Source organism: Equus quagga, chromosome 1 (assembly GCF_021613505.1).
Source record: "Equus quagga isolate Etosha38 chromosome 1, UCLA_HA_Equagga_1.0, whole genome shotgun sequence".
Classification (NCBI taxonomy): domain Eukaryota; kingdom Metazoa; phylum Chordata; class Mammalia; order Perissodactyla; family Equidae; genus Equus; species Equus quagga.
The window spans coordinates 84357054-84429142 of NC_060267.1; the positions used below are offsets into that span (position 1 = coordinate 84357054).

Consider the following 72089-nt stretch of genomic DNA (forward strand, 5'->3'; position numbering starts at 1 on the left):
TGTTTCCCTTGACCGAGTAGATATGTTCTTCGGAAAAAACTGCTGTTAAGATCGATGTCAGTGTACTACCTATAATTTCTTCTAGAAATTTTGTGGTTTCAGGTCTTACATTCAAGTCTCTAATCCATTTTGAGTTAATTTTTGTGTATGGTGTAAGATAATGATCTACTTTCATTCCTGATAGTTAATGATGTTTAACATCTTTTCATGTGCCTCTTGGTCATCTGTATATCTTCTTTGGAGCAAGGGCTGTTCAGATCTTTTGCTCATTTTTTAATTGGGTGGTTAATTTTTTTGCTGTTGAGATATATGAGTTCCTTACATACTTTGGCCATTAATCTCTTATCAGATATATGGTTTGAAAATATCTTCTCCCAATTGATAGGTTGTCTTCTCATTTTGTTGATGGTTTCCTTTGCTGTGCACAAGCTTTTTAGTTTGATGTAGTCCCATTTGTTTATTTTTTTCCTTGCCTAATAAGACATGATCCATGAAAATATGCTGCTAAGATTGACATCGAAGAGCATACTGCCTAATTTTTCTTCTAAAAGTTTCATGATTTCAGGTCTTATATTCAAATCTTTAATCCATTTTGGGCAACTTTCTGTGTGTAGTGTAAGATAGTAGTCTACTTTCATTCTTTTGCCTGTGGCTCTCCAATTTTCCCAACACCATTCATTGAAGAGACTTTCCTTTCTCCATTGTATGTTCTTTGTTCCCTTGTTGAAAATTAGCTGTCCATAGATGTGTGGGTTTATTTCTGAGCTTTCAATTCGGTTCCATTGATTTGTGTGACTGTTTTTGTTTCAGCACCATGCTGTTTTGATTACTATACCTTTGTAGTATATTTTGAAATCAGACAGTGTGATACCTCCAGCTTTGTTCTTTTTTTCTCAGGATTCCTCTGGCTATTTGGAGTCTTTTGTTCTTCCTTACAAATTTTAGGATTTTTTTCTATTTCTGTGAAAAATGTTGCTGTAACTTTGATAGAGATTACATTAAATCTGTAGATTTCTTTGGAAGTATGGACATTTACAATATGTTAATTATTCCAATCTAAGACCATACAATGTATTTCCATTTATTTGTGTCTTCATCCATTTCTTTCAACAATGTTTTATGGTTTTCAGTGTACAGGTCATTCACCTCTTTGTTAATGTTTATTCCTAGGTATTTCACTCTTTTTATAGCCATTGTAAATAGGACTGTATTCTTAATTTCTCTTTCTTTTACATTGTTGTTAGTGCACAGAAATGCAACTCATTTCTGTATGTTGATAATGTATCCTGCAACTTTACCATATCCATTTATTATTTCTAAAATTTTTTTTGGTGGGTTCTTTAGGGTTTTCTATATGTAAAATCATGTCATCTGCAAATAGTGACAGTTTCATTTCTTCCTTCCAAATTTGGATCCCTTTTATTTCTTTTTCTTACCCGATTGCTCTGCCTAGGATTTCCAATACTATGTTAAATAACAGTGGTGAAAGTGGATATCCTTGTCTTTTTCCTGGTCTCACAGGGATCGCTTTCAGTTTTTCTCCATTAAGAAAGATGTTAGCTGTGAGTTTGTCACATACAGCCTTTGTTATGTTGTTATGTTGAGATATTTTCCTTCCATACCCATTTTATTCAGAGTTTTTATCATAAATGAATGCTATATCTTGTCAAATGCTTTCTTTTCATCTATTGAGATGATCATGTGATTTTTATTCTTCATTTTGTTAATGTGGTGTACAATGTTGATTGATTTGTAGATGTCCAACCATCCCTTCATCCCTGGATTGAATCCCACTTGATCATGGTATATGACTTTTTAATATATTCTACTTGATCTGTATTTTGTTGGGAATTTTTGCATCAATGTGAATCAGTTATCACTGATGGCATTTAATTTTCTTTTTTTTTTTTTTTGCGTTGTCCTTGTCTGCTTTTGGTATCAGGGTAATGTTGGTTTCATACATAAGTAACACTACATAATGATAAAGGGAGCAAACCAACAAGGGTATATAACACTTGTAAATATCTATGTACCTAACAAAGGAGCAACTAAATATATAAAGCAATTATTAACAGATGTAAAAAGAGAACTCTACAGTAACACAATAATAGTAGGCGAATTTAACACTCCACTTAGGGCATTGGACACATCATCCAAACAGGAGACCAATAGGGAAACATTTGGCTTAAATGGCACATTAAACCAAATAGACTTTGTAGATATATGCAGCATATCCCATCCAAAACCCACAGAATACACATTCTTTTCAAAGGCACATGGAACATTCTCCAGGATAGATCACATATTAGGCCACAAAATAAGTCTCAATAAATTTAAGATGGTTGAAATTATACCAAGCATCTTTTCCTACCACAACAGTATGAAACTAGAAATCAGCTACAGGAAGAAAACCAGAAAAGCCACAAATATGTGGAGATTAAACAAAATGCTACTGAACAATGAAGAAATCAAAGGAGAAATTTAAAAAAAATTCCTGAAGACAAAGCCCCCCAGTACATAGTTGTAGAATCTACTTGTGAGTGCCTCTGGTTGTACTATGTGGGACAACACCTCATCATGGCCTGATGAGCAGTGCCATGTCTGTGCCCAGGATGTGAACCAGCAAAACCCTGGGCCACCAAAGCAGAGCATGCAAACTTAACCACTTAGCCATGGGGCTGGCCCCTCAAACATTTTTATGGAAGAAATATTTCCAATTTATTATGCTTAATAATTGTATAAATGGCCAGTTTCTGAAGAGTCTGAGAGGATCCAACAGCTATCCAGCCTGTGGGGGTGTCTGTTAATATGTGTTAAACATAAAACGAGTAAACTTGGATTGACTGACCTACTGAAATTTGTATCACATAGTTATATTTTTCTGTGGGGACAGCTGGGTATTTTTCATGGAGGAGTAGGTATTTATAAGTTTTGATGAATTTTTTAATCAATTAACTGAGGCCTTTGTTCACTCTAAATACTATATCATTGATGCTGATATATATCTATACTATATATACTATATATATATACTATATCAGCATCAATGATTATAGATATATTTATCTTTTGTTAGAATATACAAAGATAATGACAGTAAGAGCTGACATTAATTGTATTTTTATCATGTGCTTTAGCATGCGTCTCATTTAAACCTAATGATAACTTCATAATGACAATAATATTACTATCTACATTTTCAAGCTGATTAAACAAGGCTGAGAGAAGTTATTTTACTTGCTCATAGCCCACAATGAATGGCTGGCACAACCCAGCATCCAGTTCTGTCTGACCAGTCCATTGGCAACATCAGTTTTGGAGGATAAGTAAAGCATTCCTGCTTCCCAGCTGGAACTATGGGCAGGCAGAGAGGAGCCCAGGGCATTCTTGCTATCAGGGGCAGCATCTCAGGTGGCTCCTGCAGCTCAGTCCTTCCAGCCTCTGCACAGCCTCCTCCCCAAGGTATGATAGGAATGGGATGCAATTAGTCTACTTTGATTTTTTTTTTTAACCAGGAGCTTAGGGACATTTTCTCACCCCTTTCTGTGGCTTATGAGATGGCATCCTCCTACTTGTTGCTCTGAAGCTCAAGGACAGACACAGAAAGCTCAGGAGGTCATGGGCACACAAGGCTTTCTTCTTACATTTTTGTTCCTAGTGTTGACAACAGAAGCTGAGAACTTAGGAAGCTGTTTGGATTAGAAGGTGCCTAAGCTCACCAAGAACTGACACAGGTCAAAGTGACCTGGAAATTTTAGGTGGGTGAAGTATGTCTCTGTGTGTAGAGGTCTGCATATGTATTCCACATGGGTCTGTGTGGTGTTTCACTGCTCTTGTAATGCGGTTATATGTGGATAATATGTATAATATATACGTATATATATGTGTGTGTATATATTATATATACATATATATATTTGAGACAGAGATTTAAATGACTCACAACTTGATTCTTCTCTCTGACCCAGAGTACACAACACCAAATAAGCCCTCGTTAAGAAGTACAGACCATTTCAGAGTATAATTTGGATCTCCGAATCCGTCCTTTGATCTTAAACATTTTCCACAAACTCCTGCAATAACTCCCGCATTTTCATACTTGGACAGACATCATAGTTAAGGCTATGAGACTGTACAGTCTGAAGAGAGACAGATGTGCTCCCCAATCTGGAGCAGATTGTTCCTGAGTTTACCTATGACCAGAATGGGGAGAGGACTTGAAATCTCTATTGAGTGATGTGGCTGTGTGATCTTGCATTCTGCTTATGAGCTACAGTCATGTGTGAGTTCTTGTGTTTAGAGTGTGTGTGTTGTGTGTGTGTGTTGTGTGTTTTGATGATATTTTACCTGCAGGTTGTGTTTTTGCTGTGGTTCCTGTGACTAAGTGGGGCCCAAGTGCCTCACTCACTGACCACCTTGAGTATAGATTAATGGGACTGGAACCTCTACTTCTGCAATGAGTGTGTACATGTGTGACAATGTGTTTTGTTTTTTTCTTGACTGTGAAGAGGTACGTGTGTGCAGTGGTATGTTTCTTGTCTTTTTTTGTGATGTGTGGGACTTTTATGTTCTTATTTTGTGTATGTGCTTGCATTCCTCAGTCTAGGCTCAGAATATGAGTTATATGCATGTGCTATATGATTTAGTTGTGTTACTGTATGTTTTATGCTTGTGTTGTACTGTGCAAATATTTGTGTCGGTGTGTGGTTGCATGGATTCTTTGTTGTTGTGTCCAGTCTGCAGTATTATTTCTGATTTGTGTTCATTTGAGTGTGTGGGTAAATAAACTATAGAATTACTGTCTCTTACTTAGGGTTGATATAGGTTGCAGGTGGCAAGAAATCACAAATGAGCCATTCAAATGCATGTATGCATGCATGTTTCCTGGACGTTATTTAGGGGCTTCCCGGTTGCGCCTCTGAAATCATGTTTCCTTAGCTGTCTTTCCACGGTTGCCATATACCGCATTGAGCAGGCAGATTCACAGGCATTTCCACCACTGGTCAGGTGTCATATACAAAACAATATAAGCTCTGTGTCTGCCGTACGTCAGATTGGGGCCCTGTCCTCAGTCTGGTCCATATATGTTTTTGTGATCTTGGGAAGTTACTTGAGCTCTCTGAGGTTCAGATTCCTCAATGGTAAAGGAGAGGTAACTATTCCTACTTCACAATGCTATTTTGAGGGTTAACTGAGACAATGTATACAAATCACTCAGCACCATGCCTGGCACATAATTGGTGCTCAGTAAAAAGGAGATATTTTTGTTATCTTTCTCCAAACCTGATGTTTGTCTCATGGAGGTTCCTTATTCACCATCTTCTGGTGCAGGACAAGTAGAAGTCAAAGAAAACTCATCCATGCAAAGGCTCCCTCTCGCGCTTCACCATCATGTATGACCTCCTTTCCATGGCTTGTGGCCCAGCTGCTTCCTTCACAAGGTCCTGCCTGAATCAAGGTTCCTAGTTGGTTCTGGTCCTCTTTGCTTCTTCTGGTTTCTTGGTGGGAACTGACACAGCATATGTCAGTGAGCAACTGGGCTTCCCCATAAGGGTCAGTCATTGTCCTCTTTTGTGGCCATGAATGGAGAGAACTGGTGCCGCTGTGCAAGTTTGCAGTCCATGAGGAAGACTCGCTGTCCTGCTCCTATACTTGAGGAAAATGTCAGTCTTGATTCCCCCTTCAAGGGTATGTGGTTGGTAATCCTTGCCTATAACTTAAGATCCAAAGTAATATTAAATCTGGAATCCACTGTCAAACAGTTCAGGGACCTCCAGTTGGTCATTTATCTCATTGGTCTGAGATTTTTCACATCTGTGAAATGAAGGACATAGTATTTGCAGTACATACTACACAGTCTCTAAATACATGGCTATTATTTGAAGTTAAAGTGTGGGGAAATCCTTTGTAAATGGTATGACGTGTAAATATGATTGATACCTCTTTTGGACACAGGTAGCTGACATTACACAGCATGTCTCCTTATTCTAGTGAAGATAATGACTTCTATGTATAGTGGTTAAGTGATGGACTCTGGTCAGATATACACCATGATTTCACCTGTTTTTACCTATGAGCAAGATATCTTTGCACATTAAAATAAAGCAGCCTTTTGTTCTCAGTTAAAATAGGTAGAAAAAATAACTATTTATTATGGTATTTTGAGAACTTAAATAGAAAGTATATGTGATAGGCTTGGTATAGTGCCTGCCATAGTGTATGTTAGTAATAAATATTTGGCATTATTATTATTGTTGGTTTGGGACCTGGAAGGACACTTTTGGTAACGGGGAACATTAAATATCTCTGATCAGTTAGGATGCAACCAATTACGCTGTAAGCCTTCAACAACGCATAGCTATTTTAATCCAAGTTAGAGATTTTCACATCTATTTTAAGAGGAAATGAGCAATGTCTGTCTCCTAATGCACATCTCATGTTTTACCATAGTTAATTACTGAGGTTTAACCTGGCTGGGTATGAATATATAAACTTCTCGAATGTAGAGACTTTGCCTTTCTTGTTTGCTATTACGTACTTTGTGTTTTGCATAGTAGCTGGGACAATGTTGTTGTTCAATATATATTTGTAGAACAAAGGAAAAGATGTCTTTTGGTTTCCATGGAAGGAAATCTTGTCAGGTATTTGATGATGTGAAGTATCATTTGAACCTGAATGGGGAAGACTTGTGATTCATGTATCAACAGGCATGAGAAATAAACAGAAGTCTACTTTAAAATTAATCATTTTCATACAAAAAGGACATAACTATAATGTTATGGCTAATTCTAGGTCCCTGAATTTTCCCACTTTCCTTCATTCCAGCAGAGAGAAGAGCAGCATGAGGAGGGAGAAGCAGACCAATGTGTCTGAGTTCTTCCTTCTGGGCCTCCCCATCCCACCAGGGCAGCAGGACATATTCTTCACCCTATTCTTGGGCATGTACCTGACCACAGTGCTGGGGAACTTGCTCATCATCCTGCTCATCAGGCTCGACTCTCGTCTCCACACCCCCATGTACTTCTTCCTCAGTCACTTGGCCTTCACTGACATCTCTTTCTCATCTGTCACTGTCCCCAAAATGTTGATGGACATTCACACTAATCACAAGTCCATCCTCTTCACAGGGTGCATTTGTCAGATGTATTTTTTCATATTGTTTGGTTGTCTTGACAATTTCCTTCTTGCAGTGATGGCATACGACAGGTATGTGGCCATCTGTCAGCCACTCCACTATACCACCATCATGAGTCAGGAGCTGTGTATCTCACTAGTAGCTGGGTCCTGGTTCCTCTGTTGTGCACATGCCCTGTTGCACACCCTCCTCCTGGTCCAACTTTCATTCTGTGCTGACAATATCATTCCCCACTTCTTCTGTGATCTCCCTACACTCCTGAAGATGAGCTGCTCAAACATCTCCCTCAATGAGCTGGTCATTTTCACTGAGGGAGGAATGATTATCATCCTGCCTTTGAGCAGTGTCTTGGGCTCTTATATCCGGATAGGTACCACTGTTCTGAGGGTCCCCTCCACCAAGAGATTCTGCAAAGCCTTTTCTACTTGTGGCTCCCATCTCTTTGTTGTGTCTTTATACTATGGGACCATTGCAGGTGTTTACTTTTTCTCCTCACCATCCATCTCCAATGATAAAGACATAATTGCTTCTGTGATGTATATGGTAGTCACTCCAATGCTGAACCCCTTTATCTATAGTCTGAGGAACAGAGATATGAAACATGCCTTAGAAATATTAGTTAATAGGATTAAGGTTTTAACTCACAATCACTAAATCTATAACAATTACACATCCAAATGAACAAGGAAACTATTAGACCTGGATAGACATTCTGAGTGTCCAGCTGAATCTGGCCTGCACATACATCTCAGGGTTGTTGGGCTTTCCTTGTCCCTCTCTGCTGACAAGATTTCATTACCCAGACTGACTCCAATGATTATATATTTTATTAAAAAATTAGAATATATTATGCCTATTCCAATATGCATAAGGCTTGGTGGGGTAGGGGGGCAGTGAGGATGCTGAGTGGCAGGAGTGAGGAAGGAAGCCCCTCCAGTCTCACTGTCTCCAAGAGAATCATGTCTTGCTTCCCTTGGATTCTCAGAGTCAAGGAGGCAGTACAAAGAGTATAACAGAAAATTTTGCTTATATAAATTGAATTTCCAATTTTTGAAAAGCTAATTTTCTCACAATAAACTTTCAATGACTTCTAACTTAATTTAAAAGTATGCGGGGGCCGGCCCAGTGGCCGAGTGGTTAAGTTCTCTCGCTCCGCTGCAGGCGGCCCAGTCTTTCCTCGGTTCAAATCCTGGGCACGGACATGGCACCACTCATCAAGCCATGCTGAGGCGGCATCCCACATACCACAACTAGAAGGACCCACAACTAAAAATACACAACTATGTACCAGGGGCTTTGGGGAGAAAAAGGAAAAAATAAAAAATTAAAATTAAAAAAAAGTATGCATTCATATGAGTTTGTCTATCTTTAATAAATATGTGGAAATGATGTCACTTTGGAAAACTGTTGTTTTATTCATCATTTAATTACTTCTAAGAAAGGAATATGAGGAAACCTTCTGGGGTGCTATACAGTTTCTATATCTTGGACCATGTGGTAGTTACAATGGATGTAAACACTTGTAAAAATTCATCAGGTGAAACATTTCAGATTTGCGCACAGCGTATGCATGTTAGACAGTAATACAAAAATGGAAGAGAGGGGAAATGCAACAAACAATTCTGAGTGGAAGTGAAAAAATAAATGTAATGAATGTCAAGGTGTATATATATATATATATATATACATATAAATACACACACACATAAAAAATGTCATTGTCTTGGTGAAGAAATGCTACCATTTTCCTACTTGTTTTCTTCTTTTCTCTCTAGTGTTTCCTGTCTTTGTTTACATCATAACTCATCTAAACAAAAGTATTCCTTCTTCTTGCACTATTCTCAAACATTTACCAGCAGGTACTCTCCAAGTGCATCTTCTTGGGGGGGGGGGGGGGGGCGCTCTCACGTGGGCACAGGTGTGGGCAATGAGTATAATATGGTGCTGAGTTATTAAGGCCTAGCTAGGAGGCTAAGAAGCTGGAGGAGCTGGAAGAATAAATGAAACCAAGTTTTTGAGGGAGAGCTGAAGATCCAGAATGAGAAGTGACTGTGTACACACAATCATCACATACAAATAAACCCTAATAAGAATGAGAGCAAACTTTTTTAAAATTCTGTCAACCTAGAATACTACATCAGCGAATATATCCTTCAAAATTGAAGGTGAAATAAAGGTATTTTCAGGAAAATAAAAAACTAAAAAAGTTGCCAGCAGACTTTTACTAATAGAAATGTGAAGGGAAATTCTTTAAGCAGAAGGAAAATGATTATAGGGTAAATTTGAAAATTCAGAGATATTCATAAGATTGATAAATATAAAAACAAATACTGAATGGACTAAAAACACCAATAATAAGAATATCCTTTGGGGATTCTGAATAATCCTAAACTCACACTTCTGTGAAAATAAGTTTTGAAACTCAGTTAAATTAGATAATTTCCCAGGGAAATAAATATTACCAAAATTGACTATTCATGATATAGAAAGATTAAACATGTCAATTTCTGTAGAATAAATGGAGAAAGCTATTAAGCAACTACTCCATGATACAGAACCAGGGCCATATGGTTTCAAAGGGGAATTCTATTAATGGTGAAAGCCCTAATAGTCTGAGTGCTGCATGAATTGTCCCAGAGCATTGAAAATAAAAGATAACACCTTAATTTGTTTTGTGGATGAAATAAATAAAACATTGATGTATAAGCATGATCAAGAAGTTCAAAAATAAAATTTCAAGTTGACCATACTTATGACTATTCATGCAAACACAGTCAATAAAATATCAGCCAGTACAATTCAACGCCACATTAATAAAATAATGCATATAACCAAGAGGGATTTTTTGAGGAATTTGAAGTTATTTCCTTATTAGAAAATCCTTAATATAATACAACATATTAATAAATCTTGGGTTAAAAATACTATGTCTCCCCATAAAGGCTAAAGAAGACTTCAACAGATTTTGATAACATTGATGAAAAAAGAACTGATGGATTCTCTGTTAATAAAGTATATATTACAGCAAATATATATGATACATATAAACATACTTTTATTATGCATGATGTTACATGAAGTATATTATACATAATAAAATATCTTTATATACCAAATATATTTCATGTAAAATATATATTGTATTATGTATATTATTATAGATAATAAAATCTATATTCATTAGTTGTACAGCAAACATCTTACTTGATGGGATTCACTAGAGATATTTCTTTTAAGATCAGGATCCAAATGAGAATGCTCATTAGTCAACTTTGTGGTGAAAATATTAGCTAATGCAACTATAGCGATGATATCAATTAAAGTCACAATAATTGGAGAAGAAGAATTAAAATCTTCTGAAGACTGTCTACATACTTTAAAAGCAGGAAAAAAAATTCTGAAAGTAGAAATTGCATGTAGTCACTGTAACTGCATAGTCAGTTCAAGAGAATGTGAAGGGACATCAGGAGTTGACATTTGTCAACCCTGCCTCCTTCCTTCTTGATCTTTCTTCACCAGCAAACACACACCTTGGCAGACTGAACTCCCCATTCACAAGTTCCTCCTCCTTAAGAGTTCAAACCGAATATGAAATGGATCATACATAAACAGACATCTCTAATCTCCTTCCAAAAATGGACAGTTGTTTGTTATCTTTACAGTTAAATTGATTCGGTTCAATATTACAGCACTCTTTTCTTGTGATGTAATCCGATTTTCAGCATCTCCCTATGACTTGCTACATTCCCACAGTGCAATTACTCTTTTAAAATGAAGTTTTACTTTATTTCTTCCTTTAGACATTCATTCTAAGTTTCTATTTGTAGTACCTTATTGAGTACATTTCTTACCTAGGCTCAGTCTAACATTAGTATTCTGTTTTCCCTGCAAAAATATTGGTGTTCTACCTTTGAATTCAAGCTCATGCCATGCTCCACCGGGATAAGTCTCCAGGTGTGAAATGTTTGAGTGAGTCTTTTTTTCTTTTAACTTCTATAACCCCAGTCATTATGCCACACTGGGCATGGTGTTTGGAACAGGATGCGAATTGTTTTTCTGAATTCACATGAGAGATTGCAATCACTTTATAGGCAATCACTGTTACAGAGGAGACTGATACAATGAGGCTGCCCCTCCAACCTGTCAATAACTATTCTCAGGCCTCTAGCCCTTCCTTTCTCTCCTTTCTTGTCTTATTTGGGTAAACATCTTTCAAATCTCCAAATACGGCATCTAAACTTTTAAAGAATATTCCTCCTTAAGCTGTTAATAACTAAAGCAATTAATAGATTCTACTTTTATAATTTATAATCTTATCTCTTACGTCATTATTCTCCAGGTGACAAAGATATCTGTGAATCTATATGGAATGATTTCCAAGATACATTGTTAATGTAAAAAAAGCAATGTGTCCAGCAGTATCTGTAGCATGCTACTGTTTGTTTAAAAAAGAAAGAGAAATAAGGAAACATATTTGTATCTTCTCATTTTAGCAAAAGATACACAGGAAGAAGTCAGAAACTAATGAGTGTGGTTTCTTACAGGGCTGGGTGGGAATGCATGGGAAGGATGGGGAGATAGGTATACCTATTTGTACGTTTTCTCCAAATTATCTTTTACCTGCTAAAAAACGAATAACTGAAAAGAATGGGAAACAAAAAAATACAGAATAAGAAGAGAACAAACTAACTTAACTACTCTATTTCAAATGAATAACATGGTTAAACTGAAGGAGAAATTAAAACAACTTACCCATGTAATTCTTGAACACAATACTTTATCTATACTCTCAGAATAAAGAAGAAAATATTTTAAAAATTGAGCTGCAGTTAGTAGTTTTGTCATTCACAGTGATATGGGTTCAATATTCTGAAATTACTTAACATGTATTCTAGGATTCAGTGAATAAGTAAACATATTGTTGAAAACGGAATGACTCTGCACTATCTGGGGAAGGTATCATATACACGGAAAGGAAAGACTGGAAAGAACTTTTTGGTGTCAAACTGGTATTGGAGGTGTCAGTTTGAACTTATGGGTTTATATATGCTAAAATTTATGAACTAAATATCAACATTTATACTATTCTTATCCCCGATTTTATTCACTCTATTCCCAACCCACCTCCCATGAGTAACCATGTCTATTAGTCTATTATATTCTTGTTTATGCATCCTGTGTTTCTCTTATATGCCTTTCTCTCTCCACACATGTAACGCCTTGTACGCAGTGAACATAACCTAACCAATTTTCTCTCTACATATAGTTATTCTCTAAAAGGAACCCAAGTTACTTAGAAAGATGGCTGATTCCAGGGCTGGGGCCAGGAAATACAAAGATGATCTGGGAAAGTTTTGCAAAAACTGAAAGTGAGGAAGTGATCAATGAATGATGAGGACACATGAGCCAGCTCAACAGGGCTCCCCATGGCCAAATCTGGAATAATTTTAGCTTCAAAAAGAGTAAGAGCAAACAAGCAAACACATAGATAAGGAAACAGATTGGTCATTACCAGATGGGAAGGGAATGGAGGGAGAGTGAAATGGGTAAAGGGGCAAATATGTATGGTGACAGATGGAAACTAAACCGTTGGTCGTGAACATTGTGCAGTCTATAAAGAAGCTGAAATACAATAATGTACACCCAAAATTTACATTATGTTATAAATCAATGTAATCTCAATAAAATTATTTTTAAAAATAATCCAAATGAATTACAACTCAGAGATTAAATGAGAATCTATGACTCCATAATGATATAAATAAATTAATAAAAAATAAGTGTTAGAGAAAGGAAACTTCTCTCTTACAGAGAACTAATACACATAGAATGATTGATGCATGAGAAAAATCACCATTTGGTCACCACAATTACAATAATTGTTTCAGGCAAGAATCACTTGTTTCTTATTAAGTATGACGTTTTATATGTTGGTTGAAATTTTAAAGAGAAATAGCATGATTATATAGTCTCAAAATATCTATCCAAGTTGTATTTATTAATTTCAAAGATAAAAATAGTAATTATACAGCAGAGAACCTGGTAGACACCACCTTAATCAGTTGGCCAAGAATAACACCACCAGTAATTGGAAAAATTGATATCAGCTTCCTTCTCATAATATGCACTGTGGTATACCCACCAAAGCCCTTTAGGCTGAGTCTGAGATACGTTTGTAACTACGCATATGTAGATATGCGGAACTACATAATAATAAAGCAAACATGGTTATATATTAGCTTTTGGGCAATCTGGGTGAAACACCTATTAGAACTTTTTGTATAATTTTTACTTTACTATAAGTATGAAATGATTTCAAAATAAAGTTAGACTGGCCCAATGGAGCAGTGTTTAAGTTCGTGTGCTCTGCTTCAGCAGCCCAGGGTTCATGGATTTGGAACCCACGTGTGGACCTACACACGCTCATCAGGCCATGCCATGGTGGCAACCCACATACAGAATAGAGGAGTATTGACACAGATTTCAGCTCAGGACCAATCTTCCTAAAGCAAAAAAGGAAGATTGACAACAACTGTTAGCTCATGGCCAATCTTCCTCAACAAAAAATAAAATAATATCAAATAAGTAAAGTAAATAAAAAGTTAAAAAATATTTTGTACATAATTACTCAATAGGAGTGAATAGAACATCTTACAAGTCTATTACTAAATTTAACATTGGCATCCAGGCAGACAATTGTGATCTTCTAAAATATTTTCCTTGTAACCTATCTCAGAGATTAAATATGAACTGCTGAACCATGGGCAAGACACAAAAAGGTAATTCTATAAAATGTCATCCCTGACTTTAAGGATTTACAGTCTCTAAAATGAAACTGCAGAGGTAATTTTAAACCAAGAAAAGAAGTGTATCTGTAGAATAAAATGCATATGCGTATTTGCCATCCATAAGTTGGCACTCAAATGTGTAAGTAGAAATTATTATCTTTAGCAGTGTTTGATAGATAGTCTCCACTTGCCCCTCCAGGACCATTCTCCAGCTTTCTCCACACTGTTTTCTATCAGGAGTCTGACGTTTATGGATTGTATCAACTAGGAACCCTGGCCCTTTGGATTTGGTCAATGGAAACAAAAGCAAGAGATTAATTGCCTAAGAGAGAGGTTGGAGCATTTATTCTGTTTTGCTCTCTGCCATACCATGGGTTGACAGTGGCTGTCCACAGTTCCTGTCCAGGTGTCCTCTCCTACCCCTATGTGTCTCATCAGGTTCTCATAAGCACTCCCTCTCCTTGTACCTGTTTCCCACTGCTGCTGGCCCTGGGTGATTCACCATCGCTTAATAGTTTCCCTTAAACCACCAAGACCTTTATAAACAAGCCATTGTGACATCTTTTTTAAAAAATCCTCTATCCCAGCTGGAACCATGCCCAAGAACAAAGACATTGCTGGCATCAGAAACAACATCCTGTGGGACTCCAGGGCCCTCTCGCTCCTGGACGTGCAGCTCCACAGAGGGCAAGAAGACTTGGTCAACTAGCCAATGGTGGCTCCTCCCTGACCCAGAAGCCTGGGGACATTGTTTCTGTCCTCTTACTGGTAATTAAAATATTATATTTTTGCTCATTGCTAAATATTTGCTTCTTGCTGTTATGATGGGACATTTCACCCGCTAGGCAGATGTCACAGCTCAGCAGATGAGAGCTCAGCATCAGGAGTAAGATTGTTGTCTCTGCTGCTGGAGAATATGTCTGACCTCACCAAAGAACCGAGATCAGAGAGGAATAAAATCTCTGCTAAGCAGTGTGTGTGTTAGTGTTTGTGCAAGCTATGTTTGTGGGTGACACACCCGTGTGTCAGAGCAGGAACATGTATTGTTTGCCTTTGTCTGTGTGTCTGTTACCATGTGTGTTACCACATGCATGGGTCATTGGTGGTTTACTGATGTGCCTATGTGAATAGGCTTAACTGCCCCATGTTGACTGCTTCCCCCTGGGAAGGGTGTGTATCAGAAGGAGCCAAAGCAGGCCTCTCAGTAATGGGAGTGTATGTGCTACTTGTTGTAGTGGGTGTGTGGCTGGGTGGCATGTGTGTTTTTGGTGTTGTTTCTTGAAAGATTTTTACATTGTGTGTCCTTGTGTGTTTTTGGTGATGTGTGTGTATAGTGATGGGCTATGTATATGTGGTGAGTTGAGTGTTTACCAGGTGTGTCATGTGTCAGGTGTGTCGATGTACTTTGTGAGTGTGTTTGTGAGTGAATGATACACCATTGTGTTTTATGTATGTCTCACTTTATGTGTTTCGACATGTATATGATGTTTATGAGCTGAACCATATACTGGCTATCCTTCCCTTAGCATGGGAACTAGTCACAGGTTACTGGAATCCTCAAATCAGCAATGTGTGTGTGTGTTTATGTGTGATTTGTACGGGTGTTTGGGGCTTCTGATTTTCCCCTCTGACTCAAGTATTTCCTTCAGTACCGTCCTATGGAACACCACTGACTGAGATAACCAAAGCTCCAAGCAACTCCCTGTTTCTGAAATTGAACTGTCATGATTTTCATATACCTGAGTGTGACTGAGTCATTTCGAGGTGTGCTTTTTTTTTGTTTCAATCCTTACAATGTGGTTTTGGCCTGATTCTCAGGCATAGCTACCCCATGGACACACAAGATAAAGAGAAATATTTCTATTTAAGGCATTCTGGAGCCACTCTGAGGTTTGTCCATATTTAAGGTTTTGGGGTTTTTCTGTTTAGTTATATTCTTTGGACAGTCACAATCAGCTATTCCACCCCATAAATGTTGAGATTATTGTTGTCATCTCAGTTATCATGTTTTAAGAAATATAAAAAATAGCCTTCAAAATTATATCAAAGAATTCAGAGAAAAGAAAGAGTGGTAAGTCACCTTGATAGCAGTGTCAAATAGTTTAACTTTGGAGTAGAGTAAATGAGCCTCTCATATTTGGGGCAGATACATATGTTTGAGGATTGATGACTTAAGAAGCTTCTTAGATTGAGAGAGAGCTTTGAGCAGGACCTGGAAATCCATGCATTTTTGAGAGGTTGAGAGGCAGCCATCCCAGCAATTACAGTGGAGGCAGCTGTGACTGGGTTGACATCGGGAATGATACAGCAAAATGTGGATTTCATATATTAGTCAATTTTCTGTGGATTTAGTAAATTTTTGGTTGGAGTGTGAGGTTTCCTCCTCTGATAATGAAAGGTTAATGAGAACATTCCCATTTTTATTGACCATTTTTTAATTTGTATCTCACCTTCTAAGGACACCCAGTTTGGCAACCCTATTTAAATCAGAACTGCTTCTTGTCACTCCTTGTACCCTTTCCCTGCTTTGTTTCATTCCGCAACACTTTTCACCAATTGCCATGTCATGATTTTACTATTTTGATTTTTGTGTTTTTGTTTTGTTGTACAGCGATTTGTTTATTTTGAGGTTTTGGGGGTTTTTTGCTTCGTTCCCTTAAAATTAAGCTCTACCAGATAACCTATTTCTATTTTATTCACTGCTGTATTTCATCACCTAGATTGTCACCTTTATGAAGTCTTTAATAAATATTTATCAAAAAGAATAAATGAGTGAATGAATTCATTTAATAATTTCCCATGCTCATTACATGCCCTGAGATTAAAAAATTATTGGTGAGATAGCTTAACATTTATTGAATGTTTTCAGGTACCTGGCACTGTGATAAGAATTCTAATATGCATCTTCCCATTTAATCCTCACAACAACCTCATGAGGAAGGTACTATTCTTTTTATTTTTAATCTCTTTTCTTACTTCAATTAGACTTTTTGGTTTTTATATTTTTTTTATTGAGGTTATGATAGTTTACAACATTGTGAAATTTCAGTTGTACACTATTTGTCAGTCACCATGTAAGTGTGCCTCTTCACTCTTTGTGCCCACCACCCACCCCCCTTACCCCTGGTAACCAGTAAATAGTTCTCTTCATCCATGTGTTTGTTTATCTTCCACACATGAGTGAAATCATACAGTGTTTCTCTTTCTCTGTCTGGCTTATTTCACTTAACATAATAACCCCAAGGTCCATCCGTGGTGTTGTAAATGGGACTATTTTGTCATTTTTATGGCTGAGTAGTATTCCAATGTGTGAGTAGTATTTCATTGTGTGTGTGGAATCCATAGATTCCATATCTTCTTTATCCAGTCATCAGTCAGTGGGCACTTGGTTTGCTTCCACATCTTGGCTATTGTGAATAATGCTTCAATGAACATAGAGGTTCATAAGTCTCTTTGAATTGTTGATTTCAAGTTCTTTGGATCAATGTCCAGTAGTGGGATAGCTGGGTCATATGGTATTGCTATTTTTAGTTTTTTGAGAAATCTCTGTACTGTTTTCCATAATGGCTGCACCAGTTTGCACTCTTACCAGCAGTGTTTGAGGGTTTCCTTTTCTTCACAACATCTCCAACATTTGTTATTTTTGTCTTGGTGATGATAGCCATTCTCACGGGCGTAAAGTGATATCTAAGTGTAGTTTTGATTTGCATTTCCAGACTCTGTGATAAGAATTCTAACACGCATTGCCTCATTTAATCCTCACAACAACCTCACAAGGAATGTATTATTCTTATTCTCAGTTTACTCTTAAAGTTTCTGAATGTTGTGTTACTGAATTAAATTGCTCAGGAGTTCACAACAAGTGGCAGAGTCCAAACTCAATTCTAGGAATATCTTCGTCAAGACACGAAGGGGTCCATCTTTTCATTATTCTACCTTCTAAGCAAGGCACAGACTCTGCCCTACAGGAGCCTCGCAGGTAGTGGGAGATCTGTGAGCTTTAGAAAAGGCTTGCGTAGGAGGTACAAGAGCCTTGCTCTGTGACATAGGGACAGGCTTACTTTCTCACTGTGGACGCTTAAGAGGCCCAGATTGATGTTGGCCTCTCCTGTCACCCGCCTGGAACCTCTAGATTAGACAGAAAGGAGCCCAGAGTGACACTAACAAGAGAGATGTTGTCCCCAGGGATTCCAGTGGCTCAGCCTCTCTGGTCCCTGCACAGGCTCCTCCCCAAGAGGCCACCAGTAATTTGTTCAATTAGTGCAGGGTAACTGTTTCTTATTGATAGTCCTGAGTGTCTTTCCCCCTGTGTCTCCTTTCTACTGTAAAATAATCTCTCCTGCCCATTATTGTGTTGCTGGTAAACAGACATGCAACACTGTGAAGGTCTTCAGGCCACAGAGGCTGTATCTTGTCCTTTGGCTCCTAGGTCTCTTGGACAGAAAGCAAGGACTAAGGTAACAACCCAGAGCAAAAGTATTTGAACTTATTAAGGATGAGAGTAGATCAGAAGGGGCCGGGATCCTGCCCTTGCAAACAAGTGTGGGTGTGAATATTGGACTGGTTGTGTGTGTCTTGTGTATTTCCACATATGTGTGCTGCTGACACACACATGAAAAACCTCCATTTAAGATGTGCATTGATCAGGTAAGGCTGGAAATCTCCTGTGAGAAATCCATGCGATTTAGTGGTTATGTCTATGTTGTCTGTTCATTGTTGTGATTTGAATATCTGAGACTGTCTGGGAGCGCCCATATGTATGCATTTCTATTATGTGTTGTTTGCCGGTTCTTTGTATGACTCTTTGTGCATTGTGAGCATTTGGCATATAAGACAGTATGTTTATTTGTGAAATTTGTGTGGAACAGATTTGTACCCTGACCATCTTCATCTAGGGCATGCATATGTCAGACAGAATAGGAAATCATCCTTCAACAAAATGTGTGTTGAGGTGTGTATGTGTGTGAGAGAAAGAGAGACAGAAGGAGGAGACAGAGAGAAAGAGAGAGAGAGAAAGGGAGATGGACCTCAAGTGTAGAGGTATCTGTATTGCATTTAACAAACTTGCACCTCTACCAAATCCCCCTAGAAAGGATAGGGCATGGAATAGTCTCATTTTCTGATGTTCCTCTTGACTCAGACCAGAACCCAGTGAGGCACTTTCAAACTGGATCCTCATTAATCCCTTTTGGGGCCATTGGACTACGTGAGTAGAATGTTCCAACAATGCACACAGAACCCTAAATGTTTCTCACTCTGGCCTTTAGCATTGTCCATATATACACTTTGGGAGCAAGGTAGCCTGATTAAATGTCCAGATTCTGGTGTCCTTGGAATATGGTAGTTGCCACACAACAGTTTTTGCCCTTACCTTTGATTTCTCTGAGGCCAGCAGCCTTAAGTGTAAAAGAGGATAATAATAGCTTCTGTAAGATATTGTCTGCAGCAGTTTAATACATTTTAGGCACATATTAAGCATCCAGTAAAGGGTAGCAAGCTGTGTAATTTGCGTTCCCCAAATGGAGGCAGACTTACCTGATTCTGCATTCAGGTACCTCTAAGATGGGAGAATATGTTGTGTCAGTTAGGACAGGAAGCCCATGCAAAGATTCTCTCTCACCCCTTAGGTTACAGCTTCATTACTGAGCAGAAGTGACACTTGCATTTATACCCAAGTTGAAGGTTCCATTCCTGCTGGTTCACACCTTGACACTGCAGCACCTGTGAGTGTACCAGGTTTTCTGCTCCGCCCCTGCATTAGACCTACAGAGAAGCTGTTCATTTAAATATCCCTCAGAAATTGTCAATAAGCAGCCAAGCCTCATGGGGAAGTGAGGTCACTTCTTTTCTCCTACTATCCCTTAAAATCACCCTGTCTGGAAAAATAATTTACTATCAGATATGGATTCGGTGTGTTAACATCAGTTTCCTCTTCCGGGCATATGGATATTTTAAGTGTCTTAGCCACTCTCCCTCAAAGAAATGAAAAGTGTCTGTCTCTAGTGAAAAGAGTATCAGAAGACTTGCATTTGAGATCAATTTCCACCACCAAACACATTGTGTAAGTGACTGAACTTCTCATATGAGTAAAATGAAAGAAAAAAGTCAGTTTTCTCTCCTTCTCAGGCAAAAATGTATACTGAATACTTATGATTAAAATCATATGGAAGGCATTTGTAAACTGTAGGCTGTAGGAATATAAGGGGCTGTATGAATGAGTTGTGGCAGACATCTGAGCTGGTGGTTGAGGTAGTAGTAGGCACAAAAACACTCCTTCAAACAGTAAAATAACATGTCTCAAAGCCTTGGCTCTTCTGCTAGATTAAGTAAGGGGAGGAAGAATATGTTTAATAGGAGAAGAGAATTAATAAAGACATGAATAAAGAATGATGACTATAGCAGTTACTGCCTATGTGACCAGGAGCTGATTTCTTAACATCTCTTAGCTTCATCACACATACATGCACACACACACTATAAATAAATGAATAAATAAATATATGTATATTTACCCAGAAATTCCTTCATTTGACCTCATTCGTAGTAGACTACATGTTTAATAGATGTCAATTATATTAAGATTGATATTGGGAAATAGTCATGTTAATCAGATAACTATTAATTTTAATAGACATGACAAATCTCACAGCATATACCAGTTATCAGGTTCTAGGGAAAATGTTCAGGTGTCTTACAGCATATGAATACTTAGATCTGAGCCAGTTTGATTCGCTGAAGACACATGCAGAGAAGTGGACAACAATGGAGATGGGGAGGCATAATTTATTTTTTTCCAAACTAAATAAAATGCATCAAGCTACGTTCCATCATGAAAATAACCACAAGGTATAGGGTGTGTGTCTCTGCACCTTCCTTAAGACTTTGAGAGCTCACCTATGCGAACACAACTTTTAGATCAGCCACCTGCTTCTTTGTAATGCCTACCTCACATTTCTGGTGTGTTGGATTCCTAAGGATCAATCCAGGATTTATCTGGAAATTCGCACTGGCATGAAGACATTAGATGACTATTTGTGCCCTTACTGTATGAATACCTCTATTCTAATATCAGAACTAACACTGAATCATTTAATTATTCCACAAACCCTAATGTAGGTATTATTGTGTTTATTTAGTAGAGGTTCAAAATGAGGCTATAAGAGAGTAAGTTGTTGAGGCTAGCTAGGAAGTGTTGGAATCAGAACCCACTAGAAGTCGAGTTGCAGATAGACTGATCTGAACCAGTTCTGGAAGAGGTTACTCCCTAGAATGTGAGCTCCTTGAAGGAAAGAACTTTGTCTTGCTTTCTCCAGGAAAGAGTGTAGTGTCTAACAAACTGTTTAATTAATAAATAAATTACCCCTGGTTTCCATTGAATTAATCTTATTGGCCGTTGAAGCTCTAATGGCTCCCTCCTGCTCAGCTAGGGCAAAGTGGGGATTCAGCCAAAAGCATGTGAGAAATATACTGAGGAATTCCTCAGTATAAAGTAGATACCCTTATTGTGATTGCCCTCATCACCATGTATCATCTGAGACATTCCCAATATTCCTTCAATCTAAGCAGAGAGAAGAGCATGAGAAGGGAGAATCAGAGCAGTGTGTCCAAGTTCCTCCTCCTGGGGCTCCCCATCCAGCCAGAGCAGCAAGGTTTGTTCTTTGTCCTCTTCCTTGGCATGTACCTGACCACAGTGCTGGGGAACCTACTTATCATCTTGCTCATCAGGCTGGACTCTCGCCTCCACACCCCAATGTACTTCTTCCTCAGCCACTTGGCCCTCACTGATGTCTCTTTTTCATCTGTCACAGTCCCTAAGATGTTGATAAACATGCATATTCAGGATCAATCCATCCTTTATGCTGGGTGTGTGACACAAATGTATTTTTTCATATTTTTTGGCTGTGTTGATAACCTTCTTCTTGCAGTGATGGCATATGACAGGTATGAGGCCGTTTGTCACCCTCTACACTACACCACCATCATGAAGGAGGGGTTGTGTATATTTCTGTTGGCTGGATCCTGGCTCCTCTCTTGTGCCAGTGCCCTGTCTCACACCCTCCTCTTGGATCAACTGTCCTTCTGTGCTGACAACACCATCCCCCACTTCTTCTGTGACCTTGCTGCCCTGCTTAAGCTCTCCTGCTCAGACACCTCCCTCAATGATATTTTTATCTTCACTGTTGGGGGATTGGTCATAATCCTGTCATTTATTGGCATCCTGGTCTCTTATGGCCACATTGGGGCCACCATCCTGAGGTTTCCCTCAATCAAGGGGATCTGCAAAGCCTTGTCCACCTGTGGCTCTCACCTTTCTGTGGTTTTTCTATTCTATGGGACAATTGTGGTATTGTACTTTTTCCCATCATCAAGCAACTCCAATGACCAAGAAATAATTGTTTCAGTCATGTACACAGTGGTCACTCCTATGCTGAACCCTTTCATCTACAGTCTGAGGAACAGGGACATGAAAAGTGCCCTAGGGAGACTTTTCAGGAGAGAGATCTTTTTCTCCATGTGACAGTACCCTATTCTTGCTCTTATCTTATCCACTGACCCTCTCAAAGAGAGCTCCTTGAAAAATGTGTAGTTAGATGACCAACCTTGTTCCTTGCTCCCTGCACATTCTCCTTTTCATAGTTTCTCTTATTTTTGGTCCTCTGCAATCCTCAGGAATAGAAGTGTGAAATATAATTGCAGAAGGTACCTTCCCGGTCTTTAAATTCTTGACTCCCAAGTTGAAGGAGATTGGAAGTATCAAATGTTTGAGATGGTACTTTTTAAATACAGAGTGAATTGTACATTTGACCCCTTATTTGAGTTAGTTTTAATGTTTATAAAATGCATTGTTTTAGAAATTAAGGTGTCATAATATAGCTGCATGAAAATTAATGACAATCTATAGTTTAGTTTCTCTATTTTTCTCCACAGCTTTAAAAATATAGCCTAGTTCCTAGTTTTCAAACAAGGATGTTCAAAATGCCTGTCTTCCTAATGAGGTAGCTGACTCATAAAGTGTTTTCTTATAGCTTCCTAAAACCTAAGCAAAATGCAAAGCTTTTGACCTTGCTAGCTAATTTTATTGTGTGTATGATGGAAATAATCTAACAGAGATGCACAGGGCAATCACTGCTACTAACAATTTCCCAGTTCTAAGTACTTTTCCTCTACAGGAATTTTCTTGGTGAGATGGTCTATATACTTCTTCCTTCTAGTTTGGAAAAATGAGGATTGTTTATTTCTGCCCAGACTAAGACAATACATTTCTAGTTGAAGAAAAGATAAATGTATGCATGGGATATCACTCATTAAATAAATTTGTATTCTGTAACCACTATTTGCAGTCACTCTTATATACAGATGAATCAAAATGTCTCCCTTTGAGCAGTTTACTAATGTAGCAGGGAGACATTGTCAATAAAAGTAAATATGTAAAGTATATGCTATATTGTAAGATAATGAGTGTTATATTATTGACAATGACACAAGTAGTGGGAAGGGGGAAAATGAATCTTTTGGGTGGCACTGCAATTGTAAGTAGTCCAGTGGTCAAGGTAGGCTTCTATAAGAAGAAAAGATTTAAGCAAAAAGCTTAGGAGAACAGGGAAATAAGAAATCATTTTTATCCAAAGGGAAGAACATTCCAGACAGGGGGAGTAGACACTACCAAGGGTCTGAGATGAGAGATCACTTGGTACATTAAAGAAACAGAAAGGAGGCTAGATTGACTGTCAGAGAGTGAGCAGTGTACTGGTTGGACTGTAGTAGATAAAGGTTAGAGGTAACAAGTGATCTGTTTTTGTAAGGCTTTGTAGGCAATTATAAGGTCTTTGTTTTAACTATGTGTGATTTGAGAAACCAATAGAAAGTCATCAGCAGAGGAGTGATACGATCTATCTTAAGCTTTCAAAGTATCTTTCTGGCTCTTTTGTTGAGAATAGACTTGAAAGAAGGCAAGTGTGAAAACAAGGAGATTATGAGGCTATTGGAACAATATACACAAGAGATTCTGGGCTCTCACACCAGCATAGTAGCATTAGAGGCTTGAGGTAGAGTTCTGAGCAACCTAACAAGTCTCAATGAATTCAAAGGGATTTTAATCATACAAAAATTGTTCTCTGAGAACAACATAATTAAATTAGAAAACAATAACAAAAAGATATCTGAAAACTACCCAAATGTTTGGAAACTCAGTAAAACATTTCAAAATAACCCATGGATTGAAGAAGAAATCAAAAGTGAAATTATAAAGCATTTAGAATGGAGTCAAAATAAAAACAAAACATATCAAGCATGTGAGATGCAGCTAAACTAGAGGAAAAGGGGAAATTTATAGCAACGAACACTTGTGTTAGAGAAAAATAATGACCTCAGTATCCAACTTAGAAAAAGAAGATCAAATTAAACACAAAGTAAGCAGAAGAAACAACAAAGATAATGACAAAATTAATAAAACAGAAAACAGAAAAAATTAGAAAGAGTTAAGTAAATAAAAAATTGGTTCTTTTAGAAGAAGAATAAAACCAATGAGCCTTTAGACAAACTAATTGGGAAAGATAAGAGAGATGATGTAAATTACTAATATTAAGAGGAGAGATGATATCATGTGTGTATAAAGTCCATATGGGTTCACTTTTGGTGTATGTTTTAAGATATAGATACAGATTAGTTTCATTCCATATGGACAGCCAATAGATATAAAAGTTATTACAAATTCCATCCTTTCTCTGCAGTATTGTCTTTCTCATAAATTAAGTGATTGAATATAAGTTATCTTGGCTACTTTTTCATCTTGCATTTTCATTTTAATTTTAGATACTGCTTGACAATTGAAAACACAACAAAACTATTGATATTTTATTTGGGATGGCATTCAAAATATAAAATAGATTAGAGACAACTGTCATTTTAAAAGTAGTTAATCTCTAACCTGGGAGTATGCTATATTTCTTCAGCTATTTATATCTTCTTATTTTCTTTCAATACAGCTTGTAGTTTTAGGAGGACTTACACATATTTTGCTCAACCTTTTAGTGGATATTTCATATTCATGTGCAATTTTAAAATGTTGCAATAATTTAAATTTCTTATTCAGTCTTTTATATCATATAGAAATATAATTGACTTTCTATGTCAAAACCAATATACAATTCTGCTAAATTCACTTTTTTCATCCTGTAATTTGTCTGAATATTGTTTTGGATGTTTCAGATAAATCATAATATTTTCCGTGAATAATAAAAATTGAGTTCTACCTTCTCAATGCTTGGATTCTTTATTTCTTTTTATTCACATAATGTACCAGTTAAGATTTCTGATACAATCTTTTATTTCTACAACTTTATATAATAAAATTCACCTCAATGAATTTTAGTAAATTTCCTGAGTTGTAACTTAGAAGAAATTGATAAATTCCAAGAAGCATATCTCCTACTAAGATTGGATCATGAAGAAATAGAAACCTTGATGAGATCAATAACATATAAGGAGATCGAATCAGTGATCATAAACCTCCCAAAAAAGAAAAGCCCAGGCCCAGATGACTTCACTGTTGAATTCTATCAAACATTGAAAGAAGAATTAACACCCACTCCTCTTAAATTCTTTCAAAAATTAAACAACAGAGAACACATACAAACTCATCCTATGAAGCCAACATTACCTTGATGCCAAAGCCAGTCAAAGATACTACATGAACAGAAAACTAAAGGCCAATGTTCTGAGGAACATAAATACAAAAATCCTCAAAAAAATACTAGCAAAGCAAATTCAACATCACATTAAAAGGTCGTACACCGTGACAAAATGAGATTTATTCCTGTGGTGCAAAGATGGCTCAATATATGCAAATCAATCAGTGTGATACATCACATTAATAAAATGAAGAATAAAAACTGCATGATCATTTCAATAGTTGCAGAAAAAGCATTTCACAAAATTCAACATCTTTCCGTAATAAAAACTCTCAAAACCAGGTATAGAAGTAAGTTGAACACAATGGAAGTTGCACGTGAAAACCTAGAACAAACATCATAATTAACAGGGAAAATCTGAAAGCTTTTCCTCTAAGATCAGTAACAAGAGAAGGATGTCCAATCTTGCCACTTTTATTCAACATAGTACTGGAAGTCCCAGTTGTAGCAATTAGGCAAGCAAAAGAAATAAAAGGAATTCAAGTTGGAAAGGAAGATGTAAAATTGTGTCTGTTTTCAAATGACGTGACCTTCTATAAAGAAAACTTTAAAGATTCCACTAAAAAACAGTTAGAACTGATAAGGTAATTGAGTAAAGTTGCTGCATACAAAATAAGTGTGGAAAAATCAGTTACATTTCTGGACATGAACAACAAACAATCTGAAGACTAAATCAAGAAAACTAACATTTACAATAGCATCAAAACCAATAAAATACTTAGGAATAAACTTAACCAAGGAGGTGAAGGACTTATACATTGAAAATCACAAAACACTGATGAAAGAAATTAAAGAAGACACACATAAATGGAAAGACATCCCATGCTCATGGATTGGAAGGCTTAATATTGTTAAAATGTCCATAATGTCCAAAGTGATCTACAGATTCAAAGCAATCCCCACCAAAATCTCAACGGCATTGTTCACAAAAATAGACTAAAACCCTAAAATTTATATGGAAACACAAAAGATCAAGAATAACCAAAGCAATCTTAAAAAACAAAAGAACAAATTTGAAGGCACCAGGCTTTCTCTTTTTTTAATATTTATTTTTTTATTGCAGTAACATTGGATTATAACATTATATAGCTTTCAGATGTACTTCGCAATATATTTCAAATTCTGTGTAGATTACATCACGTTCACCACCCAAAAACTAATTATAGTCCATCCCCTCACATGTGAGCTTAATCACCCCTTTTGCCCTCCCCCATCCCTCCTTCTCCTATGGTAACCACCACTCCAATCTCGGTTGCTATAAGTTTGTTTGTCGTTGTGTTTATCTTCTACTTATGAGTGAGATCATACAGTATTTGACTTTCTCCCTCTGACTTATTTCACTACACATAATACCCTCAAGGTCCACCCATGTTGTCACAAATGGCCGGATTTCATCATTTCTTATGGCTGAGTAGTATTCCACTGTGTATATATCCCACATCTTCTTTATCCATTCGTCCCTTGATGGGCACCTAGGTTGCTTCCAAGTCTTGGCTATTGTGAATAATGCTGCAATGAACATAGGGGTGCATGTATCTTTATGCATTTGTGTTTTCAAGTTCTTAAGATAAATACCCAGCAGTGGAATAGCTGGATCATATGGTAGATCTATTCTTAATTTTCTGGGGATACTCCATACTGCTTTCCATAGTGGCTGCACCAGTTTGCACTGCCACCAGCAGTGTACTAGGGTTCCCTTCTCTCCACATCCTCTCCAATACTTGTTTCCTGTCTTGTTAATTATAGCCATTCTGACTGGAGTGAGGTGATCCTCATTGTAGTTTTGATTTGCATTTCCCTGATAGCTAATAATGTTAAGCATCTTTTCATATGCCTGTTGGCCATCTGTATATCTTCTTTGGAGAAATCTCTATTCAGATCTTTTGCCCATTTTTTAATTGGGCTCTCAATTCTGTTCCATTGATCTATGTGACTGTTTTTGTGTCAGTACCATGCTGTTTTGGTTACTATGTCTTTGTAGTATATTTTGAAATCAGGAAGTGTGATACCTCCAGCTTTGTTCTTTTTTCTCAGGAATCCTCTGATATTTGTGGTCTTTTGTTGTTACACATAAATTTTAGGATTCTTTGTTCTATTTATGTGAAAATTGTTGTTGGAACTTTGATAGGGATTGCGTTGAATCTACAGATTGCTTTAGGAAGTATGCACATTTTAACTACGTTAATTCTTCCAATCCAAGAGCATGGAATATCTTTCCATTTCTTTGCATCTTCCTTGATTTCTTTCAACAATGTTTTATAGTTTTCAGTGTACAGATCTTTCACTTCTTTGGTTAAGTTTATTCCTAGGTATTTTATTCTTTTTGTTGCAATTGTAAATGAGATCGTATTCTTAATTTCTCTCTGCTACTTCTTTGTTAGTGTATAGAAACGCGACCGATTTTTGTATGTTGATTTTGTATCCTGTGACTTGACTGTATTCATTTATTATTTCTAAAAGTTTTTCAGTAGATTCTTTAGGGTTTTCTATACTGAAATCATGTCACCTGAAAAGAGTGGCAGTTTCACTTCTTTTTCTCCAATATGCATCCTTTCTATTTCTTTTTCTTGCCTGATTGCTCTAGCTAAGACTTCCAATACTATGTTAAATAAGAGTGGTGAAAGTGGGCATCCTTGTCCAGTTCTTGTTCTTAGAGGGATAGCTTTCAGTTTTTCTCCTTGAGAATGATATTTGCTGTGAGTTTGTCATATATGATCTTTATTATGTTGAGGTATCTTCCTTCTATATCCATTTTATTTAGAGTTTTTATCAAAAATGGATGCTGTATCTTGTCAAATGCTTTCTCTTCATCTACTGAGATGACCATGTGGTTTTTATTCTTCATTTTGTTAATGTGGTGGATCACGTTGATAGATTTGTGGATGTTGAACCATCCTTGTATCCTGGCACCAGGCTTTCTGATTTCAAATATATTACAAAGCTACTCTAATGAAAACAGTGTGGCACTGACATAAAGACAGACATATAAACCAATGGAAAAGAATAGAGAGCCCAGATTAAAATCCACGCATGTATGGTGAACTGATATTTGACAAAGGTACCAAGAATAGACAATGGGGAAAGGATAGTATCTTCAATAAATGGTGCTGAGGAAGCTATATATTCACGTGCAAAATTTTACAAGAGCCAAGACATGGAAACAACCTAAATGTCTATCAATGCACTAATGGCTAAAAAAAGTTGTGGTACATATATACATTGGTTTATTATTCAGCCATAAAAAGAAGGAAATGCTGCCATTTGCAAAAACATGGATGAACCTGGAAGACATTATGCTAAGTGAAATAAGCCGAACAGAGAAAGACAAATACTGTATGATATAACCTATAACTGGAATCTAAAAAAAGAAAGTGAAATTCATAGAAAAGGTGTATAGTTGTGGTTATCAGGGCTGGAGGTGGAGGAAATAGGGGGGCAATCAAAAATTACAAAGTTTCAGTTATAATATGAAGATGTTCTGGTAATCTAATATGAAGCATGTTGACTATAGTTAATAACACTGGATTATATACTTGAATTTTTCTAAGACAGTACATCTTAGTGTTCCCACCACACCAAAAAATAAATAAATAACTATGGAGGTGATGGATGTGTTAATTAACTTAAAGAAGAACAAAGTGAGAGAAATTTCACTCCTTGATTTAAAATTTGCTGTAAAGCTACAATAATCAAGAAAGTGTAGTGCTGGCATAATGATAGATATGTAGACCAATGCAACAGAATTGAAGGTCCAGAAACAAACATCATAAGGAATAAACCTTATATTTGTGTTCAACTTGTTTTTGACACAGGGCTGAAGGCAATTCAATGGGGAAGGGATAAACCTTTCAAAACATGGTGATGTGAAATTGAACATCCTCATGCAAAATCTTACACTTAGACCTTTACCTCATGCTATACGCAAAAGTCAACTCAAAATGGATCATAGACCTAAGTACAAGAGCTAAAACTATAAAACTTTTAGAAAAAATATGAGAAAATCTTTGTTTCCTTGGGTTAGACAAAGATTGCTTAGATGATCCATAAAAGAAAAAGATGACAAATTGGACTTCTTCAAAGTACAAAAGTCACAGCATGTGATGTCAAGACAGGAAGAAATGCAAGTGTACACACAGTGAGACATGACTCTCAGAGAACAAGTTGTGAATGAATAGAGTTTACAGGGCTTCTGTGCTCTACTGGGTACAGACAGCTTAGGTCACCTCCTCCTCTAACTCCTCCTCAAACTCACCCACCCCATAAAGCTGCCCCCATTCTTGACTGGCCATGGTGTCCTGAAACTGCTAGTACTCTGACACTAGCTCTTTCCTGTTGCTCTCAGCCTCAGTGAACTCTACGTGCTCTATGATCTCACCTGTGTACCAGCAACAAGGCAGTGAACTGCTCCAAGATGGACTTGAAGGACTCTTGGATGGCCGTGCTGCTGCTGATGAGAGTGGCGGACATTTTTAGTCCCTGGGGCAGGATGTCACAGACAGCTGTTTTCACATTGCCAGGGATCCACTTTCATTCTTTTTCATGTGGATATCCATTTTCCCAACACCATTTGTTGAAGAGACTATCATTTCCCCATTGTGTATCCTTGGCTTTCTCGTCGAAGATTAGTTGATGGCATATGTGTGGGTTTATTTCTGGGGTCTGTATTCTATTCCACTGTCTATATGTCTGGTTTTTGTAACATACTGTGTCAATTACTATAGGTTTGTAGTATACCTCCAGCTTTGTTGGCACAGTCAGCATTTGTGGTTCTCTATGAACGGAATGAATGGTGGTAGTGAAAATTGTGTTCTAATATAGTCTGGAGTCAGTGGTGTGGGTGTCTACAAGGGCCAGTACTTCTCCGTCTGGGCCTTTCTGTGATGTATGAAGAGGCAGATTCCCTTGCTTTGTTCTTCAGAGGTCAAAGGTGTTCATGGCCTCTACTTCTTTGCATGACCAGAAAGAGGGAAAACCAACACATGACTGACACTAGGAACGCCTGATCCTCGGTCTCCTGTGATTTGGCCCCTTTGGCTCCTGCACAGGATTCATCTCAAGAAGAAGGCAAGAAATTGGTCAAGTAGCTCTGTTGGCTTCTTCTCTAACCAGAAGCTTGGGGTTGCATTCCCTTGGGTCTTAGTCCTTTTGTTAAATATGGATCTCCCTGCTCATTGTTTTAGGGCTTGTAAACAGGCCAGGAAGGTACTAAAGATGCTTAGGCGTGGAGGCATAAGAGATGAGTTTTCAAGCAGCAGCCTGGACGAGCAAGAATTGGCATTGATCAAACCAAGGTGAGGAACCATCACTTGGCCTACATATGTGTGTTTTTGTGAGGACTAAGAGGGAAAGAAAAAATATGTGTTTACATTGCTTGGATAACCATGTGTTTTTAGTGGGTAACTGACTCAGACACTGACTTGTATGATGCTACTAGCCACATAGGGCTATGATATTAAAATTAACTGAGATTAAAATTAGTTCCCCGGTTGCACTAGTTATATTTCATGTCCTCAGTAGTCACATGAGGCTAGTGATGCTGTATTGGATGATGCAAATATAGAACATTCCATCGTTGTATAAAGTCCTTTTGTATAGCATTGATAGCAGAATATGGAGAGCTGGAAATCTCTTTAAAATGCATGTGTGTATGCTTGTGTTGGCGTATTTATATTGTTTCTTTTTACATTATTTGTGTGTTGTGTTTGACTATATGTGACTCTTAGTGTGCGTAGGGGAGTTTGTGTGTGGTCTGTGAGTTGTCTGGGTGACTGGATGTGATGTTTGCATATTTTTAAAACATCTTTTTGAGATTTAATTGATATACAAAAAACTGTACATATCTAATGTAGACAATTTGATGAGTTTGGACATGTGTATACACACGGGAAACTGTCACCACAATCAAAGTAATAGACATCCATCACGTCCAAAAATGTCCTTATGTCTCTTTTATTGCATGTGGTTATGAAACTTAAGTTTTACTCTTTTGGTAAACATTAAGTGCACAGCATAGAATTATTGACTATACGCACTGTTCTGTACAGCAGATATGCAGAACTAATTCATCTTGCATAACTGAAACTTGGCATCAATTGAATATGGCTCTACATTTTCTCCTTCCCTTAGCTGTTGGTAAGCACCATTTATTCTCTTCTTCTATGAACTCGACAATTTCAGACACCTCATAAAAGTGAAATCATGCCATATTTGTCCTGCTGTAACTGGCTTATTTCACTTAGCATAATGTCTTCCAGGTTCATCCATGTTGTTATGAATGGAAAGATTTCCTTCTTTTTAAGGGCAGAATAGTATTCCATTGAATGTATAGACCACATTTTCTTTATCTAATTATCTATTGATGCACATTTGGGATGTTTCCATAACTTAACTATTGTGAAGAGTACTGCAAGGAACATAGGAGTGCAGATATCTCTTGGAGATGGAAATTTCATTTCTGTCTGGTGTACATCCAGAAGTGGGATTGCTGGACCATGTGGTATTTCTATTTTCAATATTCTGGAGAATGTCCGTACTGCTTTGCATAGCATCTGCACCATCTTACATCCCCATCAACAGTGTAGAAGGATTCCTGTTTATGTGTGTTTTAAGCTATGTGTGACAAAGTGCTACTTAAAGTCATATGTAAGTTGGTATGAATCCATGCAAACCTGTGCACTTTCCACCAGGATGAGTATAGTTCAGAGAATGTCAACAAGCAGCACCTTGGGTTTCTTCATTTCTGTGTCAGTGTGTGTCACTCTGTGTGTTTGTTTTTGTGTACAATGCACTCACATTCTAATTCTCCTCACCATGAGTGGGTGTGGAGCAGGGGGCTGAGTGAGTGACATACCAGTATGTGTATGCATTTGACCTGGTGAAACAGCCTCACAGCCTGATTCTTCTCTCGTCTCAGCTCTAGACATAAACAGGCAGCTCTAGGCAAAGTCCTCTTTAAGCTAAGCTGGTGGCAATTTGTCTTTGTGGCTTGAAGTCTACTGGACTTCTGTGGGGCCCCAAATTTTCTTCACTAACTTTCAATGATTTCTACATTTCCCCTCTGGGAAACATAGTGTAGATAATTTGGAAGAGTGTCTAGTTAATCAGATGACTGTGAATTCTGATATAACTCCTCAGTCCTACAGCGTCTGTAATAAGTCAGTTCTCACGTCACATCACTGGGCAGAGTTTCACATCACTCACTTTGCTTTTATGCTCATAACTCCATTTTTTTGGAAACACTGGAGATGGAAATGGAGAGAGAGACAATTGCATATATGAAGTAGGCTGTTTATTGATAAATTTATTAAAAATTCAGTAAATCAAGTACTGTAGATGTACTAATCTTCAGAGGACATGGTCTGGGCTTTCCTGTTTCCCTGATGTAGGAGAGAGAACACAGAAGTAAACACACATTTTCAGGAAGCTATTTGATCTTGCTTGGTGACCTCCTCATATCTTTATATTTAACTCTTTTTTTTTTTTAAGATTTTATTTTTTCTTTTTTCTCCCCAAAGCCCCCCAGTACATAGTTGAATATTGTTCGTTGTGGGTCCTTCTACTTGTGGTATGTGGGACGCTGCCTCAGCGTGGTTTGATGAGCAGTGCCATGTCTGCGCCCAGGATTCGAACCAACGAAACTCTGGGCCGCCTGCAGCGGAGCACGTGTACTTAACCACTCGGCCACGGGCCAGCACCTATATTTAACTCTTGATGAGTGATCTTGGTCACTCAATTTGCCAAAATAATGAGTTTATTTTTAACTTTTGCTCACTCTTATTTTGACTGGTATATTTAGTCAACAAGTTATTGAATCTTGTTGACATATTTACTCAATTAAAAAATGTATATGGTGGTAAAATATACGTAAATAAAATTTACCATTTAAATGATTTTTAAGCGTACAGTTTCATGGCCTTGAGTACATTCACATTGTTGTACAACTGTCACCACCACCCACTTCCAGAACTTTTTTATCTTCCCAAACTGAAACTGTACCCATTGAACAATAACTCCTCATTTTCCTTCCCCTAAGCTCATGGCAACCACGATTCTACTTTTTATCTCTATGAATTTGATGATTCTAGGAATCTCATATAAGTGGAATCATATGTATTTATTTTCTGTGACTGGCTTATTTTACTTAGCATAATGTCTTCGAGGTTCATCCACATTGTAGCCTGTGTCAGGATTTCCTTCCTTTTTAAAGCTGATAACATTCTATTGTATGTATGTACTACATTTTGTTTATCCATTCATTTGACAACAGACACAGATTGCTTCCATCTTTTGGCCATTGTGAATAATGCTGCTCTGAACATGGGTGTACAGATATCTTTTTGAGATCATTCTTTTAATTCTTCTGGATATACACCCTGAAGTGGAATTGTTGGATCATATGGTAATTGTATGTTTAATATTTTGAAGAACTGCCATAATGTTTTCCACAGTGGTTGTACCATTTTACATTTCTACCAACAATGCACAAGGGTTCAATTTCTCCACATCCTCACCAACACTTATGTTCTTTCTTTCTTTTTTATAATCATGATACTAATGGTGTGAAGTGTGTTTACATGTTGAGCACTTGTTTTGTACACCATACATTTCTTTAATCCTCCCAATAATTGTGTAAGTGGTGCGTTCATACACATGCATGTGTATGTGTGGGTTAGTGGGTGGGAGGGAGAGAGATTAGGAGAGAGAGAGTGAATGAGTGCAACAATTGGGATAGTAAAGAATCAGACACAGGCACTTAAGCAGTCTGGCTGCAAGGCTGTGTTCTTTTTTTTTTTTTAAAGATTGGCACCTGAGCTAACAACTGTTGCCAATCTTCTTTTTTTTTCTGCTTTCTTTCTTCCCAAATCCTCCCAGTATATAGTTATATGTTTTTTAGTTGTGGGTCCTTCTAGTTGTGGCACATGGGATGCCATCTCAGCATGGCCTGATGAGCGGTGCCGTGTCCATGTCCAGGATTCGAACCAGTGAAACCCTGGGCCCCCGAATCAGAGCATTCAAACTTAACCACTCAGCCATGGGGCCGGCCCCTAAAGCTGTGTTCTTAATGGGTAGTCTATGAGGTTGCTCACTAGGATGTGGACTACCCCAAAGGAAGGGACTGTGTATTATTTAGTGTTCTCTCCCTAGTGCTTATCATAGTGTCTCCACATGCACAAAGAAAAAAAAAAGAAGAGGGATAAATCCTTCCAGATTTCTGGAGAAGGTGAAAGCAATGCAGTGAGATTTGTGTGTACATTGTCACAGTTACGTGGAGAAAGTATGTGACCATACGGTAATTGCTATGCACAGTGTTTCTAAGTTACTGGCATTTCCCGTTTCTCTTCATTCCCAGAAGAGAGAAAGCAGCATGAGGAGAGAGAACCAGAGCAGTGTGTTCAAGTTCCTTCTACCGGGACTCCCCATCCCAACAGAGCAGCAGGGCGTGTTCTTTGCCCTGCCCTGGTCATCTACCAGACAATGGTGCTAGGGAAACTGTTCATCATTCTGCTCATCAAGCTGGATTCTCACCTACACACGCCAATATACTTACTCTTCAGCCACTTGGTCTTCACTGATGTCTCTTTCTCATCTGCCACTGTCCCCAAAACGTTAATGCATACCATCAAAAGACCATCACCTTCACAGGGTGCATTTACCAAATATATTTTCTAATATTGTTTGCTTGTCTTAACAATTTCCTTCTTGGAGTGATGGCATATGGCAGGTATCTGGCCATCTGTGCTCACTCCACTACACAACAGTTATGAGGCAGGAGCTGTGTGTCTCATTACTAGTTGGGTCCTGGTTCTTCAGTTGTGCACATGCCCTGTTGCACACCCTCCTCTTGGTCCAACTGTCCCTCCATGCTGACAATACCATCCCCAACTTCTTCTGTCACCCCAGTGCACTCATAAGACGAGCTGCTCGGACATCTCCCTCAATGAGCTGGTCATCTTCACTGAGGGAGGAATGTTTTTCATCCTACATTTGAGTAATGTCTTGGGCTCATATATCCCAACAGGGACCACAGTCCTGAGCATCCTCTTCACCAGGAAATTCTTTAAAGTCTTTTCTACCTATGGCTCCTGTCTCTTTGTAGTGTCTTTGTACTATGGGACCATTGCAGGTGTTTATTTTTTCCCCTCATAAGCCATCTCCAAAAACAAAGACATAATAGCTTCTGTGGCCTATATGGTTGCTCCTGTGCTGAACCCCTTCACCTATGGCCTGAGGAACAGAGATATGAAACTTGCCCTAGAAATATTTTTAATAATTTCAAGTTCTTTATGTCATGATCATTCAATGTATAGCAATTACACATTCAAATGAACAAGGAATCTATCAAACCTGAGCAAACATTGTGACTGTCCAGTTGAATCTGGGCTGCACATACCACACAGGGAATTTGGCCTTCCCCATGTCCCTCTCTGCTGATATATACCAGCTTTCACTACCCATACTGACATCAATGATTCCAACATCTTATTAATTCTTAGAGTACATTAGGTCTTATTCCAATGTGCATAGGGCTTGGTGAGATGAGAGGGATAGTGAGGATGCCAACTGTCAGGAGTGAGAAGGGAGCTCCTTCAGTCCCACCATCTCCAAGAGAACTCTGCATTTCTCCTTGGCTTCCCAGAACAAAGGTAAAGAGGCAGCTAAAATAAAAGAGTATCACAGAAAGTTTTGCTTACATAAATTGAATTTCCAGTTTTTGAAATCTGACATTCCCACAACAAACTTTCAATGACTCAACTTCATTTCCTGAGAAGTATGGGTTCATATGAGTTTGTCTACCCTTAGTAAATATATATAAATGATGGGATTTTGAAAATTTGATGTTTTATTCAATATTTTAGTTACTTCTAAGAAAAGAATGTGAGGAAACCTCCTGGGGTGTTAGAAATGTTCTATATATTGATCTAGCTGGTAGTTACAATGAATGCATACATATGTAAAAATTCATCAGGCCAAACATTTTAGATAAATGTACTTAATATGTGCATACTAGACATATATATAAAAAGAGAGAAGGGAGACAATGTAACAAACTATGACTATGATTTTCTGAGTGAAAGTAAAAAAACGTATACAATATAAGTCAAGATATACATGTATAAAATGAGTGTCATTGTCCTTGTTAGGGGATGCTCCCATTTTTCCTACTTGTTTTACTCTTTCCTCTCTAATGAGTTCTGTCTTTTGTTTGCATCATAACTCACTTAAACAAAAGTCTTCTTTCTTCTTGCATTATTCTCAAATATTTACCAGCAGGTCTTCTCAAAATCCATCATCTTGGGGATCTCAGGTGAGCACAGGTGTGAGTGATGAATAGAACATGGTGCTGAGTTATCACAGCCTACCTAGGATGCTCAGAAGCTAGAAGAGCTGGAAGAGTGAATGCAGCCAAGTATTTGAGAGAGAACTGAGGATCCAGAATGAGAAGTGACTGTACATACACAAGCATCGCACTCACATAAGCCTTAATAAGAATGAGAGCTTACTTTTTAACAAAAGCAGCAACAAAAGATTGAATAAATCAAAAGAAAAAGCGTGACATCTTTACTAGAGTGTAAAAATAAGATTCAACCTAGAATTCTACATCAGCAAAGATATCTCTCAAAATTGAAGGCGAAATAAGGACATTTTTAGAAACAAAAACTAAAAAAAATTGTCAGTAGACCTATAGTACTAGGATTATGAAGAGGAATTATTTAGGCAAAAGGAAAAAGATTACAGGAAAAAGTTGAAAATTAGAGAGATTCATAAGATTGGTAAATATAAAAACAAATATTGAATGAACTGAAAAATACCAATAATAACAATATCCTATGGAGATTATCTGAATAATCATAAGGTCACACTTCTGTGAAAATAAATTTGAAAATTCAGTTGAATTCAATAATTTCCCAGGAAGATACATATTACCAAAATTGACTCCTTATGACATAAAAAGCCTAAACACATCAATTTCTGTAGAATAAATGGAGAAAGCTGTTAAGAAATTTCTCCATAAAATAGAACCAGGCCCATATGATTTCGTGGGGAATTCTCCCAGTGGTCAAACACCTGACAGTCTTCATGCTGCGTGAATTACTCCAGAGCATTGAAAATAAAGGAAACATCTTAATTTGTTTTATGGATGAAACAAATACAGCATTGATGTGTAAGCATGATAAAGAAGTACAAAAAGAAAATTTGAAGTTGACAGTAATTATGACTATTCATGCAAATATACTCAATAAAATATCAGCAAATAGAATACAACACTAGATTAAGATAATAGTCCATATAACCAAGAGGGATTTTTGCAGGAATATGATATTGATTCAATGTTAGGCAATCCTTAATGTAATACAACATTTTAAATCTCAGATTAAAAATCATGGAACTTTCTCCGTAGATACTGAAAAACACCTCAACAGAATTTGATAATACTCAAGAAAGATAGTAGATCCTCTCTTAATAAAACATATATTTTACATGGAGTATATATTAGATTTAAATATATTTTACTATGTATAATGTTATCTTATGTATATTATTCTACATAAGACGTATTTTACATATTTTATATGTAATAAAATCTATAGTCACACAGGCAACATCTTACTTAATGGGAATCATTAGAAGTATTTCCTTTAAGATCAGAATGAAAGCCAGAATGCTCACTAATCAACATTTTGGTGAAAATATTGGCCAATGCAACTAGATTAATGACAGCAAGTAGGTCATATTAACTGGAAAAGAAGAAATAAAATCTTCAGATGACTTTACACATACTTTAAAACAGGAAAAAAGAAGACATTCTGGAAGCAGAAATTATATGGAGTACTGTAACTGCACAGTCAGTTAAAGGGAATGTGAGTGGTCCTCAGGAGTTAGACATTTGTCAATCTTGCCTCTTTTCCCCTGGATTTTTCTTCACCAGCAAACTCACACGTTGGAAGATTAAACTCCCTGTTCACCAGTTCCTCCATTTTTATAATTTAGTCTGAATATGAAATGGATCACAGCTAAACAGACCCAACAATCGCCAATCCCCTTCCAAAAATGGACAGTTGTGTGTCATCTTCACAGTTAAATTGATTTGGGTTCAATACCCAAACTCTGTTCTGTTCCTGTGATGTAATCTGGTTTGCCACCTCTCTCCCATGATCGGCCATGCTCCCACAGTGTAACTACTCTTTTAAGATGAGGTTTCACTTTATTCCCTTGCTAAGGCTAGCGTACTTAGTGTCTCTTTGTAGTACTTTATTGGGTAAATTTCTCACCTAGACTCAGTCCAACATTATCATTCAATTTTCTGTGCAAAAATATTGATGTTGCACCTTTGAATTCAAGGTCATGCTCTGTTCCTTTGAGATAAGTCTCCAGGTGTGAAATGTTTGAAAGAGTCTTTTTTTTTTTTTCATTTTTAACTTCCACAACCCAAGCCATTATGCCACACTGGGCGTGGTATTTGGACCAAGAAAACCAACTGTTTTTCTCAAGTCACACGAGAGATTGCAATCATTTTTGTAGGCCATTCCTGTTGCAGAGGAGTCTCTGCTACAATGAGCCTGCCTCTATAACCTGTCAATAACTAGTCCCAGGCTTCTGGCCCTTCCTTTATTCCTCTTCTTGTCATGGTTGAGTAAACTTCCTTCAAATCTCCAGATAAGTCATCTAACCTTTTAAATAATATTCTTCCTTAAAGTTTAATAACTAAGGTCAGTTATTTCAAACCAGTCTATAATCTAAAGCAATTAATACATTTTACTTTTATAATTTTAACTCTTATCTTATTATTCTCCAGGTGACAAAGATATCTGTGAGATGATACGGAAGGATCTCCAGGACAGATTGTTAATGTGAAAAAGTAATGTGCCCAAGAGTATCTGTAGCACGTTACACATTGTGTAAAAATGAAATAAAAATAAGAAAGTATACTTGGATCTCCTCATTTGAACAGAAGGAAGCAGGAAGAAGTCAGAAACTAATGAGTTTGGTTTCCTACAAGTGCTGGGTGTGAATGTGTGGGAAGGCTGGGGAGATGGGTATACCTATTTGTATATTTTGACCAGGTTATCTTTTATCTGCTCAAAAATAAAGAAATGAAAAGAATTGGAAACATAAAGAATAGAATAAAGACAGAATTAGTGTGGCCATCCCAGCAGCATAGTGGTTAAATTGATGCTGTCCACTTAAGCTGCCTGGGGTTTGCAGGTTTGGATCCTAGGCATGGATCTAGTTCCACTCATCAAGCCATGCTGTGGCAAGGCTTTAAAATATAGGCTAAAAAATTGTCCACATTAATTTACAAGACTGAATTATATTCCAGTCAGCACTTAATTATTCATATGGGTATTTTCCACTTCTAGATTATCAGGAGAATTCTTTCCCCTCAGATTTCAGGCTGCATTCTCCCTGCCACCCAGCATGTGGCTGGGCCCATCCCACTTAAAACAGAGGAAGATTGACATAGATGTTAGCTCAACAACAATCTTCCTCAAGCAAAAAGAGAAAGATTGTCAACATATGTTAGCTCAGGGCCAATCTTCCTCACAAAAAGAAAAAAAAAACAAGAAGAAGGAAAATTAATTTAACTATATTCCAAATGAATAGCATGATTAGACAGAGGACAAATTAAAATAACTTACCCATGTAATTCTTGAACACAATATTTTGTGTATATACCCTCACAATAAAGAAAAAAAGCTTTCAAAAATGTTGAGCTACGGTTAGTAATATTGTCATCCACAGTGATATGGGTTCAAGATTCTGAAATTACTTAATATGTATCCTAGGATTCAGCATAAAAGTCAAAATATTTTTGAAGAAGGAAATTATTCCTCACTGTCTTGGAAAGGTATCACATACCTGGGAAAGGAGAGGCAGGAGAGAACTCTGTGGTGGCACTGGAATTGGAGGTGTAAGTTTGTAATCATGGTTTTTAATACATATGTGAATAGGCTAAAATGTATGAGTTACACATCAATACTTATTCTACTCTCAACATTCATTCATTTAACTCTATTCCCAACTCGGTTTTTGTGAGTTACTGTTTTTGTTGCTTTACTAGTTTCTTATTTATACTTCATAAACCTTGTAAGTAATGAATATCCTTAAAAATTTTCTCTGTTGCTGCCATTCTTCTCTAAAAGGAATCCAAGTTTCTTAGCAAAATGCCTTATTCCAGGGCCAGGGCCAGGAAACACAAAGATGATCTGGGAACATTTCGTTGAGCCTGAAAGAACGAAGGGCTCAAGGAATCATGGGGACACAGGAGCCATCTCAAGGGGCTTCCAAATCCTTAACGTGGTATAATTTGAGCTTCAGAAAGGATAACAACAAAGAAACAAACACATCAAGAAGGAAAACAGATTGGTAGTTACCTGAGGGGAAGGGAGTGGGATGAAGGCAAAAGGGGCAGATGTGTACAGCGACAGAGAAAAACTAGACTATTGGTGATGAACATGATGCAGACTATACAGAAGCTTAAATATAATAATGTACACCTGAAATTTATAAAATGCTATAAACTAATTAGACCTCCATAAAAAAATTAAAAAGAGGCCCAGTGGTGTAGTGGTTAAGTTCGCACACTCTGCTTCAGTGACCTGGGGTTCACAGTTTCAGATCCCAGGCTTGGACCTACATACCACTCATCAAGCCACGTTGTGGCAGCGTCCCATATACAAGAACTAGAGGAAGATTAGCAACAGATGTTAGCTCAGGTCCAATCCTCCTCATCAAAAAAAAAAAGAAAGAAAGAAACCACAACCTAATGGATTATGACTCAGAGATTAAATGAGAATCTATGAATTCATAAAGATATAAATAAACTTAAAGAAAAATAAATGTTGAAAAGGGAAACGTCTCATACAGAGAACTAATACATGTAGAAAGATTGACGGAATGAGAAAAATCACCACTTGGCCACCACAATTGCAATAATTGTTTCAGGCCAGAATTGCTTGATTCTAATTAAATATGATATTATATTGAAATTGTAAGGATAAATAGCATGTTTATATAGTCTCAAAATATCTATGCAAGTTATATTTATTAATTTAAAAGGTAAAAATGGTACCTTACAGTAGAGAAACCTGGTAAACACCACCTTAATCAATTGACCAAGATTAAAATTGCCGTAATTGAAAAAACTGCTATCAGCTGCCTTCTGATAATATGCATTGTGGCATACCTGCCAAAGAACTATAGCCTGAATCTGAGACACACGCATACTTGTTTAATAATAAAGCAAACTTCATTAAATATTAATGTTTGGAGAATCTGAATGAAATGTATATGAGAATTTTTTGTACAGTTTTAAATTTTCTGTAAGTTTGAAATGATTTCAAAAAAAGGTTAAAAAAATTTGCCCATATTTACTCAATAAGAGAGAATAGAATATACTACAGGTCCAGCACTAAATTTAAAACTGGCAACCAGGCAGACAATTATGATCTTCCAAAATATTCTCCTTGTAGCCCCTGTCAGAGACAGAATATGAACTGCTGAACCATAGGCAGGACATAGGAGGAGAATTCTATAAAATGTCATCCTTGCTCTCTAAAAGTTTAGATTCTCTATAATGAAACTGTAAGGCAATTTTACACCAAGAGAAGTATGTCTGTAGAATAAAACATATCTACATATTTGCCATCCACAAATTGGCACATAAATGTGTAACTAGAAAATGTTATCTTTGTGAATGTGTGCTAGATAGCTTCCATTTGCCCCTCCAGATCCATTCTCCAGCAATCTCTACCCTGTTTTGTCTCAGAAGTCTGACCTTTACAGATTGTATCAACTGGGCTCCCTGGCCCTTTGGATTTGGCCAATGGAAACACAAGCAAGAGATCAAAATGCAGAAGCAGAGAGAGGTGGGGGCATTTATTCTGTTTTCCTCCATGCCTGGCCATGGGTTGACAGTGACTATCCACAGCTCCTGTTCAAGGTTCCTCACCTGCCTCTACACGTCTCACCAGGTTCTCATAACCACTCCCTCCCCTCGCACCTGTTTCCCACTGCTTCTGGCCCTGGGTGCCTCACCATCCTTTAATAGTTTCCCTTAAACTTTCCAACAGTTTGGAAACAAGCCATTATTACAAATTTTATAAAAAATCCTTTGTCCCAGCTGGAGCCATGCCCAAGAAGAAAGGAATCCAAGGCATTTCTGGCATCAGGGACACAATCCTCTCTGGCTTCTGGACATGCAACTCCCCAAGGTGCAGCAAGAATGTGGCCAATTAGCATATGGTGGCTCCTCCCTGACCCAGAAGCTTGGGGATTTTGTTTCTGTCCCCTTGACTGTACTTAAAACATTACCTTTTTGCTCATTGCTATGCACTTTTTTACAGAACATGAAAGTCCATAGAAGAGCTGAGGTCACAGATATATCTCCTTTTTGTCTGGATACTGAGTCTCCTGAAGAGAAGCTGAGGATTTGGGCAACAGTCTGGAGCAGAAGGTGTCTCAGGTCACCAATGATGAGCACAGGTCAGAAGGAGTGGGAAATCTGCACTTGGCAATGGATCTGCATGTGTGCTTGTGGATTTGTGTGACTTTCTGTTCATGGATGCGTGTGCACGTGTGTGTATACTTGTGTTTATGTTGTTTGATAGGTGTGTGTGTCTGTGTGTACTCTGTACCTGACTCAGACCCTGATTCTTTTCCTGAGTTAGACCCGATCTGGGCTCTGTTTTAGCACATGCAGAAGTTATCAGCCTCCTAACACGTGTTGAAAGCCCTCTGATTCACGCCTGTGTTCTTATATACTTGTATCACAGCTCAGGAGATGAGAGCTCAGGATTGGGATTGACATTGTTGTCTCTGAGGCTGGAGAAGAGGATGCCCAACCTCACCATGGAACCCAGGTCAGAGAGGGCTCAGACCTCTGCTCAGCAGTGTGTGCTGGTGTATGTGTGAGCCATGTTTGTAGGTAGCACACCCATGTGTGAGAGTAGGAACATATATTTTTTGTTTTTGTCTGTGTGTTTTTTACAATGTGTATATTACCACATGCATGGGTTACTCATGGTGTTTTAATGACTGTGCCTGTGACTGAATAGGCTTAACCACCCCACATTGACTGCCTTCCCTGGGAAGAGTAGGGGTCAGAAGGGGCCAATGCACATCTCTCAGTGATGGAAGTGCATGTGCTACTAGTGGTGTGAGTATGTGCCTGAGTGCATGTGTGTTGTTGGTGTGTTTCTTCTATGTGGGCTTGTATGTTTTCAGTGGCATGTATGTATAGTTATGAGCTATGGATATATGGTGAGTTGAGGGTTTACCAGGTGCGGCATGTGTCGTGTGTTGATGCGCATTGTGTGTTTGTGGGTGAATGGTAAATCATTGCGTGTTGTGTATGTCCCACTTTGCCTGTTATTTATGACCTGTATGCACATATGTGTTTTTACTGAACTGAACCACATACTGGCTATCCTCCCCTTATGATGGGAACTTGTCACAGGTGACTGGAATCATCAAATCAGCTGTGTGTATGTTTGTGTGTATGCTTTGTATGTGTGCTTGGGGCTTCTGATTTTCCTCCATGACTCAAACATTTCCTTTAGTACCTTCCTCTGGAGCACCACTGACTGAGATAACCTTAGCACCAAGCAACTCCCTATTTCTGAAATGAATCTGCTATGATTTTTATATACCTGAGTATGGCTGAATCACTCAGAGTTCTTTAAGCCTTCACTTAATGTCCCAGGTAAAGACACATTTGGCATCATGCTGTATGAAGTTAGAGTGAAGAACCCACATCAAATGGCAGGGAGAACTTGGGAAACTCATGTAATTTCTTGGCCTCAGTTTTCAGTCTATAAAATGGAAAGAATTACATTTGCCTCATGAAACTTACAGGCCCTCAATAAATATTATTGTTTTAATAAATGATAATGAATGAGAGAGTCTTGTGTCAATTGGAAAATAGGTAAAGAAGTGAAGGGAACTATCTAGGCAAGGAACTAACAACATTTTGAACTACTTTGGCTTCTTTATAGCCCTAAAGCAACACCGGGTGTCTTGTACTCCTAATCAATGATGGGGGAAGTTTCCCTGTGCATTGGTGAGAGCACAGGCTCTCATAACACAGATATATTAGATAGAACTGCATGAAGAAATCAATATGTTATAATTTTAACCTACAGGAAATGGCAAGATGTAGAAATTATATCATTTATCTTACTGTTTCCTAAGAGTTAAAATAGGTGAGAGAACATTCGTTCATAGTGCAAATGGAAAGATTTTTTTTAATCTGGTATTGTATGGCCGATGTATGGATTTAGTTAGGAAATGTAGGTAAAGTCCTTAGCCTAGTACTCAAATGTTCACCAAAATGTTCACCATTCTTATGAAAGATAGTTTGTGGGCTACTCTGGTTTGGGAGCTATTCTGGCATCAAGTGGCTTTATATGTCCACACACTTTTATAAGGACCATGACTTTACACCTGTAGGTCACTGGTACCCAGCCAGGTTCACAGGAGGAGCATGACAATGCTCCAGCAAGGCCACCTCAGCACTGGAGTCTCAGGTTACTTTAAAGCAGAAACAAATGATACCAGTTTTCTGAGACTCATCTACTATTTCTGCCACAGTGAATTGTTACAATTTGGCTCTGTCTTGCTATAGTGAATTATCCCTCTATGCTCATCAAGATCTACATTCACAGAGGACAGGGACCTTGCCTTTCTGTTCACTGCTGCGATCTCAGTGCTTAGTACAGGTCAATGTTCAGACTCAATGTTTGAAAAATAATGGTTGAAGGAAACAGTGAACATTCTCTTGCTTCTGTGCAACAAGTTCTTGTTGGCCGCTTTTGGACATAATGTTTTCATTGAGCCAGAATGGGATAAAGCAAAGAAGCATGCATCCACAGGCATGAGAAATTAATAGGAATGTATTTAAAAATCCATTGTTTTCCCAGAGAATTACAGTATGAGATATGACAGTTGTGATCATTCATTCTCGGGTCCTGTGATTCCCAAACCTTCATCATCCCCAGCATGTAGAAGAATACTATGAGGCTTGAAAACCAGAGCACCACGACTGAATTCCTCCTCCTGGGGCTCCCCAACCCACCAGAGCAGCAAGACATGTTCTTTGCCCTGTTCCTGGGCATGTTCCTGACCACGGTGCTGGGGAACCTGCTCATCATCCTGCTAATCATGCTGGATGCTCGCCTCCACACTCCCATGTACTTCTTCCTCTGCCACTTGGCCTTCTCTGACATTTCCCTTTCATCTGTCACAGTTCCAAAGATGCTCATAAACATGCAAACTCAGCAACAATCCATCTCCTATGTGGGGTGCATTTCTCAGTTGTATTTTTTCATAGTTTTTGGTTGTCTTGACAATTTACTTCTTGGAGTGATGGCATATGACAGGTATGTGGCCATCTGTCAGCCGCTCCACTACACAACTGTTATGAGGCAGGAACTGTGTGTCTCATTAGTAGCTGGGTCTTGGTTCTTAAGTTGTGCACATGCCCTATTACACATCCTCCTCTTGGTCCAACTGTCCTTCTGTGCTGACAATACCATCCCCCACTTCTTCTGTGACTTCACTGCACTCCTGAAGATGAGCTGCTCAGACATCTTCCTCAATGAGCTGCTCATTTTCACTGAGGGAGGAATGCTCATCATCTTGCCTTTGACTAGTATCTTGGCTTCTTATGTCAGTATAGGCACTACCGTCCTGAGGGTCCCCTCCACCAAGAGACTCTTTAAAGTCTTTTCTACCTGTGGCTCCCATCTCTTTGTGGTTTGTTTATACTACGGGACACTTGTAGGTGTTAATTTTTTCTCCTCATCATGGGGCTCCAATGACAAAGAAATAATTGCTTCAGTCATGTATGCAGTATTCACTCCCATGCTGAACCCCTTCATCTATAGCCTGAGGAACAGAGATATAAACCAGGCCCTAGGAATATTTGTCAATAGGGCTAACTTCCTTAAGCAACAATCACTAAATCCTTTTATTGCAGTCGTGAGCAGGGTGAGATGCGCCTCCTAAAATTATTGTATAGTTGACAACTCCATATAACTTTAAAAGAATATGCATTCTATTGTTGTGTACAGTGTTGTTAATATGTCAATTAGGTCAAGTTTGCAAACTGAAGTGTTAAATATTCTTTAATGCTAGTTATTTTTTCTGCTTGTACACCATCATTCATAAGATATGCACAAAATCTTATGCAAAATATGTCACACAATTATAACTGTGGAGTTGTCTTTTTCTCCATTTAGATATGTCAGTTTTTGCTTATGTATTTTTTAAACTATGTCATTGAGTACATGCAGATTTAGCATCGTGGTCTTCTCCTGGTGGACTGATTCTTTGATGTAGTGGTTTGCTGAAGCTGGCTTGCATTGGCTTCAAGTTGATTGTGCGTATTTCTTCCCAACTCCACATTCAATGAAATCATGTTGGTAGATTTAAATCAGATATAATAGGAATAATGATGCTATGGAAATTGTCAAATGCTACTAAGTAAGGCTTCACAAAAGAGAGAGAGAGAGAGTCATTGTTTATGCATTTAATAGTACATCGTTGCATTTATAATTAAGATATTATAACTAGGAGATATTTCTCTTAATTTCTGGCAATGGCTCCTACTTTAACATCTCATCTACTTCTTCTGATATTAGTATAGATATATAAGACTTCTTTTGATTAGTGTTTACATGGTGTTTATTTTCCATCACTTTACTTTAAGCTTTTCTATGTCCTTATGTCTGTTAAGTGTCTGTTGTTAACAGTGTAAAGTTGGGTTTTGCTCATTTTATGTAGATAGACAATCATTATATTTCTGGAGAATTTGATCTATTAACCTCTAATGTCATCAGGATGTACTTGAATTTACATTCTCCATCTTACTATACATTTTCTATTTGAGACATCTGTTTCATATTTATTCTTTCTCCGTCTCCTTTTTTTGATTAAATATGCATTTTGTTATTCCATTCCCCCCATTAACTTATTAATCATACATTATTATTATTTTATAATTTCTTTATAATTTATAATTTCTTTATAATTATTTCTTACTTTCTCTTTAATTTTTTATTGTAGTATAATATACATAAGATTAAATTTACCATTTTAACCATTTGATGTATATGATTCAGAGGCATTTAGTACATTTATCACCACTATTTCATTCAAGGACTACAAAAGGAAACCCTATAAAACATCAATTCAGTTGAGTACTTTGTAGCTGTGATAAAGTAATGAGAAAGATATCTATGAAGCAATATGGAGGGATTTCCAGGATATATTGTTAAGTGGAATAAATCAATGTGTAAAAGAGCCTGTACAGCATGCCACTGTTTTTTTGTAAAAATTAAGGGGAAGTAAAAGATACATGTATCTGCTCATTTGAGCAAAAAGAAACACAAGAATAAATCAGAAACTAACAAAGTTGCTTACATGCAAGAGGTGGGTGGTAACAGGGCAGAAAATATGGGGAGATAAGTGTATTTATTTATATAGTTTTGACTATGTTATATTTTATCTATTAAAACATAAATAGAAGTGGGTGGGGAATAAAGCAAAACAGAATAAAAGAAAACAAGTGAACTTAACTGTATTGCAAATTACTACCATAATTAGACTAAATGGGAAAATTAACTAACCTCTGTAATTCTTGAACACAGAATTTTGTGCATATACTTTCACAGTAAAGAAAAACTGTAAACAAGCATTTTGAGCTGCAGTTAGCTTGTCATTAACAGTCATATGGCATCAAGATTCTGAAATTGCTTAGCATGTATTTAAAGATTCATCAAATGAGTAAATGTATTGTGGAAAGGGAATACTCAATTTTGGTGAAAGGTGCCATTAACATGGAAAAGGAGAGGCTGGAAAGAACTCTATTGTGTCGAGTAGAATTGACGATATCAACTTGAATTATGATTTTTAAAATGTATAGATTCAAGAGTATGTACTGTACATCAATATCTATACTATTCCCATCCCCCATTCTTTCTACTCCATTCCTGACCCACCTCCTTTGGGTAACCATTCCTCTACTTTATTAGTTTCTAGTTTCTACTTAGTGTGTTTATTTTTATATATTTCCTAGCTGCATCCTCTTACGTCATTTATAAACCTTGTAAGCAATTAACACACCTAAGGCCAATTTACCCTTTATTATTTTTCTCTAAAAGGAACCAACGTTACTTAGAAAAGTGGCTGACTCCAGGCCGGAGCCAGGATGTGAGGACTGTCCAAGAAAATTTTGCTGAGCCTGAAAGTAAAAAGTGCTCAATAAATCACGGGAACACAGTAGCTAGCTTGAAGGGGCTCCTACAGGGAAATCTTGAATAATTTGAGCTTCAAAACACCAAGAATGATTGTGACCCAAATAAATAATAATTCACAAGTCTATAATGATATAAATAAATTGATGAATAAAACAAACGGAGTGGGGCTGATGGAAAATTCTTTCTTATAGGACAATACAACTGATAAATGTAGAAGAAATGATAGTGTTAGAAAATCACCATTTGGCCACCACATTTCTTCATTTAAAAATCACCAATGGATGTTAAATATAGTGGGAGAAAATTTATAAGAAAAAGGTTATGGTTATATAGTCTCAAAATATCTACCAAAATTATACTTATTAATTACAAAGGTTAAAATGGTAACTTTAGAGTAGAGAACCTGAAGACGCGACCTTAACAAATTGATCAAGGATAAAAATCACTAGAAACTGGAAAAACTGATAACATGTGCCTTCTGATAATATGCACTGTGGTAGATATGCCAAAAATATACGCCTGAAATGTGCATACAGACATAAATAAACATAGTAAAGTGTTAACCATTGGGAAATCTGGGTGAAGCATGTGTAGGAATTTTTTCTATCATTTTTACAACTTTTCTATAAGTCTGAAGTAATTTCAAAATAAAAAGTTAAAAAATCCTTGGTCCCAGCTGGAGCCATGTCCAAGAAGAAAGGAGTCCAGGGCATTGACGGCATCAGGGACACCATCCCCTAACACTCAGTCCCTCTGGTTCCAGGACATGCAGCTCCCCAAACGGCAATGAGAAATTAGCCAGAAGATTGGGGACTTCATTTCAGTCCTCTCGCAGATAATTAAAACATTATCTTTTGACTCATTTCTCTGGAGCTGCTTAAGGCTATGAAAGTCTGATTTTGTAACCCTTTGCTTTCACTGAATTTCCAGGCATCGTGCTGTGTGAAGTTAGAGTGCAGAATCACCATTAAATAGTGGGGAGACCTCGGGAAAGTTACCTAAGTCCTTGGCCTCAGTTTCCACACCTATGAAATGGAAAGGATTACAGTTGTCTCGTGAACCTTATAGGCCCTCAGTAAATATTTATTGTTTAAATAGAAATTCATATACGTGAGAATTTTTTGTGAGTTGGAAAGGACATAAATATGAATGAATGAAATTATCTAGGCAGGGGACTAAGAATATTTTGGGCAACTATATTTTCCTTGCAGCTCTAAAATAATATATGGTGCTTGGCTCCCCTGGCCAATAAAAGGGGAAGTTTCCATGTGTAATTGTTAAGACCATGTACTCAGATCACACTGTCATATTAGATTGAACCACATAGCTAATATTTAATAATTTCTAATTTATAGCAAATGGCAATACATATACAGTAATTTGAGACACCAGTGCTGAGGCTTTGTTGGACCATTGTCACACTCTTCCTGTGAATTTCACTGGGTGCCAGTGACCAACAGCTGTAAACTCACGGTCGCTCTAGAAGTGGATGGTCATTTAAAACCGCTGGTTGCCAGAATAACTTTCAAACCAGAGTAGTGCACAATCTTTCATAAGAATGGTGAATATTTTGGTGAACATTTTGGGTACTAGGCTAAAGGACTTTGCCTACATTTCCTGATTTAATCCACACATCAGGCTTACATACCCAGATTTAAAAAATTCTTCACACCTACAGTAAGAGTTTGTGTTCTTTCACCCATTTTAGCTTTTAAGAAATAGAAACACAAATGATATAACTTCCACAGGCACACAATAGTACAGTAGAGGACAGAAATGGCACCCACACACACATCGACATATGTGTGTTTATAAAATCTCTAATATACATGGCAGATAATACATAATATACATAGTAGATAATATATATAACTATGTAACTTTGTTACACTAGGCCCCACTTATCCATTTGAAATGTGTTTCAAGACCCCCCCAGTGGATGCCTGAAACTGCAGATAGCACCAAACTCCACATATACTATGTTTTTTCCTATACATACATATCTATGACAAATTTTAACTTAAAAATTAGGCAGAATCAGAGATTAACAACAATAACAATAGAACAGAACAATTACAATAATACGTTATAATAAAAGTTCAGTCTCTCTTACAAAATATCTTACTATACTGCCCTCACCCTTGTATTGATGATGTGAGATGACACAATGCCTACATGATGAGATGAAGTGAGGTGGTGTTAGGCTGCCATTGACCTTATGATCCATCAGAAGGAGGATCATTGAGCCATGACAGTGGTGATGGTTGGATGCCAGGAGTAGACGATGTCTGGGGTTGACTGAGGGGAACTGAAACCACAGAATGTGAAACCACAGATAAGGGGGGATTACTATACTTTAAGGAGGAAACAACTGTTATTAGTTTGTGGAGGCTCATCTACTTTTCCGCCACAGTGAATTATTATGACTTGGCTCTGTCTTGGTGTAGTTAATTATCCCAGTTGCTCATGAAAAATATACTCATAGGAAAGAGGGACCTTGCCTTTCTTGTTCACTGCTAAATTCTCAGCACTTAGTAAAGGTCTATGTTCAGACTCAGTGTTAAATAAATAATGGTGAATGAAACAGTGAACACCCTCTTACTTCTGTGCAACAAGGTCTTGTTTGCTGCTGTTGGGTGTGATGGTTTCCTGGAGCCAGACAGGGTTAGAGGGACGATGCATGCATCCACAGGTGTAAGAAATTAATAGGAATATAGTTAAAAATTCATTGTTTTCTCAGACAATTACAATATGAAATACATGGTCTGGTCATCTTTTCTAGGTTCCTGAGATTCCCAAACCTTCTTCATCCCGAGCATAAATAAGCGCATTGTGAGGCCTAAGAACCAGAGTAGCATGTCCGAGTTCCTCTTCCTGGGGCTCCCCATCCCCCTGGAGCAGCAGGACTTATTCTTCACCCTGTTCCTGGGCATGGACCTGACAATGGTGCTGGGGAATCTGCTCATCATCCTGCTCATCAAACTGAACTCTCGCCTCCACACCCCCATGTAATTCTTTCTCAGTCAAGCCACTTGGCTTTCACTGATGTCTCCCTTTCATCTGTTGCTGCCCCTAAGATACTGATGAACATGCAGACTCAATGCCAATCTATCAGTCATGCAGGGTGCTTGTAGATGTATTTCTTTGTAATATTTGGTTGCTTTGATAGCTTTCTCCTTGTAGTTATGATATATGACAGGTATGTGGCCATGTGTCACTCTCTCCACTACACCACCATCATGAAGATAGAGCTGTGGTTTTGTTGGTGATTGGTTCCTGGGTCCTCTCTTCTGCAATTGCTCTTTCTCATACACTCTTACTAGTCCCACTATCCTTCTATGCTAATAGAATCATTCCTCATTTTTTACGTGAATTTGCTGTCCTGCTTAAGCTCTCCTGCTCAGATACCTCCCTCAATGATCTGCTCATCTTCCTTCTAGGGGTAATGTCTGTCTTCTCGTCATTAAGTAGCATCTTGTTCTTTTTTGTCCTTATTGGGGTCTCTGTTCTGAGGATCCCCTCTACCAAAGGGTTCTGCAAAGCCTTATCCACATGTGGCTCCTACCTCTCTGTGGTGTTTATGTTCTATGGGACAATCATTGAACTATGTTTTTAACCATCATCCAGACATTCAAACAACATTATTGCCTTAATAATGTACATGGTCATCACCCTCATGCTAAATCCCTGTATTTATAGCCTCAAGAACAAGAACATGAAAGGGACCTTTGCAAAACTCATCAAAAGGTTGAACTCTTATTATAAGTGGCGATCACTCAGCCAGGATAATTCCCCAAAGGGTCTGTTAAATTTCCTTCCTTAAGATATTGTGTGCTAACCATCCTTGCCATTGACAACTTCCCAATATTCATATCAAATTTGTTCTCCCTTTTTGACCTGATTAGAGACCGTTTCCTATCTCCTTACATTGCCACCTATATTTAATGATCCTGCACCAAATCTCCAGATACACAGATGTCCCTGTGCTACTTACTGTCATTCGGTGAACTTTGCATCTCACTCATTAGGGTTTTTGGCTATTTGCTTTTCTTTGTCATTCTTACATTAACTTGACTGTCGTGATACTCTTTCATATCTGTTTTCTTAAAGTACAAGAATTATTTATCTTAAGAATGAGGAATTATATGTCAGAACAAGTTGTAGAAATGTATCGTTTTCAATAGAACTAACAGTAGCTGGTATATGTATTATTCTCTAAGCCCTTAAAGCTCATTTAAGTCTCACCACAACCCTTCAAAGCAGATGATATTATGTTTCCCATTTTACAGGTGAGGAAATCAAAGAAAATATGAATGCACCAGAACTCAAACAGAAATCTGTTTGATTAAAACTCGTGCTTTTAAAGTGAACTTATTTTGCCTGTTCAAAGAGAGGACTTCACAATCCTCACCTCCTTCTCTTTCACCTCTTATTAGCTTTGTCAGTGTACCAGTCTCTGGGAAAAGGTTTCTTCAGACCAATTTTTTTTCCTGCATCTAGCTAAGTGCCTGTCATAAATATTAGTCAATATTTTAATTGTTTTTCTTTCCTTTCCCTTAATTCCTTTTTTGCCTTTTCTTCTTTCCTTCCACAAATATAACTGAGTTCTAACTCAATGCCTGGCATCATAGTGAGCACAAAGAATAGATGGTCAAAAAGAGAGCCCACCTAGATACCCAACATGAAGCACAGAGGGAAAAGTGGAAATAAGACGGACAGTGACAATGTGCGACAACTTAAACAATATTTGTATATTGGTATACTTGAAAGAGATGGGAAGGCGCAAAATATTTGAAGAAATAATGCCTGAAAATTTACAAGTTTGATGAAAATTGCAAACTCCCAGATCCAATAAGGTCAATGAATCCTAAGCCATAAAAAAATCTGAAGAAAACTATAGTAAGGTACATCATAATGAAATGTTCAAAAGCAAAAATAAAGAAAAAGATCTTAAAAGTAACCAGAGGAAAAACACATATACACACAGTAGAATAAAGATAAGGATAACAAGAGATTTCTCACCAGAAAAATGTAGATGTGAAGACAGTTGAACAACATATTTAAAGCACTGGAAGAAAAAATTGACCTGTCTTCAATTCATAATCTGCAAAAATATTTTCAAAAATTAAAGTATCAGAAAGACTTAAGACATAGAAAAGCAGAGAGAATTCACCACCACCAGACCTGTATTACAAGAAATGTGAAAGAAGCCCTTCTAGAGGACCACAATGAATATCAGATGGAAATATGGAACCAAAGAGAGCTAAATAAAACACCAGAAATAGTGGTTATGTGGGCAAAAATATAAGATTACTCATTATTTAAATATTTTAAAAGATAATTGTTTAAACAAAAATAATAACATGGTACTGTGGGTTTTATAATTTATTTCTGAGGAAAATGCATGAAATCAACAGCTAAAAGTTAAGACCAGAGAAATAAGTATTCTATTTTAAGCTTGCTAGACCATGCATCAATTTGTTTAATATCATTTGAAGGTAAACATATAGTGTGCACATATGACTTTGCATATAACACAAATAACTATAGGTATTAAGCCAACAAAAGAGATAAAATGGAATGATAAAGGATATTTAAAAGAAGGAAGAAAAAGAGGAAAAATGGAACAGAAAATATATGAGACAGATAGAAAACAAATTTAAAAATGATAGACTTAGATTTAACCATTTCAAAATGAAGGGTAGAGATTGTCAGATTTATTAAAAAACAAAAACAAAAATGCAAGACTCAACTATGTTGCCTAAAACAAATCATTGTAAATATATAGCCATAAATAGTTTACAAGTAAAAAAATTGAAAATTATAAACCATATCAAAACAAATAAAAAAATCTGAAGTGGGTATATTAATATCATAAAAAGCAGTTTTCATAGCAAGGAATATTCTCAGGGATAAAGAAAGTCATTTCTTAATGATAAATGAATAAATAAATCAAGACGATATAACAATCTTAAGCATTTGTACTACTAACATACTACTAATAACAGATCTGACAAAGACATTAAGGAAAAACGTAGCAATAAACCCCTATGCTAGCAAAGACAAAAAGTCTCAAATCATTGACCTCAGCTTCTATTTTAAAAAGCTAGAAAAGAGAAAAGCAAACAAACTGCACCCAAATTAAACAGAACACACCAAAAAAAGTATAGATCAAAGCAAAGATCAGTAAAAGAAATAATGGAAAGCAACAGAAAAATGGTGCAACCAGAAGTTGATGCGATTAGAAGGCAACAAAATTGATAAAACTCTAGCAAGACTGGATCAGTGAAGATAAAGAGAAGATACTAATTACCAATATCAGGAATGCAAGGGGTCCTATCACTACAGATTCTAAGGATATTAAAGGAATAAAGAGGAAATGTAATGGATAACTTTCTGCTGATGAATTTGGCATCTTAGATGAGATGGAACAACAACAAATAAAGAGACAACCTACCAAAGCTCCAAAAGGAAGAAATAGATAACCTTAACAGTCTTGTATCTGATAAAGAAACTGAATTCATAGTTTAAAAAACTTTCACAAAGAAAAATCCAGGCCCAGTATTTTACTTGTGAATGTCATCAAACATTAAGATAGAAAGAACACCTATTTTGCACAAACTCTCCCAAACATTAAAGAGGAGAGAATCCTTTCCAACTCATTCTATGAAACTACCAATACTCTGATACCAAAACCATACAAAGACACTATCAGAAAACAAACAAACAAACAAATAAACACTACAAACTACCCAGCCATAAAAAAAGACAAATTCACCCCATTTGCAAAACATGGAAGGACCTGGAGGGAATTATGGTAAGCGAAATAAGTCAGCCTGATAAAGACAAACACCAGATGATTTCACTCATTTGTGGAATATAATCAAATACATGGACCACGAAAACAGCTCAGTGGTTACCAGGGGAAGGGGGGTGGCGAGTGGGTTTGGGGGTGAAGAGAAGCGCTTATGTGGTGACAGTCAAGAAGCAATGTACAACTGAAATCTCACATTGATGTAAACTATTATGAACTCAATAAAAAAAAAGACTACAAACTAATGTCCCTCATGAATATAGATGCAAAAATTTTAAGAAAAATTTTGGCAAATTAAATCCAACAATATATAAAAAGGATAAGATATCATGACCAAGTGGGTTTTGCCCAGGAATGTAAAGATTGTTTAAATTTCATAAATCAATCAATGAAACTCATATCAAGTTAAAAAAGAAAAAATGTTTATCTCAACAGGTGCAGGTATAGAATTTGACAAAATCCAAAATCCATTCCTAATAAAAACTTGCAGCAAACTAAGAACAAAAATAATTTCCTCCACATGTTTAAGGGCATCTATGAAAACTTTACAACTAAAGTCATACTTTATAGTGAAAGGCTACTTGTTCTCCAAGATCAGAAACAAGACAAGTATGTGTGTCACTTCTATTCAACATTGTACTAGCAGTTATACCCACTGCAATAGGGCAAGAAAAAAGAAATAAAAGGCATCCACATTGGAATGGAGCAATTAAAATTATTTTTATTGCAGAGGACATGATTATCTATGTAGAAAATCCAGAGGCATATAGAAAAATGTTACTATAAGTAATAAGTGACTTTGGAGAGATTTTTCCTTACATTAACAATGAGCAGTTGGAAATGGAAATTCAATAACAGTACCATTTATATAGGGTCAAATTCATGAAATACGTAGAAAGAAATCTAACAAGATGTATAAGACCTTTATACTAAAAATCACAAATCATTGCAGAAACAAAGTAAGAAGATCTAAATAAATGTAGAGATACACTGTGATCATGGGTAGGAAGACTCAATATTGTTAAGACGATAATTCTCCCTAAATTGGTCTATAGACTCAATGCAGACTCTTTCAAAATCTTACCAGGCTTTCTTTCCTTTTTTTGGTGGAAATCGACAGGCTAATTCTAAAATTTTTATGGAAATGCAAACAACATGGAATAGGCAAAACAACTTTGAAAAGAAGAATTAAGTAGAAACATTGCCCAGTTTAAAACCTGATAAGAAAGCTATAGTAATCAAGACAGTATAATATTAGAATAAAGATTAAAAATAGAGAAATGGAAAAGAACAGAGTCTGTAAACAGATCTATACATGTGTGCACAACTGATTTTCCACAAGGGATCGAAGGCAATTCAGTGGAAAAAATACAGTCTTTCAGCAAATGATCCTGAAAGAAGTGAATCGCCATAGTCAACAAAATGAATTTTTAGCCAATCCTTCCACTGTATACAAAAAATAAGATAAAATGGACAATATTCCTTAATATAAAATCTAAAACTATAAAAATTATAGAAGAATGTATGGGATGAAATTTGGGGCTAATTAACAACGAAGGGAACAGGAAAGAAGGGAGGAACTGATACACTGCTCTAAAGGGATAACACATTTCCCTTCACTGGCCTCAACCCCATTTTCTAACATCTGGTCCCCAGTGTGATGCTGCCCTAGCTCTGCATCTCAGAAGGCAGAGATGACCTGACTCAAGTGGCAAGGACTCTTGCCTGTGGAACCCCAGGCAGCTTCTCATGAGTCTGAGCTCTGCTCTGCTGGCCTCTGGGGTCTTTGTTAGGTGAAGGGAGTTGCGATGTGATGCCCTCTCAGGGCAACTCTGCTAAAATCACATTAATTAAAATGATTTATGTGAAAAATTTTTGGATTTAGAAAATTTATAATAATGTTCTCTGTGAACAAAAGCAGTTATTTCATCCTTTGAAATTTTTATGCCTTTTTTTTCCCCTTTCCTTACTTCATTGACTAGGAACTTCAATATAGAAGTTATAATAGTGGGCATTCTTGACTCGTTGCAAATCCCAGAGAGCAAGCATTAAATATTTCATCTTTAAGTGTGATGTTTGCTATGGTTTTGGTACTCTTTATGAAATGAAGGAAATTCCTTTTTTCCTAGTTTTCTAACAGTTTTTATTTTTGTGTTTTATTTATTTATTTTTTTATTGCAGTAGCATTGGGTTATAACATTATATAGCTTTCAGATGTACATCGTAATATATTTTGAATTCTGTGTAGAATTCACCAGCCATCATCATGTTCACCACCCAAAAACTAAATATAGTCCATCCCCTCACATGTGAGCGTGAACACCCCTTTTGCTCTCTCCCCTCCCCCTTCCGCTATAATAACCACCAATCCAATCTCCATTGCTATGTGATTGTTTGTGATTGTTTTTATCTTCTACTTATGAGTGAGATCATATGGCATTTGACTTTCTCCCTCTGATTTATTTCACTTAGCACAATACCCTTAAGGTCCGTCCATGTTGTCACAAATGGCCGGATTTCATCATTTCTTATGGATGAGTAATATTCCATGGTGTATATATACCACATCTTCTTTATCCATTCGTCCTTTGAGGGGCACCTAGGTTGCTTCCAAATCTTGGCTATTGTGAATAATGCTGCAATGAACATAGGTGTGCATGTATCTTTATGCATTTGTGTTTTCAAGTTCTTTGGATAAATACCCAGCAGTGGGATAGCTGGATCATATGGTAGATCTATTCTTAATTTTCTGAGGATACTCCATACTGCTTTCCATAGTGGCTGCACCAGTTTACACTACCACCAGCAGTGTACGAGGGTTCCCTTCTCTCCAAATCTTCTCCAACACTTGTTGTTTCCTGTATTGTTAATTATAGTCATTCTGACAGGAGTGAAGTGATATCTCATTGTAGTTTTGATTTGCATTTCCCTGATAACTAAGGCTGTTGAGCATCTTTTCATATGCCTGTTGGCCGTCCATATACCTTCTTTGGAGAAATCTTTGTTCAGATCTTTTGCCCATTTTTTAATTGATTTGTTGGTTTTTTTGTTGTTGAGATATATGAGTTCTTTGTATATTTTTGATATTAACCCCTTATCTGATGTATGGTTCGCAAATATTTTCTCTCAATTGTTAGGTTATTTTTGTGTTTTATTAATTATAAATTGATGTTAAATTTCATCAAATGTTATTTCTACATTTGTTAGATAATCTTTTGATTTTCTTCTTTATTGTATTAATGCAATAAATTATATTGATCGAGTGAGACTGTTTAAACAACTGTGCCTTATTGAGAGAAATCCTACATTCCATGATATACTTTAGTTTTTATATATTGTTGTATTTCGTTTGCTGATGTTTTGTTTAAGATGTTCACGTGTGGGTCTGGACTCTAATTTTCCTTTTTCATAACAAACTTTTCAGACTTTCATCTTTCAGTTCCTATTCTGCCTGACCACCAAGGTGGGATCTTAGATAGGGATTGACAATCAAATTTGTGAGCCACAAGAGGCTTCCCCAGCACCAAATTGACATGGCTTTACAATATGATAAATGATGGGTGACATTATGTGCTTCAAGCGAATTATAGAAGTCTTGTTTATCCTCTGTGCTTCTTCCTGTGTCCACAATATTTTCACACTAGAATATGAATGGTCATGAGAGGACTGGCCAGACTACTTAATATCAAGAATTCCATCAGATCTGGGGTCCCTTTGGCTTTTGTGTCTTGATTATCATGTAGCCCTCTCTGGGACATATTTATAACTCCTATTTTTGTGTGCAGCTGCCTCTTGTCAATTACTGGTTACCAATAGTCACTCTTAACAAATAGGCACAGCTGCTGACTCACTGCATAGCAGGATCCTAATTCATCTTAGATCCATTATACTCCTATACATTCTTTGAATTACCGTTGCAAGATGTGGAACCAAAAGTCAAAACCTCAGATTTTCTGGAGAATAAAGAAATGATTATAGTCCACCTGTTAATTCTTCCTTCCAGTTTACCTCTGACAGTTGTCAATACTTCCTTGCCATATATTCCTTTGGCATTTAAAAAATAATTCTTACTATAGTAACTTCTACAATATTTGATGTACAACAATAGACATTTCAAAACTCTGCAACACTAGGATCTCTATCATCCAATTAAGAAGTGTAATTCCTTCCCAGTAATCATATCCAACTATCACTATATTCTCTCACAAGATTACCAATATACCTTTTTCAGCTGGACTATTTCTATCCCTTTTTTTCCCATCATCACGTGCATTTTTATAGGCTTCAGAAAAGGCATGGGTTGCATATATCACTTTTCTAAAGCTAAATTTACTTCTTTTTCTGGCCAATAAGTCTCTACAGGTGTTGCATCAACTGGGAATTTTAGTTTGACTTGCCAAGAGATCTTTTAATTCTGGCAACCATTTTATACCCGTGTTCCATTTTCATTAATTTTTATAACTCAGTCTAAAAATTCTTTACTTTTCCATACAGCTGTGGCAGAGAGATTAAATAATGTTTAACATGTCTACATTAGTTTTTATAACAATGCCAGTTTTCTAGCCTTCCCAACAAAAAAACCATTTTCTCGCATACTATACATTTTCACATAACTGGTGTAATTACTGAAGGTTGGCGCTCAATAACCTCTAGGTTTGATCGGTCTGGGGGCAGACTTATACTTTATCTACCAAATAACAAGTTTTATATCAATTCAAGATTTAGGTATCATTGTGGAGCACTGCCCATCTGTCTCCCAAGGGGATGATTCAAGGCCAATCCATTAAAGGTGAACTGTTTAAACTCTACCAATGGTATTACAGAGAGTCCAAATTCCTCTCTACGTTTTGACACTGTGGCTCTGAGGAAGTATCGATAAACACCATGCTTACAGGTAAAATCTTTCCTTAGTTTAGGCTGGCCATAGTGTTCCCACAATTGAACCTCCTCTTGACTGAGCCTCTAGCACAGCTGGTCATTGCTATTTAAATATATCAAATGCTGTTGCTATCAACATGGCAATTGTTCCTCCCTGGGTGAGGATATATGTTCTCTCCAATAGTTATTGACAAGGAAGATGCTAAGTCAGTTTAGTAAATGCATATTCCATTCAAATATTGCTTCATCATATTTCTGGGCCAAATGCCAAGTTCAGCCAGTTTCCTGGAAAAGGACTCGCTCTAGTGACTATTTATAATAATGAGTCCCGGGGAAGTGAACTCTACTTGACTCAACACACTTAGTGAAGTTCCCAATTCCCTAACTCCCTCTGAGTCCTCTGGGTCATTGTCATGTGATCAAAGTTTTGTTGCCATGAGTATCTGTGTCATGAGACTAATTCAAGCACACTATGTGCACCAAAAAAGTGTTGCGTTCCTCAAGAGATTGCCAGGTGAGCATATTCATTTAACAGGTGCACTTCAGTTTAAGTATCCAAAGCCTTCCCACAATCATTTTTTTGGAAGTTCCAGAGTGAAATCATAATTGATACGTGACAACTGTGCCATGCCAACATTTCCCTCTTGAGTATCATTGGGATTCCTTGAATGTCTGTCGGTATAGTTTTCTATCTACATTCATAGCTGGTGTAGTGAAAAGAGCAAATTAGATTCCAACATAGCGGGCAGATGACAACAATGTGTCTCCCTCATTCCCAGGTACTTGCTTTACCAGGTGTCATCCTAGTTTACAGAAACATAATGTATCAGTTGCTAGCTGACAGTCTCAGTGTATCCAGTGATGGTCAAAGGCAGGAATCCTCTTAGGGCTATGGAGAATTAGCATGATGAACATAACAATAAAATGTGACTAAAATGATAATGCAAATCTATTACTGTGTAGGCAAGTCATCAAAGAACTGATTGATGTCTTCTGTTCGAATTGTATACAAAGGTCTCGGGAAATTTTTATAGTGTGGCTTTGCTCCACTTCTTCTTCTTAGGGGAAGATGAATCCTGGGGCATCTTCTTGTATTGACCCTGACTCAGCATCCCATATGAGAGAAATAGCTAAGAATATTACTGTCTTGCTCTGAGGTTGTTTCTTAAGAAAAGAAAGATGACTCTCTTTTCTACCATTATCTCCCATTATGCGATCTGTTTTCAATTACCACAGTTCTCCTGCTTTTTCCAGTTACTTCCTCTCATTAAGAGAGGACTTCCCTGGATAGACATCACTGGTTTAGCTATACTGCCCTCTCTAGGCATTTAGCAGGATTAGACTCTCCAGCACTGCCACTTTGTCCATTTCTAGAAAGGAGTAGAAAGGCAAAGGATGATGGAACCATCTCTACCAGGAGAGAGTGAAGCATCACCTATGGGTCTGTCTTAATTTAGCCCAATGAGGTGAAGGCACTATCCACTCCATCTTTCCTTTAGGAATATGCATAGTCAAATTTAGAGGAATTTAAATAGAATTCTGAGCAGCAACGTCTCCTTCTGCCTGAACATGCAAATATTATCCTGGACTCAAGTCAATTGGATTCACAAGAGAAAAAGAAATTGTGTGAGATGAGGATTACTTTTGTGAGGTGGTAGGTAGCAACATCCCTGATCCTCTTATTCTCACCTCTGCACCTCCCCAAATTCCCAAAGGTATTCCCCTTACACTAGCCAGTATATTCAGATGAAGCCCACATTTGCCTGGTGTTAATCTATAGGGTGCACCAGTGCTGAATAGTCCCAAAAGCCTTCACTCATTATCTCCGGGTCGTCCAACTTCTTTTAAAACTGAAGCATTATTTACATCTGGTAAAATGACACAAATCTTTAAGTGTCTACCTTTTTACTGATGATTTGTTTATCTATTTGCTATTGATGAACATTCGGGTTGTTTTTAGTTTGTCCTACTATAAATAAACCTACTATGAATTTTTTGTGCAAGTTTTTTTTATATACAGAGGGTAGTTATATGTTTAATTTTATTAGGAATTGCCAAACTGTTTTCCAAAGTGATTGCACAACTTCACACTCTTACCGTCATTATATGAGAGTTTCAGTTGCTCCAAATCCTACAAAAATTTTGTATTGTCTTTTTAATTGTAGCCATTCTATTGAGATTCAGGGGTATCACATTGTCACTGTAATTCACATTCCCCTGACAAGTAATGATGTTGAGTGTCTTTTCACATGTGGTATTTGTTATTTTAATATCTTCTTTTGTAAAATGTTCAAGTTTTTTTGTGCACTTTTAAAAATTGAGTTGTGTGCTTTTGCTTATTGATTTGTATGAGTTCTTTATATATTCTGGATATGTCTTTTGTCAGATATATGTATTGTGAATATTTCTCATTTCTTAAGGTATCTTTTGGTGAACAGCAATTTTATTTTGATGAAATTCAATTTAGTAATTTTTCTTTTGGGGTTAGCCCTTTTCGTTTCCCGACCAAGAACTCTTCACTCATCTCAAGGTTGCAGATACATTTTTATATATTTCCTTCTGTTTACTTCAAGAAATTCTATACTTTTAACCCTCACATTTAGGTCTATGAGTCACTTTGAATTATTTTTTGTGTGTGGTGTCGAGTAAGAGGTCAAGGTTTAATTGTTTTCTGAGTGCATATCCAGTTGCTCCAGCTGAACATGTTGAATGTGTCCCCATTAAATTGCATTGACACTTTGCCAAAAATCAAGTAATTATATAAATAAAGACATATTTCTGGGTTCTCTCTTCTGTTACATTGATCTATTTATGTATTTTTATACAAATACTATACCTTACTAATTATTTTATCTTTATATTAAGTCTTGAAATTTGGTATTGTTTGTCCTACAACTTTGTGATTTTTCTTCAAGATTGTCTTGGCTGTTCTAGGCCATTTTCATTTCCATTTAAATTTTAGAATTGGCTTGTCAGTTTCCAAGGACAATGACTAGGCTCCTTTGCCCAGGCTTGGAGCAAACTAGTTGGAATCAGGTCTACTCTTCTTTTTCAGATATGCAAACATCTAGAAAGTTTCTCTTCAGCTGGTAACTTAGAAAGAAAGTCTTTCACCATTGCATGGGTGATCTGATTTATCAATAAAATTCCATGAGCTATAAATATTTATTTGAACAAATTCAGACATTACAAATGCATACAAAGTAGAAATTTTCTCCCTCTTTGTCCCTCCCATGAACTTACTCCAGTGACTATACACTCGTGTATATTAATATAACTTTTAACATAATGAATTCATACTTTTACACTTCATTCCACATACAGATTTTGCTACTTAATGGCTTTTCAAGGAAGTAATAGACATCCATTTTATTCTTTGGACACGCTGTATGCATAGTGTTTCATTCTGTCTAATTAATCATAATTAATTTCTCCATTCTCTAATGATAGGGTTTTAGGTTATTGCCAACTTTTATCTGCTATAAACTAGGATTCACTGAAAAAACATCTCAATATTCAATATACATTTATGACAACATTTCTATAGATGAGACTCCTAACAGTGAAAGTTGTTATAATAAAGTATTAAATTACATATTTTTAAACATATAACTTTAGGGATAGATGGAGGGAAGAAAAGTTCCAACATCTCTGCTGTAGAATGCATAACTTTCATGTTATCACTCTTGGTTCTTATTCTTTCTGGCCATTAACATTTTTTAATCACATGGTAAAAAAAATTAGAGGAAATTCAAAAGAAATAAAATATAATAAACGAAGGAAAGAAAGAGAAGATTATAAAAGTAAAAACTTTATTTCTAAACAAGAAAATGTGTTTTTGAAAGAGAAAAATAAGGAATTATAAAAATCCTCAAAATGAGAAAATTAGTTAAAATATAAGCCTCCTCTTCCCTCTCTCCCTCCACTGTTTCCTCCTTCAAATGATTGCAGAGACATTCAACAGTTATAAATGAAGTGATTGTTTTCAGCAATACACTGAAATGTGAAGGATTTGGGAAGATGTCTTAATAAAAAAGAGAAATTTGTTCAGAAAATATTTGCGGGAAAAAGGATTCATTTAAATAAGTATTTGGGAGTTGAGAAACTGATGAATCTTCATAAGAAAGATGAGGAATACTTAAGAAGAGTGTTATGATTTAAGCAGAGACAGTGCCAACAGGTGCACCATCATAATGGACGTAAGTACCCACAATAGCTTTGTCTCACATGGTTTAAAAATGCTAACATTGGGGCTGGGCCAGTGATGTAGTGATTATGTTTGTAAACTCTGCTTCAGCAGCTCAGAGCTTGCAGGTTCAGATCCCAGGTGCAAGCCTACACATCGCTCATCAAGCCCATGCTGTAGTGGCATCCCACATGCAAAATAGAGGAGGATTGCCACAGATGTTAGCCTGGTGACAATCTTGCTCAAACAAAAATAGGAAGACTGGCAACAGATGTTAGCCCGGGGCCAATCTTCTTCACCAAAGAAAAAAAAAAGCTAACCCCCCAACAGCTTGATTATTTACCATGAACCAGAAGAAACAAGAATCAAGTGGAGGTGCTGGCTGGTGGCGCAGCAGTTAAGTTCGCACGTTCTACTTCGTTGGCCCAGGGTTTGCTGATTCGGATCCCGGGTGCAGACACGGCACTGCTTGGAGATCCATGCTGTGGTAGGCATCCCACATATAAAGTAGAGGAAGATGGGCACGAATGTTAGTTCAGGGAGAGTCTTCCTCAGCAAAAAAGAGGAGGATTGACAGCAGATGTTAGCTCAGAGCTAATGGTCCTCAAAAAAAAAAAAAAAGAATCAAGTGGAGCAGATTCCACTTGTGGATTTTTCAAGAGGGTGTGGCCTGGGATTTCCTCTTCCCCATAAGCTTTCTCAGGCCCTGTTTCAGGTCCTTATTTCTCAGGCTATAGATAAAAGGGTTTAGCATGGAGGACAAAACTGTGTAGACAATTGTTGCTATGTGGTCCTTGAAAGAATAGGTGGACAGGGGCTGTAAATAGACATAGAAGATACTTCCATAAAAGAGGGTTACCACAGTGAGGTGAGAACCACAGGTGGAGAAGGCTTTACGTTTCCCAGCAGCTGAGGGAATTTTGAGAACCGCAATGAGGATTAGTACATAAGAGAAAGCAATGAATAGAAAGGGAGTCACCAAAACAACAGATCCTTCTATCATGATCACAATTTCATTGACAAATGTGGAGGAGCAGGATAATTTCATCAGAGGACTGAGGTCACAGAGAAAGTGATGGATAACATTGGAGTCACAGAAGGTGAGATGATTCAGCAAAAGTGTGTGTAGGAGTGAGTGGAAGTGAGGAAATGAGCAAGAGAAGGCCACCAGCAAGACACAGCGGTGGTAGCTCATGGTGGTGACATAGTGGAAGGGATTGCAGATAGCCACATAGCGGTCAAAGGCCATGACTGCCAGAAGGAAGCTGTCAGAGTTTCCCAAAGCATAAATAAAATACATCTGTGTCAGACACCCAGCATAGGAGATGGTCTTCTTTGACAGGAAGTTCACTAGCATCCTGGGGACAACGGTTGTCGTGAAGCAAATGTCAGTGAAAGACAGGCAACTCAAGAAGAAATACATGGGGGTGTGGAGCTGGGGGTCAGAGCAGATGGCCAGGATAATGAGTAGGTTCCCTGTTATGGTGACCATGTATATGACAAGGAAGAGGATAAAGAGTGGCTTCTGGTCCTCAGGCCGGGAGGAGAGTCCCAGGAGGATGAACTCAGAGATACTGAGTTTGGTTTGATTACCTCTTTCCATTGACTTGGGTCTAGTTATATACAAGAAGTTTCATTATTTAACATTCTTCTGTTCCTTAACCCAAATCATGAGAACCCAGCAAGTCTTTGCTTTGTCTATTTGCTCCTAATTAGCTGTTGTGCCAAGACAGCTTGTCGACCTCACGGTCCTTGATGTGGTCCTCCCTTCCCAAATCCATGGGCATCACCAGGACCTGATATTGAAAGCTGGAGGCATAGAATAAGAGTTTTCCTTTAGAAATCATCAGTGGTGGACCTCTCTGATTCAAGTTCATTAGTTCCTATTCTGTAAAAACTCTGTTCACCTGTGGGGGACACAGCAATAAAAATGTGCATTTATGAAGCTCATGTTCTAGTTGGGGAGACAGATTGTCAAGAAACAAAATGCATAATATAATATCAGGTAGGGATAAATTTTGTGAACAAAATAAAGTAATATATAAGGGGTGGAGATGGATAGGGAACAGGGGTGGAGGTATTTCATACAGGGTGGTCACAGGACACACACCCCCATCAAAGAAAATTCAGTTGTGCCACTCTAATGTTGATCTTTGCATTATCTTGGAAAATGATAAGAGTTGGCCAAAATAACCAACAGAGCAAATCTAAGAGGAGTGCTGAACCCAGTTTAATAAAATATTTTTTTTCTCCTCTGGGAACATGATAAGAGATTCATCCTCCTTAACTCATGGCATGCTATAGTCAGTCTGTGCAAGTCACCTCTTTTTTGTAAATTGATTTTCCTTTCTTTAATCCCCTATCCTACATCCTGTTTGTAGAAGATGGGTATGCATTGTTGATTTTTCAATTCCTTCTTTTAAAATTCAGCTCTCATAGTTGTATCCAAAAATATCGATGAGAAACATGTTAAATTTTAAAATATATAGAAATCTGTTTTTTTCAGTCATATTTAGTTACTTAGTGATGAAATCAAAGTGGCTTCCATTTCTTGCTACTACAAAAAACACTGCAATAGAGATCTTGGATCAGCAAAGTGTTTTAAACCAATTTTTTAGACAGCATATTCATCCATACCTTATGAATGGACATATTACACAAAGATTTTCAAACATTTTGAGATGTTGATTGTGTCTGTATTCTTGGTTACCATAAAAATCTCTACAATGATCATACTCATATCATCGAAGTGTTTACAATAATTTCTTTAGAGGCAGCGTATTCGCTCACACAATTTGAATGGGCCTTTTACATTGGAATTTTCAAACATTTTTTAAAACCTTACATTTATATTAATGTATATATTAATTCATTTAACAATTAAATGCTTACATTTTAGTTGTAGGTTACTAAACATCTTTAAACCTCAGTTTCCTCATGTGTAATATTAGACAAAAATAGCTGCATTCTCATGAGGATCTAGTGAGATAATGCACTTAAAATGCTTAGAAGAGAGACAAGCACAATGTAAACACTCAGTGGAAGCTGTTGATCCTCAACAATCCCAGTGTCGTCTTCCCTTATGCGCTGTTCACGGATGTTCTCAAAATCAATTAATTCACGTGCTTCACGTATCATAGCTCTCACTGCCAAATTCTCAGACAAATGTCAGGATTTTGCAAGATTTTATGGAAAGAATATTTGTTTCTGCGTTGAATGATTTGAGGATATCAATAATTGAAGTTAATAATAATCACCAGTATTTATTGAAAATTTATTACATGTCAAGCCTGTGCTAACCACTTCTTTAAATCTTATGGTAAGGGATTACGAGACATGTGTTGTTATTAGGAGACTGAGGTTAAGAGGGGTAAGTGGTTTGCTCAAGGTCACTGAGGAAGTGAATAGCAATCAGGAGTTAAACCCCAAGTTGACTGACTCTGAAGCGCATGCTCTCAACTCTTATGCTTCACTTCATGTTTCAGTATATGCATTGTCTATCACAATCATGTACAGGCAATGTCTTCCTCACTGTGATGATTTCCTAAATGAACTACCCTTCTATCCCCTTTAATGACAAGCTTTCTTCCCCTATGTTCAGAATCTATCCTTGTAATTACAAGAGAAGTTGCATAGCTTTCTGAATTGTACAGATGGTAGAATTAGAAATTTTGAATACCCATGTTAACTGACCAAAATCAGGTGGAAAAAAATTGACCATGCATGGCTGGGGTGTATCTGGTGTGTGGAGTTGTCACTGTGCAACAGAGAGTGCCCTGGACTTAAGACAAAAGATGGGGGTTTCATGTGTCCTCCATCACCTGCTCACAAGCCAATTCTTGATGTTTTATGAACAGCAAGTGAGATACCGTGCCAATCACAGATCAATATTCAAAATTGAGTCATTTGTGAAAGAGTTGCCTAGGGATGCAGAATACAAAAAATTAGTGATTTGAGTTAATTAATGAGGTGCTTTAGTTTGTAGACATGAAGATCACCCATGCTGATGACTAGAAAAAAGAAAGGTTTTAGATCTGAGAATCAGGAAAAAGAGTTCTAAAAGCACCAGGGGAGTGAATGAGGCTGGGAATAAAATAGATTTTTTTCTTCCTTTCTACTGATGGGGCTTTGTTTCCACTAAAACATACATCATAGGTGGCCTAGAGGTCAAACTTGATGGACTTAAAACCAAAAGCCAGATGAAAATTTTAGTTGCACCCTATGGCTTCTTAATCCATGAAATATTTGAAACTATAAGGGAGGAAGGAGCAAGTACTAAACTGGGTTGGAGTAGCCAGGCAGGTGGCCAGCTTATGGAAGCTCACCTTCATATCCAGATGCTTTTTTTTGCTTTCCAATTTCTCTAGAAGCTGATGTGCACATCTCCTAATCAGCTCCAAGTCTGCTTCTCAGCCAAACCTCAGCTCTCTCATGTTTCTTCCATGAAATTCTTGGCTGATTAACAAGGAGAGAACAGGGGAGAAGGGAGGAACTGAAACACTGCCCTAAAGGGATAATACATTTCCCTTTACTGGCCTCAACCACGATTTCTTCCCTAACATCTGGTCCCGAGCATGATGCTGTCCTAGCTCTGTATCTCAGAAGGTAGAGATGCCCTGACTCAAGTGGCGAGGACTCTCTTGATTGTGGAAGCCCAGGCAGCTTCTCATGGGTCTGAGCTCTGCTGTACTGACCTCTGGGGTCCTTATTAGGCAGAGAGAATTGTGGTGTCATGACCTCTCAGAGGAGTTTGTCCTGTGATCTCTCTAAGCAGAGAAAGCGGAATCAGAATCACAGTTAGCAGAGCTGACTCCAAGAGGGTAAGGGGACCCCTGAGGCTTCCTGTTTAGAATTTGGAGCTAAGCTCAGAGCTTCTTAACCTCACTGCAACATCTCAATGGCATGCTTCAGTTTCCCCAATTATGGGTTATCAGGGGTGGACAAACATTTATGTGGTTGAATATTTTTATGATTGGGGATTCAGATGCAGATCGAGCTATTTTCTAGAACTGGGCTGGTCATAAGTCAATATGGGAGGTTGTAGTTTTCAGGGGATTCAGTGGGGTTAGATCAATGGTGTGTATGTGCCTTCCAGTGTCTGGGGAGGCATGTGGATTAGATTTTTTCTATGTGTGTTTGGTTAATGTTAGCTTATGTGTGTTTAAAGAACATGGTCAGGCAAGGGTTATTGTCATGTTTATCAAGGGGCTTTGGTATAAGAATATATTAGAGTTTAGGCTCAGAGCAGTGTGCTGAGGGTTAGTGTTAAGGAAGATGTTTATTAGAGTGATGGCCTTGGCACTAAGTTGCTTTTACCAAGTTAGCCTCTACAAGCCTCTGTTTCTTCATCTGAAAAATAAAGATAATGACTCTTCGTGGCACTGAAACCAGAGAAAAAATGTCTTTTCAAATTTTGTAGAGAGAATATTGTGTTATGGTGAACATCATCCACAACTATATTACATGGAAATACAAACACATTCTGCTATTGCCCTCAGTATAAACCACTGTCTCACAAAATACACGTGTGTATTTTTCTTTAACATTGTGTTTAGTGTTTTTAATTTTAATCCCTATGTTAAGAATAAGTACTACAGAAACAGAAAGTCCTGGGTTTGAGTCCCACCGCCTCCACTTACTATTCCTGCGACTTTCCTTCTTTCTACTCATTCATTCAACAAGTATTTATTTATTTCTAGCTTTATTGAGATATAATTGACACATAACATGGTGTAAGTTTAATGTGTACAACACAATTATTTGGTATATGTATATATTGCAAAATGATTACCACAATAATGTTAGTTAACACATCCATTACTTCATAAAGTTGCAACATTTTTGTTGTTGTGAGAACTTTTAAAATGTACTCACTTCACAACTTTCAAAAATACAATACAAGACAAATACACAAAGTCTTGTTAACTATAGTCACCATGCTATAAATTAAATCTCCAGAACTTGTTCCTCTTATAAGGAAGTTTGTACCCTGTGACCACCTTCACCCGTTTCTCCCAACCCCTACTCCTCGCTCCTGGCAACCACCAATCTACTCTGTTTCCATGAGTTCTAGTTTTTCAGATTCAACATATAAGTGAGAATATACAGTATTTGTCTTTTTCTGTCTTATTACACTTAGCAAAATGTCCTCAAGTTTCGTCCACATTGTTGCAAATAGCAGGATTTCCTTCCTTTTTATGGCTGAATAGTATTCCATTATATATATATTTCCTATTTACTTTATCATTCATCCGTTATAGACACTTAGGTCATTTCTATGTCTTGGCTACTATGAATAAAGCTGAAATGAATGTGAGGGTGTAATTATCTCTGAGCTAACGATTTTATTTCCTTTGAATATATACCCAGAATTAGGATTGCTGTATCCTATAATTTCTCTTTCTGCTACTTCGTTGTTAGTGTATAGAAACGCAACTGATTTTTGTATGTTGATTTTGTATCCCGTAACTTGACTGTATCCCTTTATTGTTTCTAAAAGTTTTTTAGTGGACTCTTTAGGGTTTTCTAGATATAAAATCATGTCATCTGCAAAGAGTGACAGTTTCACTTCTTCTTTTCCAATGTGGATCCCTTTTATTTCTTTTTCTTGCCTGATTGCTCTGGCTAGGACTTCCAATACTATGTTAAATAAGAGTGGTGGCAGTGGGCATCCTTGTCTGGTTCCTGTTCTTAGAGGGATAGCTTTCAGTTTTTCTCCATTGAGAATGATATTTGCTGTGGGTTCGTCATATATGGCCTTTATTATGTTGAAGTATTTTCCTTCTATGCACATTTTATTTTAATTTTTTGAGGACCCTCCATGCTGTTCTCCATAGTAGCTGCATCAATATTCATACCCACCAACAGTGCACAAGGGTTCCCTTTCTCCACATCCTTGCCCACACTTGTGTATCTGGTGGGTATGCAGTGGGTTTCCGTTGTGATTTAATTTGAATTTCTCTGGTTATTAATGAAACCTAGCATCTTTTCATATGATTATTGGTCATTTGGATTTCCTTCTTCTTGGTGAAATGTTTGTTTAATTCTTTTTCATAGTTTCCCTCCCACTCCAGCTTTGTCTGTCTTTTACTTACTGATTTCTAGGGATCTTTATGTATTCTTAGTGAGTGTATTTCTTTCCTTTGTTTTATAAATTTCAAACACGTTTTAACATTCTGTTATTTGTCTTTTTCCTCTACAATATCTTTTGATAAACAGAAAGGAAGTATTTAATTTTGACATAGTCCAATTGCTATTCTTTTCTTTTATGGTTAGTGCCTTCTCTCTGAGTCTTGTTTGAGAAATATTTTCTTACTTCAAGGAGACAAAGATATTCTCCT

General features: G+C 37.2%; 4 protein-coding genes across 4 annotated transcripts; 3 read left to right on the forward strand and 1 right to left on the reverse strand.

The window, feature by feature from the left end:
- The first annotated feature begins 3795 nt into the window (after positions 1 to 3795).
- On the forward strand, positions 3796 to 7789 carry LOC124248792 (olfactory receptor 1J4-like). Its single transcript, XM_046679286.1, has 2 exons — positions 3796 to 3810; positions 6833 to 7789. Exons 1-2 carry the CDS (start codon positions 3796 to 3798, stop codon positions 7787 to 7789), a joined length of 972 nt encoding a protein of 323 aa, XP_046535242.1.
- Positions 7790 to 21445: 13656 nt separating this feature from the next.
- LOC124247853 (olfactory receptor 1J4-like) lies at positions 21446 to 22441 on the forward strand. Its single transcript, XM_046677633.1, has one exon. It carries the CDS (start codon positions 21446 to 21448, stop codon positions 22439 to 22441), a length of 996 nt encoding a protein of 331 aa, XP_046533589.1.
- Positions 22442 to 45608: 23167 nt separating this feature from the next.
- Positions 45609 to 46619, forward strand: LOC124247889 (olfactory receptor 1J4-like). The gene has a single exon (XM_046677720.1). It carries the CDS (start codon positions 45627 to 45629, stop codon positions 46617 to 46619), a length of 993 nt encoding a protein of 330 aa, XP_046533676.1. The 5' UTR covers positions 45609 to 45626.
- Positions 46620 to 65404: 18785 nt separating this feature from the next.
- Positions 65405 to 66352, reverse strand: LOC124247938 (olfactory receptor 1L8-like). Its single transcript, XM_046677855.1, has one exon. The coding sequence runs from the start codon at positions 66350 to 66352 to the stop codon at positions 65405 to 65407; it is 948 nt and encodes a 315-aa protein (XP_046533811.1).
- Between the last annotated feature and the right edge of the window lie 5737 nt (positions 66353 to 72089).

Bases quoted from the DNA above. Each gene is read 5' to 3' on its own strand.
- LOC124247853 (XM_046677633.1), top strand. From the start codon at position 21,446: ATGTATCATCTGAGACATTCCCAATATTCCTTCAATCTAAGCAGAGAG.
- LOC124247889 (XM_046677720.1), top strand. From the start codon at position 45,627: ATGAGGCTTGAAAACCAGAGCACCACGACTGAATTCCTCCTCCTGGGG.
- LOC124247938 (XM_046677855.1), bottom strand. From the start codon at position 66,352: ATGGAAAGAGGTAATCAAACCAAACTCAGTATCTCTGAGTTCATCCTC.